This window comes from Saimiri boliviensis, chromosome 1 (genome assembly GCF_048565385.1).
Source record: "Saimiri boliviensis isolate mSaiBol1 chromosome 1, mSaiBol1.pri, whole genome shotgun sequence".
NCBI classification, from domain to species: Eukaryota; Metazoa; Chordata; class Mammalia; order Primates; family Cebidae; genus Saimiri; species Saimiri boliviensis.
In genome coordinates this window covers 54,306,774-54,378,862 of record NC_133449.1, presented here as the reverse complement: position 1 = coordinate 54,378,862, position 72,089 = coordinate 54,306,774, and positions in this window count along the sequence as shown.

The following is a 72,089-nucleotide window of genomic DNA, read 5'->3' as shown; positions in this document are numbered from 1 at the left end:
TATTTAGCAAATAATTTTTGAGTACCTACTGGGTGTCAATACTCTTGTAAGAATGAGGAGACAGATGATGACCAAGGCAGGAGGACCCTTTTTTATTTTCATTCTATAATTGAGGTGGGGGAGGCAGAAGAGAACAATATAAATAAAGGAAAAAAGTATAGAGATGACTTATAAAAGTATGTATAAAAAGACAGAATAAGAGTGTGACCAGGGGAGCAGAGGTTCTTGGCCTCTCGAACCTGGAAGAATGGGGAAAGGGGCCCCAGAGGCACAGTGATTTTGCCATTCAAATAAATATCGTGGACCCAAAGAGTTTTGCAGAAGAGCGATTTATTAGACAGAGGTAGAGAAAGAGAGAGAGAGAGAGAGAGAGAGAGAGAGAGAGAGAGAGAGAGAGAAAGAGAGAGAGAGAAAGAGAGAGAGAGAGAGCTCCCACGCTGTTGTGGGAGGGGAGCCCCAGCGGGAAATCCGTTCAGGAAAGGAGCAGCTGAAGTTTTAAACCTTGAGTTATTCCCACCCCATTCATGTTCTCATCCAATGAGAGGAGTTCTTTCAAACTTCCTCTGGAGTGACTGATCTTTGCTTGGTCCACAGCCCTGAGTTACAGAGCCCCATCCTCCCAGAACTTGCAGCAGGATTTGGGGACAAAGGAGCCCCACTTTCCAGGGATTTTGGAACAAAGGAGCCCCACCTGGCTTTCCCTACCTGGCCAGCACGCGGGGGAAACCCAAAGAACTTTACATTTGAAACCCCTCTGGTCTTCGCATGGAGGCTTGGAGCCAGGATATCCCTGCCTTTGAATCCACGCCCCTTGTGGACTCAGGAAGAGAAGTTTCTTTAACACAGTCCCTGGGATGCGGTTGTAGTCAGAGGAACAGCATAATCAGTTATGCATTATTAAAAGTCCAATCTCACTGCCACGTAGTAGTGTATTTTAAAGGAGCCAGTGGAGACAAGTTAGAGTTTACTGCAGCGATTGGGTGAGAAACAGTGCTGCTGCTCTGAGCTGCAGAGTGTAGGCACAGTGTGCAGAGGTAGTGTGTAGTGTGTAAGTATAGTGTATGGTGTGTAAGTGTAGCTGTGGAAATGGAGAACAAGGGTCATTTGGGAGATGTTTGGAGATAGAAACCATGGGGTTTTTTGTTTAACTGAACGGAAAGTTAAAAAAAAAAAAAAAGGCATCAATGAAAGTGCCCAGGTTTTCAAATTCGTAAGTGGGGAAGATTGTGGTGGCATTAATTGAGATGGAAATGACTGATTCAATTTATTTCTAGGTCGGTGGTATCTGCTTAAAATGGATTCTGTCCCTCAACGGGGAATGTTACAGCTGTAGGGGCAATTAACTAATCATGTTCATGCCTTTTTATTTTATCCTCTAGAAATTAAGAAGTGACATTGGTACACTACCTCAGTGGTGAACATGTATGTTTCTTAGCCTGGGTCTCCAAGAAACAAAGCCTGAGTCAGAGTATTTACCGGAAGGCAAAGACAGCCAGTGCAATTTTATTTGGGCCAGAGAGCACACAAGGATAAAAATCTATCTGTGGAGTGCACAGGGGTAAACCCAACTGTGAAGCTTCACACTGCTATCAACCTTGCCATGTTAAGATGGTCATTATAACGTTGTTACATTATACTCTCCATTTTCCTTCCCCGACTAATATAATTGCAAATGAAGCTACATTTTCATAGAATTGCTTTGGATTCCTTTTTGATCAAATAAGGCAAGTCTCAGCAGCTTAAGTTAGTTGAACTTCCCTTTGCAAGTTAGATGAGCACTTAATGAAAAAAGCATGGAGATTTCTTTCCAATTACTAGAACACCCTTAATGATCTAGAGATTAGCTATAGATCTGAATTATAATTAAGGGTGGAGAAAATAAGATTGCATTGGAATTTTTTTCAAAATTAACCTGAGATTACTTTTTAAAAACTGCAAGCTCAGGGTAAATCACATAGGGTAGAAAAATAAGCTTCAGTTATCAGATAAGAAAGGACTGGGCAATTTGGCTAAATGACCTGAGGAGCAAATAGAGTGAATTCTACACTAAATATGAGTCAGCAATTCAGGACTGTCAAGTCAAAGCATAATGCTTGGAAAATGAACTCAAACAGCGTAAGCTATAGGAAACTGAAAAGTTAACAAGACTAGAATATTCAACTTAATGCTTGGGAATTTAAAATACGGCATCTCCCAAGAGAAAGGAAGAGATTTGGTTCTGAGCCAGCTTTGTTACTAATAAGTTATGAAACTTTGGCAATTCACTTATTTTTTTATGTCTTAGGTTGTTCATCTATAAGATTTTAATATTGAACCTGTGTTCCTTGCTCTAAGGAAAAGTTATTTGAAATAAGTTAAAAAGTACTATAAAATATAATACGCTCTTAATAGCTCTGTTAGAGGAGGTATTACTAAGAAAAAAATATATAAAAATACTTAGGTCATTAGCAAATGCAATACAACCAGAAAGACAACTGGCTACCTAATTTCATGGAACCCAGTGAAAAATGAACATGGGGGCCCCTTGTTCAAAAAATATTAAGAATTTTAAGATGCCAACAGTAGAGTGAAAAACCAAGCATGGTGACTATCTAGGCATGAGTGTAGTGAGACCATACAGTACATATGCATGAAGCTGGTTCTGCAGAGAGGAAGGAATGTATGCTGTTCTGCATGTCCCACTGGGGTAGAACTTAGACATTATTGGTCCAACAGTTGTGTTACAGCATAAACTGTAACTCTCAATTACCTAAAGTGACTCTCAATTACCTAGCATCCTTCTGAGTCAAGGAAAGGCATGGCAAGAGCCAATGAATTGCTGGGAGTTCTAACTCCAATGACTAGAGAAAAAAAAAAAAAATCTTAGAGTATATGTGGCAACTGTCTTAGACATTTGAAACCTTGCCATAAAGAAAAAAGACCAGATATTTTTTATTATTCTAGAGCCCATAACTGTGGGCAAATGTACCATATAACATTTTATAATACTCAACATGTGAAAGCAATTTCTAGAAAAGACAAATGTCCAATAATTTGACATAATCAGGTCTTAGTTACCAGAAGTTTTTAAGCAGAGGTAAAAGACCACTTTCCAGGGATGTTGTGAAGGAATTGTTGCAAGTAAGAGGGCTTAGAATGCTTGACTTTTTTTTTTTAATTTATTATACTTTAAGTTCTGCGGTACATGTCCAGGTTTGTTATATAGGTATACGTGTGCCATGGTGGTGGTTTGCTGCATCCATCGCCCCGTCATCTACATTAGGTATTTCTCCTAAAGTTATCCCTCCCCAATTCCCCTGGTGTTTGGTTTTCTTGTCTGGTGTCAGTTTGCTGAAAGTGATGGTTTCCAGTTTCATCCAGGTCCCTCTAAATGACATGAACTCATCCTTTTTTATGGTTGCGTAGTATTCCATGGTTTCTTTATGTCTATTCTAGCTCAGGAAGGAGCCACAATAGAGCTGAAGTTAAAAAAAAAAACATGAAGATTTTCAGAGGTGAAGAGCCAAAGAAGGGGTTAAAGTGGAGGGTGGATGTGGGTGGCAAAAAATATCTAAATTTTGGATGACAATGTGAACTTATTCACAATAATTTTATTTCTCCATCTGAATTAGAAACTTAGAATCAAAGAAAACTAGAGCTAAAAGGAACACCAAAATTCATCTAATCTGTATAGCTAAAAAGGAATCATGGTAGAAGTACAAATAGTGGTTGGAAACTATTATGCCTGTGGAAAAGACATAGGCTGGGAAGGCATGGAGAATTTCTGAGGTGTTGGAAATGTTTTACACAGATGCTTCTCGACTTAAGATGGCCCTAAGTCCTGATAAACCCATAGTAAGTTGAAATTGCATGTAACACACCTAACCTCCCAAACACCATAGGTCAGTCTAGTCTGCTTCCAATATGCTCAGAACATTTAAATTAGCCTACAATTGGACAAAAATTAGCTAATGCAAAGCCTATTTTATAATAAAGTGTTGAACAGCTCATGTAATTTATTGAATAATTCATCATATATTGCAATAAGTTTTCCACATTCAAACCATCATTAAGTAAAACATTGCTAAGTCGAACCATCCTAAGTTGGGGACTGTCTGATATATCTTGACCTGATGGTGTTCACACAACTGTATACATAGGTAAAAACTCAAGATATACATCTAACATTAGCGTACTTTATATACTTATCATGTGTTATACCTCATTTTTCAAAAAAGTAAAATATCATCAGAATCTCTGGGATGAGGTCTAAAGTCTACGTGTTTCACAACTTCTCTAGGTGATACTTATACAAAATCAAATTTGTGGAACACTTACAAATTTACAAACAAATAGAAGAAACCCCAGAGAAGTTAATTTATTTTCCAGAGTCTATTCTGCTAGTTAATGAAGCTTTCAAAGCCAGGACTTCTAAGATTTAAATTAAATAATGCTTATAATAAACCATGACAGTAGGCATTGTCACTGCCACATGTATGGACTGATCCAAGACAGCACTGCAGGTTAAGGGCAGATTGAGACCAAAGAGATCCTTTGGCCTTTAAAAAGGGGCATTCACCTAAAACTCAAAGGCCTGAAAAAGCCGGTTTAAGACCATTCAACTTTATTTTCTGAGTAATTCAAAGTCATCGAAAGTTTCTGAAGGGAGCAAAGTACCAGTACAGACAGGCCTTAAAAATAAAAGTGATAAATAAATAGATGAGATTAGATGTAAAAGAATTCAGAGTGATAAGGAGACCAGTCCTAACTTAGGACAGAAGCAGTATAAATGAAGATAAATACACAGCTATGAAAGTTTAGACGTAGATGGTGGGAGGAAAGGGAAGACAGAGGATTAAGAAAAATACCTAATGCATGTGAGCTTAAAACATAAATGATGGGTCAATAGGTGCAGCAAACCACCATGGCACATGTATACCTATGTAACAAACCTGCACACTCAGCACATGTATCCCAGAACTTAAAGTAAAATTAAAAAAAAAAAAAAAAGAAGAAAGTAAAATTAAAAAAAAAAAAAAAGAAGAAATTTATTAAGCATTTATTGCCAGAGACATTCATTTTATCATTTGGCTCTGGGTATTATTATTCCACATTTTATACATGAGGAAACTAAAGCAAAGGGAGAGGACAAATAACATGTCAAGACATAAGTAGCAAGTAGCAAACCTAGATGTGAACCCAGTTGTTTGACTGCAACTGCTATGTTTATAATAAAGAGAAGGTTAAGAAGAAAGTCAAAGATGCCTCAGTTTGGGTCATTGGGTGACAATGAACTGGTACTATCATTAAAAGACATAGGATGTACTGAAGAAAGAACAGATTTGATGGCAAATAGGATGAGTTCAATCTATTTGCTTTAACTGTGAGGGTCATTAATTTCTAATATGCTTCTACATTAGCATGTGTTACGACATCACTGAACAAAGGAGAAAGGGACAAAGCAGTGCTTTAATAACCGATATTTTAAAGCCAGCTTCACAATGCTTTTGCAAATAACTGGTTTCATTAAAACGTATTTAGCTATAAAATTTGCTGGAAAGCTAATATGCCTTCTGAAAAGAAGTTGTAAGTATTACCATATGCTTCCATTTGTTTTTCACATTCCACAACCAGTTCACCTTTCATTTGGAGCATAGCCGGCAGAATGTGATGCTACCACACACATATATTTGTTGCATCTATCACTTCAATGCCCCTGACCAAAATTAGAAAGATATCACTGTGGTATCAACTGTATTGTGTCCTCCCAAAATTCATATGTTAAAGTTTAAACCCCCAGTATCTCAGAATGTGATTGTATTTAGTGACGGGGTCTTTAAAGAGTTAACATTAAAATGAAGTTATTAGGGTGGGCCGTAATCCAATATGATTGGTGCCCTGATAAGAAGAGGAGATTAGAATAGGGATGGAAGACCACGTGAAGACACAGGGAGGAGACAGCCATCTGCAAGCCAAGAAGAGAAAATTTAGGAGAAAGAAACCCTGCCAACACCTTGGTCTTGGACTTTCAACCTTCAGAACTGTGAGATAATAAATTTCTGCTGTTTATGACACCCAGTCTGTGGTACTTTGTTATGACAGCCCTAACAGACTAATACATACTGCATATTAACATTACCATCCAGGAATCATGATTACCATTGACTAATATTGTAGTGATCTGTGCAACATTAATAGGATTAGTGAGGGTCACTATAAAATGATTATGAAATTTGTGAATAGCATCGAAGATCCTGGCAAAATTATCCTCAGGCTCTTATTAAATTAACCACTAATCTCTCTTTCACTACATTCCCATCCTCTTCATTGAAGAATATGCTTCTATTACACATAATGAGCACAGTTGTGAGTGTGGGAAACACTATTTGTACTAGAATCTCATGATACCACATGAGGTAGAATTCTGCTGGTACATGGCCTCAACTTGTGTCTGTCCTACAGATCACAGTGGCAGGGATCTTCTATGCTTCTTCACATTGACTCCCTTTGAGCTCCTTTTTGTAAATTATCAAAGTAGAAGACAGCCCTGGAAGTTGATGAATGCTATGCTGAAAAGGTAGGGTTAAGCAATGCAGTATGTGGAATTGGGAAATCACTGGGAACCTTGAAAAGTACTTGATTCCATGACTTGGCCAAGAAAATATCAGAATGGGCCTAGATTTATTGTATTGTTGCCAGAAAAGAGAAATACTTTCCAAAATATCAAGGGCAATGTCAAAAGCACAATGTTTAATAAAATTAGCATTAAGCAAAGTAAAAACAGATTTCTTCACACATTCATACTCCCAGACATTAATGGGAAAATCAGCACGAATGAATGGACAATGATTTATAAGCCAATCTCACGGGAAATAGGCATTTCCCCGCTATAATGTTCACAAAGCTATAGAAGGATGAAACAATGAAAAACCAATGAGGCTAATAATGAAAATCAGCCGATCAAAGTTTTGCTCTAGTTTATATCAGCACCTCCAGAGAAGTTTTCATTGTTAAAATCAGAAATGCCTTATCATAGTGTTCTTCTTTGGAAAGTAGTTGCTATAAAAACAAAAACATTAACTGTTCATATACTTGAAGTTTAATATATGCTTTTATGTGATTTTTATTGTTTTCCATTAAAAATACATTTATTACTTTAATTAAAAAGTAAGGAGGCTGCCTAAAGTTATGTATCAGAACCAAAGTGCAATCACTAAAAATAAACGTTTTAATTTTTGATTCAATGGTATATATTTTCTTAATTAAAATAAAATACAGATGCAAAAATGCACAAATCAAAGGGCACAGATTGATGAATTACTCACAGTAAACACACCTGTGTAATCACCACTCAGGTCAAGAAATGTAATATATATACAATACCTAAGAAGTCCTTCTCAACATCTAAGCTTCTGTACACCTCAAAAATAATTTTCCATGCTGATTTCTAATGCAATTTTGAAGCTTACATAAATGAAATTATGAAAGATGTATTCTTGTGTATCTGTCTTCTTTCAGTCAACACTTTGTGAGATTTATTTATACTGTTGCATACAACTGTTCATTTTCATTATTATATAATATTTCATTGTATAAATATAAAAAAGGTATTCTACATTTTTACTGCACTATAGAAATATTTGTGTATGTTAAACTTTTCTGATTGAGGCTAATTGGAAAAAGCTGGGGTCTTAATCTAAGCGCTAAAGAAGGCTGCTTCTACTGTGGAGAACCCAGAGCTCTGAAATAGCTCTAGCCGTCTGCTGAACTTCACAGGGAACTCCCCAGGGTCAAATTAGACTCTTCGTGGTTTGCAAAGAAAAATTTTTTCTAAAATTTTATAATTAAATTTCCAAAAGTTGACCCTGTTTTACACTGTTTCTAGAAAATATTTCTTATAAAAAACAAAGAACAAAAATGGAATGCTTAATGAATTCACATGTTGTAACCAACCTGTTTTTATCTGCAGTGGGAATCTTTGATGCCAGAAATTTATAAAGAGGTTCTGTATCTTCGAACTTTGATTAAGCGTAATACCATAAAAAAGACACTTGACATGTCAGTGCATTTGTCATTTCATTTTAAACTCGATTTGTTTTTTCCCAGATAAAAATGAAATTAAACCATTTCTTTTTAAGAAAGAAAAAGAAAATTTCATACAGTTGATGAATATTTTAGGTTTTTATCATTTTGTTGCTGTTATTATCAATGTTGCACATGTACTTACATGGCACAAATGTGCATACAATTTCTATTGGACTTAGGAATGAAACTATTGGAATATATATTATAAATCTATTTATGTAGTAGTTAACACCAACAGTTTGACAAAGTGGTTAAAAATATATATTCTCACCAGCATTGCACGGGATTTGCATTTATTCCATATCCACATTTGCCTTTGTATTTCTAGGATAAACCCTACTGGGCCAAAACATTGCTGTTTTTGTATTTGGTTAAATATTTTTGCATCTATATAAATGAGGGATTTTTGTTAGTTATTATTTTCTTATATTTATCTGGTTTGCATTTCAGAATTATTCTCACCTTATACAATGAGTTGGATAGTGGGCTCTCTTCCTGTTTCTAATTTAAGATTCTGTTTCTGTTTAACATTGATATTGGTTTTTGTTTGAATAATTTTTAAAATGCACTAATGAAGCTTACGAGGCCTGGAATTTTCTTTGTAGATTTTAATTACAAATTCAATTTTATTAATAGGACTCTTAAGAGTTTTTATGGCCGGGCACGGTGGCTCAAGCCTTTAATCCCAGCACTTTGGGAGGCCGAGGCGGGTGGATCACGAGGTCGAGAGATCGAGACCATCCTGGTCAACATGGTGAAACCCCGTCTCTACTAAAAATACAAAAAATTAGCTGGGCATGGTGGCACATGCCTGTAATCCCAGCTACTCAGGAGGCTGAGGCAGGAGAATTGCCTGAACCCGGGAGGCGGAGGTTACGGTGAGCCGAGATCGTGCCATTGCACTCCAGCCTGGGTAACAAGAGCGAAACTCCGTCTCAAAAAAAAAAAAAAAAAAAAAAAAAGAGTTTTTATGCCTTCTTGTTTTTACATTGTTGATTTTTATCTTTTAAGAAATCCTTTCATCTAAATGCTTGAATTTACTGTTATAAAGTTGTTCATAATATCCCCTTTATTAAAAAAAATTAATAGTTTCTATGGTGGTTTATTTTTTTTTCATTGTTAATATCGATATTTTGGATGTTAACTCTTGTTTACTTAATCAATCTAGTTGATTTCAGAAAACAAAATTTTAGTTGTATATTTTCTAGCTCTTTGGTGCCTATTCTTTTTTTTCTTTTTGAGACGGAGTTTCACTCTTGTTGCCCAGGCTGCTGGAGTACAATGGCACAATCTCGGCTCACTCCAGCCGCTGCCTCCCAGTTTAAAGTGATTCTCCTGCCTCAGCCTCTCCAACTACTCCCAATCTCAGGTGATCTGCCTGCCTCAGCCTCCCAAAGTGCTGGGATTACAGGCGTGAGCCACTGTGCCTGGCCTGGTGTCTATTCTTATTGTCATTTTCTTTCTTCTACATTCTTTGCTCTTGTTTCTTAGCTCAAGATATAAAATTTAGAAGATTTTAAAATATTTCTTTTTTGTAATATCAACATTAAAGCTATATGTTTCTCTCTATCCAGTGCTCTAGCTGTACCCCAAAGATTTGAAATAATATGCTTTTGACATCCAATAAAAAATATTTTCCAATTTCCCTTGTGACTTCTTCTTTTTTCTCATGGAATATTTAAATGTATGTTGCTTAATTTTCAGATAATTGTTTTTTTTTCAGTTATGTTTTTACTATCAGTCTTCAATTTAATTTCTTAGTAGTTAAATATTTGGTTTAGTTTCTGTCATTCTTCAATTTATTGAGATATGTTTTATGAGCCATTATATAGCAAATCTTGGTTAATATGTTTTGTGAATTTGAAAAGGGTTCTGCTGTTCTTAGTGGCGTGTTTTAGAGGTGTTAATTCGATCAAGTGATCAAGTTGTTTGATGGTATGATTTAGTTCTCCTATATCCATACCAACTGTTTTTATTTTTTCACTTATATTCTGTATTGAGAGATGAATGCTGGACTTTCCAACTAGAATAATGGATTTGTTTATTTGTTGCTTTAGCTCTAACAGTTTTTGCTTTGTCTATTTTGAAGCTCTATTTTTTACCTATACTTCTAGTATTTTTAACCTATACTTCTAGTATTTTTATGTCTTTTAGAGGAATCAATCTTTTCTAATTATGAAATCTTTTTATCTCTGTTAATACTCATTGTCTTGAAGTCTACACTATCAGATAAAATAGCCACCCCTAATTTTTAATAGTGTATCATGTCTCTTTTCTTCCTTTTAAACTATCTCTATCTTTATATCTAAGTGACATTTCTTATATATAAGATTGACTCTTGTTTTTTTTATCTAACCTGATACTTTCTCCATTTTAACTAAAGTGTTTAGTCACTTATGCATCTCTATTTCTTTTAAAAATTAATTTTTATAACTACTGGTGAGTTGAAATGTACAATCATACTATCTTTTATTTGTCATTTTTGTTAATTTGTTCCTTTCTAAATTCTCTTCCAGCCGTTTTGCAGAATAATTGAATTTCTTTTAGCTATTCATTTTATCTTTTCTATTGGTTTTTGGTTATTACTCTAATCTTTTTGCTTTTTCTTGAATGATTGTGCTAAGGATTATAATATGGATTATAATACTTAATAATAAATACTTTAAACTAAAGATTATAATAATTTCTCACATTCAGCCCTGAATCACCATTGTAATGGTAATTCACTTCATGCATACTGTAAGAAAGTTTCAACAATATGTTTCCATTTACCCACTCCACCCTTTGTGCTATTGTTGTTACATATTTAACTTGTACATACATTATATCTTATTTGGCATTTTTCCTTATGAACAAACAAAAACTCCCTTTACCTTTTTTTAGAGCATAGGTTTACTATTAACAAATTGTCTTAGATTTTGTTTGAAAATGTTTTTATTTTGCCTTCATTTATAAAGAAATTTTTATTGGATATAAAAATCTAGTTTGACAGTTTTGTTTTTCTTTCAGCACTTTAAAGATGTCTTTCTGTTGTTTTCTGGCTTGTATTTTTTCTAATTTGAAGTTAGTTTCTATTCTTACCCTTGTGACCCTGTGTATAATGTGTCTTTTTTTCACTGACTGCTTTTCAGATTTCTTCTTTGCCTTTCAGCCATTTGAAGAGTATATGCTAGATTGATTTTCTTTGTGTTTATTCTGCTTGGGTTATGAGTACCTTTGATCTGTACATTGATATTTATCGTTGAATTTTTGGACAGTTGGTTGTGTTTCTGAAAATACTTTTCTGTCCCAATTTCTCTTTCTTCCTCTTTTGAGACTCCAATTACACATATGTTACAATGGTCTTATTCTTCAAACAACTGATGTTTTGTTCATTTATTTCAATCTATTTTCTCTCTGTGCTTCAGAATTTATCAGTCTGGATAATTTCTATTGCCCTGTCTTTAAACTGACTGATCATTTTGTCTGAAGTCTCCGTTGTACTGTCGACCTCTCAAGTCAATTGTCTATTTCATATATTCTCTTTTTCAGCTCTAGAATTTCCAGTTAGTAGTATTTTATAGTTAACATTCCTCTGCTGAGATTTCCTCATCTCTTTAGTTATTATGCCTTTCACTTTAAATGCTAAAACAGAGTCTTTGAGGTCCTGTGGATACTTAAAGAACTCAGGGACCTCAATGGTAAACTAAAAGACTCTAATTTTCATATGGCCGTCTGCTCAGCATGATATTCAGGTCATGGGCTCCTTTTATCAAACATCTAATTTTTTTAAAAAAACTGTATGAAGGTAAAAGTTATATATCATGAAATTAACCATTTTAAAGTCAATAATTCAATGGAATTTAGTATACAATCAAAATGGTGTACAACCACTACCTCTGTGTAGTTTCAATATATTTTTATTACTCCAGAGTAAAACTATCCATTAAACAGATTCTCCCTATTCCTCCCACGTCCTCTAGAAACCACAAAACTGTGTTCTGTCTCTAAAGAGTTATCTTTTATGGATATTTCATATAAATGAAATCATACACATGTGATCTATTCTGTCTGGCTTCTTTTCACTTAGCATAATGTTTGAAGATATATCACATTGTGAAATATATCAGTACTTCATTAAATTTATGATTGAATAATATTTCAACCATAATGAATGAATGAACAATGTGTTTATCCATTCATCTGTTAATGGGGACATTTGGATTACTTTCACCTTTTCACTTGTGAATAATGCTGCTATGAACATGTGGGTACAAGCACTTGTTTGAAAGTTTGTTTTCAGTTCTTTTGGCTATATTCCTAGGGGTAGAATTGTAGGATCACATGGTAATTTTATGCTTAACTTATTGAGGAACTTCCAAACATTTTTTCACTGTGGCTGAAATATTTTCATTCCCACAGCAATATGTGAGGATTCTGTATTTTCTATAGCCTTGCTAACATTTGGTATTTTCCTTTTAAAAAAGATTTAGCCATGCTAGTAGAAAGATAGTGGTACCTCATTGTGGCTTTTATTTATATTTAAATAATGATTAATGATGTCGAGCATCTTTTCCTGGGCTTGTTGGCTATTTGTATTTCTTCTTTGCAGAAATATCTACTGGAGTTTTTTACCCATTTTTAAATAGAATTATTCATCATTTTGTTATTGAGTTGTGAGTGTTCTTTATGTGTTCTGAATAATAAAACCTTACCAAATATATAATTTGCAAATATTTTACACATGTTGTAGGTTTTTTCTCTCTCGATGTTTTTTGATACATAAAGATTTTAAATTTTGATGAAGTCCAATTTACCTAATTTTTTCTCTGTAGCCCATATTTTTGACATCATATCTAAAAAACCACTGCCAAATACTAGATCATAAAATTTTTCCTTCATGGTTTTTGCTTTTATATTTAGGTCATTGATCAATTTTGAGTTAATTTCTTTAATTTGGTGTGAGGTAGAGTTTCAAGTTTATTTTTTTTCCATATGGATATACAGATGTCCCAACACAATTTGTTGAAGAGCGTATTCTTTATCTTTTGAATGTTTTGGCATCCCTGTTGAAATCAGGTAGCCATAAGCATAAGGATTTATTTATATACTCTCAATTGTATTCCACTGGTTCATATGTCTGTCCTTATGCCAGTGCCATACTGTTTTGATTAATATTGGTTTATACTAAGTTATAGTAGGAAACATAAGTCCTCCAAATTTGTTATTTTTTAATTTGATTTTTGACTCTTCAGTACCCTTGGCAATTCCACAGCTATTTGAGAATCAGCACTTCTATTTCTGAAAAGAAGGCTGCTAGAATTTATATAAGGATTAGATTGAAACTGAAGGTCACTTTGGACAGCCCAAACTAACATCTAAAGAAAAAAAAAGGTGGGGGGGGGGCTCGGTCATTCATGCCTGTAATACCAGGACTTTTGGAGGTCAAGGTGGGTGGATCACTTAAGGTCAGGAGTTCAAGACCAGCCTGGCCAGCATGGTAAAACCCTGTCTCCACTAAAAATACAAAAATTAACTGGACGTGGTGGTACGTGCTTATAATCCCAGCTACTTGGTAGGTTGAGGCATGAAAATTTCTTGAACCTGGGAGGTAGAAGTTGCAGGAAGCTGAGACTGTGCCACTGCACTCCAGCCTGGGTGACAGAGTGAGACTCTGTCTCTTAATAAATAAATAAATTGACATCTTAAGAAACTGTCTTCCAATTCATAACACAATATGTCTTTCCAATTATTCAGGTATTAATTTCATTCAGCAATGTCTTATACTTGTCATTGTATAAATCTCCCATTCCTTAAATTTATTCCTAGAATTTAATTTTTTGACTATTATTATGAGTTGATTTGTTTTCTTAATTTTATTATCAGATATCTCATTGTTGGTACATAGAAATAACTTATTTTTGCATGATTAACTTGTACCCTGTAATTTTGTTAAATTCATTAATTAGATCTGGTAGCTTTTCTTGTGGATTGTTTGGAATATTTTGTACATATAGGATTATATAATTTCTGAATAGAGATCGTTTTATATCCTTTGCATGTTGGATACCTTTTATTTCTTTTTCCTGCCTCATTACTCTGGCTAGAATTTCTAGTACAATGTTGAATACCAGCAGTTAACATGAGCATCTTCTGATCTGAGGTGGAAAATTTCAGTTTTTTTTTTCAACCATTGATGTTAGCTATGGATTTTCACAAATGCCCAATTGTTCATTTGATTAGCAATGTTTTAAATCTATTTTTTTGTAAAGCCTCCATTCCTTCTCATATGTCATCACTAAAAGGTCTTTTTCTTTAGTTTTCATTCAGGAAATGTTTTGGCAGAGATTTCCTTGAATACCAGTACTTAGTCCATTTACAACTCTGCTTTAGCCATAACTTTTGGGTTCTATTGAGCCTAGAGATCAACCAAAGATGAAAGCTGAGGGTTTTTTCAGGTCCTTTTTGAGCAAGTATCCACTCCTAGGCATGTATGTGGCTTTATACATTCTACAATACATAGGTATACATTTAAATGCCCTAATTTTCCAAAGAAACTCTTATCAGATTTTACTCCCAGGCTCCTTCAGGCTATAAATTTTTTTGTCTCAACAATAATGTATTGTCCCAGGTTGTGGCAGGTTTTTCATTTGCCATATAATGTTTTTGGTCCATGAACCTGACTTTTCCACCATTAAGTGAGTTCCAAGTTAAGGAAAATAAAACAAGTCCTTTGTGTCACTTCTTCATGCAGTCCCCAGTTTAGAACAAATAAATGCAATCATTTACATTACTCTCTTCTAAGTTAAAGAAGCCATAGACACATCTTATTCAAGAATATCAGACAGTTAATACCAATACCTGAGACCTCTCTCCTAATAGGATAGCTGAGGCCATTTGTTACACAGCTAAAATATGACTTTCTTTGGATTTATTGTCTTATATTTTAAATGCCCATTTAACTTCATGTATCCATATGTCCTCAATGATGCTACCTAAACTATATACTGTAACTGGACTCATTCTGTGCTCATGTTCTTGTTCCTATCCTCACAACACAAGAATTCAGTTCATTATACCATTAAGAAAACAGTTTTCACTTTCTTTTTATTTGATCATCCATCTTATGACTACAGGTCTTTACAGAAAAAGTGAGTCCTGTTTTCAAAATTAGTGAGCAGAAATGTCTCCTAAAATAAAATAAAATTTTATCTGTGCAGCTATGCCTGTAAGCATTATTTTAAAACTGTAATTTGGTTAAAAAAAAAAATCTACACAATTTGGTGGATCTGACTTCTCATGCTGGTTCCCAAGCTCCCTTCGCGATGCTCTACTTTGGCCCCTCTCCAAGGACCACACTGAGACATTGTACCTGGTTTATAATGTGTTCATAGTTTTATTTTTTAATGAGCTTAGCCATGGGGACCTCCTAGAAAATGAAGATCTCATTTAGGGGATAAATTGCTTCCTGCTTTGAGGACTCAAGAAAACTTCCCTTCTGCCAGTTTTCTCCTCAGTTCACTTTACCTAATTTGTTCAGCAAAAGTTTATGTGCAAATATTATGTTCAAATCACCCTGAGGGACAGGCAGTACACAGTCTGGAAATAATAGAGAATTAATCTAATTGTTGTAGTATTAAAGTGGCCATAACCACCTAGGGTGAGAGAATTAGTTTCAGTAACTACTGTGACTAGAGATCAAATGATAATTCAACCCCATGAAAGAAGGAAAAAAAAAAAAACAGCACCAGTTTATTTATGCTGCATTAGTACGGCGAAAATAAATATCACAGAGCAGGATAGGTATACCTAAAACAGAGGTAATTTGGCACACCCATTTAACATGAAGATAAACGCCAGCCTAAGAACCCTAACAGAATACATTTTGAGGGGCTGGAGATTCCCAGCTTGTAGTGAGTCCTAGAGTCAAAGCTTAATGCCATTAAAATTGTACTTGCTTCGTATATTTCTTTGTACCTTTCCATGCAGGTGTGACCTAGTGGAAAGGTTAGACAGAAGTGAAAACAATCTTATGACAACTTCCCATCTATTTGGTTTCAGTTCTACTTTTAAAGATTCCACCTAGAAGAATGTTATCTGTAGATAAAACTTCAGCCCTAAAATGTGTGAAGTCAGCTGGCAGGTCCCAGCCCCCTCTTTTTTCTCTTTCTCCAAAATAAAAGAAGTCCTGTGTGTTGTGGGATACGTGATCTGAAGGTGTGGAGGGAACAAGCAGTCTCAATTCCTGGCTATTGGGTACCTCAAATACATCAAAGGGAGGCACTGCTAGCATGCCTATAGAGTGACTCTATAGCAAAATGGGCTTCTGAGTATGCCGCTGGAAAGGGCAAATTGTCCCAAATGCATGCTCACCCCTGACCTTTGGGGGAAGTGTAAAAAGCAGAGAAGAGAACCTGATTTTCACTGATGCCAGAAGACTGAACTTCTTCCTCAGGCCGTCCCGCTTTCTTGCCTTGATGACCCTGTAATGGATGTGGTTTACTATACGCATAATGCCTTGGGTGACAGTCATTTTGATTAAGCTATAAACCTACCCTCTTGTGAGAAGGAAATAGTCAGGCTTTCAAACCCTGTGGAGAGAACAGACTGCAGGGCAAGCCAATTTAGTTTAAATAATTTAGAGATACCCACTGAGAAGATTATCCCCTAAATATTTAAGACCTTGAAGGAACAAGTCATTCCTAGTTGTTCAATGTTTTCTCTCTGGGAGAACTGCCATGAGGGCAAATGCTGACTCATCGGAGACTCTGTTTAAGAACTTGAGTCTCAGAACTTAGACTCTGGGCACAATCACAGGATTGGAAAACAAGGTGGTCAAGACTCTTTTTGTCTTATGTCTCCACAGAAATGAATCTCTTGTCTACAGATAATTGTGTATCCTGTGATCACATACTAGAATAGTATGTGATATATGCAGGTATCTAGCATATTCTCTGAATGAGAGCCTGACAATTATCATATGCAATTAGTTGATTAATGAAAATACGTTTAAGGAAGGCTGTGTTATCCCAAGTGTAGTAAGATACAAAAAAAAAAAAAAAATACAAGAAACTGTCACTATTTCAAAAGCATGCTCTCAGATCAGTGAATCTGACTGAAATATAAGCTAAAAACATTATGGGTAGATAAGATAAATGAATTGGGATTAAACTGAGGCTTGAGTGTGGGTAAGAGTTGGAATGAATAAATGAAGAGAGAAAATTTCCCACGATGGGGCATATCAGGCCTAAGAATTGTCATGTACCCTTGCTTCTCTCCAGAGTCCTGACACATGGAGTACTCCCATAGAGCAACAATCTAATAAGCAGAGGTTAATGTATTTAAGCAAGTACCCTGTTCTTCCAAATATAGCTTTTGGTCAAATATGCTTAATACTGATGCTAAAGCTGGCCCCCTACCCCTCAAATTAGAGACAACCTGTCTTCCATGCAGACCTGGCCTCACTTCCTCATCAGTGAGAATGGAGAGTAAGGGATTTTCTGGCAGCCACCGTGAATGGTGTTACCCTGCAAAAAGAGGGACACACACCATCCTTGGTTATAATACATAAAATAAAAAGCACAAAGCGAGGTTGCTGGCTATAGGCAGAATATGTATGCCCACTAATAAGATACCAGTTTTATTCCCAAGGAGACAGGACAGTAAGAGTATATTGGAGCCGGAATTTAATAAACACTGTAAACAGGTGGAGTATTCAAAATTATTAAAGTGATAGAGATTGTTTACTTTCCCCTGTTTTCCTGTTCACTTCCCCTACCATTGAGGTTAAAACATGAAGCTCCTTGTGTCATAGGAAAAGAAAGTATTTACAAGATCTCAGCGTACACATATGAATCTCAAAGCTGGCATCTTTGGAACAAAAATCTTAAAAAGCCTGAAATCTTAAAAATCAACATCTTAAACATTTAAAAATCTGATATCTCAACTTCATGAAACAGAAAAGAGTAGGATCAGTGCAGTAGAAAGAAGCACTACAGAGTGGCAAAGGTGCCCCTTAAATGGGGCATCAGGGTTCTCCTGACATGCAAGTGCATGCCAACTTGAGAACCCGAATGGAAGAAACTGTGAGGATTGAAGTCTCCATGATTTTTTCTAGTGAGTTCTGGAGTCAAAGATTAATGTCATATGTTTTATTTACTGCTCATATCCCTTTGATTGTACCTGTGGAGAAAATAAATAATGTATTTGTCTGTTCATACATTCTCCCTATATTTATCTGTTGGGATAACTTAGAGTATAAGAAAAATGAGCTTCCCCCACAATAAAATAAAAACAGAAGGTCTTGGGCAAGGAAAATAAATGCTATGAGAAGCAGAAACAGAAACAAGAACAGAGAAGGGAACAATTGTATCCTACTAATCCCTTCAAGCTGAAACTCCAGAAACTGGAATGCCAATGATAATATTAGAAAAAAAGTATGCAGTTTAGGGCACATGAGAGTACATGCATTCACACCTCTCTTTATCAGGGGAAGACGGAGGAGCTTTCTGGTTCTTTGGATAACCTCCATGACTAACCAAAGCCTATGCATATGGTGGAAAAGAAATGTATAAGGGAAGAGACTAGGCAGAATGAAGGTTATTATGCACTGCCTCAAGAGGCTTTCTCAAATCCCCGGATTAGGGAATCAGAAAATTCCTGCTTGCACCCAGTCAGTACTCATAAACCAGCTGAGTTGGGAGCTGCATGCCTGCTGTGGCCGCTACTGTGGAGGCTCTGCAGGGTCCAAGAGCAGAGTAGACCACGTGGCTAAGACATGCAGATCACAGCACCCGCAAGAGCTGACATGGGGAAGAATCACAGGGCCTTGAAATTCTCGAGTGCAGACTGCAAAGTTCACCCGTTAAATTTCTGCAGCTGCTAACAAAACACAGTATTACACAGGCCAAAGGCCATCTGGCCAGAAACCAGCCAGACCCTGTGGCAGAAAAAGTTTTGCATGTAAACTAATTAACCCTCGACTTTTTATTTAAAAAAAAAAAAAGACATGTAGAATTTCTCTAGCAGCCAGACACCATTGTGGTATGAGAGAAGAGAAGAGAGTGATCCCTGGTTCCAGTGGGACACTTGAGTTGGCCTGTTTGAGCTTATGAGAGCCAACTGGCACACACTTCTAAACTTTACTTTCGTTGCCATCATGTTGGTAGTTTGAAATCAGTCATAGTGGGATGATTTACACCAGGGACAATAGCATATGCTAAAAATTAGGACTTTTTTCCCAGAACTGAGCTGATTTTTAAACTTTTACCAGCATACCACTGCCTAGTCCTCATTCTTAAGGCAGAAATATGAGAAGAGGAAGAGTTTTCTTCCCCATAACTTTTGCATCAGCAAGTACATGGAGAAATAGTTTCTGGGAGTATACTTGCTTAAACCAAAAATAAAATTCCAAGGCCCTCGCAAATTCCATCCACCTCCTATTCCCCAACCCCCAGTGGACTGAACAGACTCCCCTCTGCACCAAGGGGACCTCAGAAAAACCTGAAGAACAGGTTTTTTTCTACGAAACGAAGGGAGATCAGTCATCGGACAGGCCTTATTATACTCCCTCCCTTTTAGACAGTAGTCTTTATAAGGCCAGTTGCCTTGCTGGGAGCCGGATGGACGACACCCACCCTCTCCATGTCTGCTAACAGCGTTATCATTCTGGACGCCTTACTCAGCATCTGGCTTCTCCATGTAGGCTCTCCTCAGCCACTTCTGCATTCTGCTTCCAGATCTATACCCAGCACTGGACTATGCACTCTCAGCACTAAACTATGCATTCGAACCTGCCAAAATTTTGAAAGAATCCCGCCATGCCTTACCCAATGGCAGCTTGCTCCATAGGTCCTTAGCCAGCCCACCCCCAATAAGTCCCACCTCCCTACCTATAGTGGTTCGCCCCGTCCGGGCCCTGTCTCCCTACAACTAATGAAATTGCCTATGCTTTGTTTCTCCAGTATCCAATCAATCGCCTCTAACCCTTATAAAACCCCCTGCCCTGAGAAGTTAAGTGCGACTTCTCTGGCCCCATCCCAGATCATAGAACCTCACCCGGGAGCTGAATAAATTGGATTTTCATTTTCATATACTGGTCTCAGTTTCCTCATTTCGACTCGGCAATATACCTTACAGTCACAACTGACCTACATTAACATCAAAATAGAGATCATAAGATACAAAACAAATTCTTTGTGGCAATAAGATATCCAGCTCCAATTTGACTCTGTGGTAGCATCACAGAACAGATAGCTGACCCTGAAGGAAACCAAAACATTTTACCCCAAAATATATTTATTTGACACATTTTGAAAGGGCTCTGCAATGCTATCTTTTATGGGGAAACCTGACATCTGTAGAGTCTCCATAAATGTAGCTGAGTATTTCAGAAAGATTTAGGAAAGATTAAGAGCCTGACATATTCTAGGTTTGAAAAGGAACATTTAGCCGGGCGCGGTGGCTCAAGCCTGTAATCCCAGCACTTTGGGAGGCTGAGGCGGGTGGATCACGAGGTCGAGAGATCGAGACCATCCTGGTCAACATGGTGAAACCCCGTCTCTACTAAAAATACAAAAAACTAGCTGGGCATGGTGGCGCGTGCCTGTAATCCCAGCTACTCAGGAGACTGAGGCAGGAGAATTGCCTGAATCCAGGAGGCGGAGGTTGCGGTGAGCTGAGTTCGCGCCATTGCACTCCAGCCTGGGTAACAAGCGAAACTCCGTCTCAAAAAAAAAAAAAAAAAAAAAAGAAAAGGAACATTTACCATAGCACTCTCTCTGTTGGCTGTTTCCTAAGAGGCTTCATCTACGTAACAAGAACCTTGGCTTTCCGAAAACCTCCTTATGCTTACTTAGCTCAAGCATTTCTTTCTACTGATTTCAAGTCTTTAGACAAAACTTAACTCTTTCAACCAATTGTTAATCAGAAAATCTTTGAATCCACCTATGACCTGTAACCCCCTGTCTTCAAGATATTCTGCCTCTTTAGGCTGAACCAATGTATTCCATGGATTGATTTATGATTTCACCTACAATAGCTGTCTCCCTAGAATGTGTAAAATCAACCTGTAATCTGCCACCTTGCCTCAGGCACACTTTTTCAGGACATCTTGAGATGTTTGGGGGGCCATGGTTACGCATATTGGCTCAATATAAACCTCTTTAAATATTTCACAGGGTTTGGATTTTTTCATCAACACTTGAAAAAGAAAAGGAGACAGCTTATTCTAATTGGATATAAGATAATAATCCTAAAAGATACAAAAGGGTAGAAAGTGTCAGATTTCAGAAAACTTCCAATGTCAAGTCAAAGGGATTGGCCTTTATCTCTTAATCTTAAGAAAACTTAAAAGATTTTGAGGGGAAGGTAGAATGGCATTTATGAGAAGGTTACCCTTTTCAGATAATCAGGTTGGATGAAGTCATGTATAGAAAATAATATGTTTAGAAACCACAATCATAGATGCTGTTAGCTTGTACAAAGCACACTCTTGACATAAGTAATTCCATCTTAGAACAAGGGACTCTATCTTACATTTCACAGGGCAGTTTGCCAACAGGGAGAAGACATTTTGCCGAAGGAGGGAAGGAAGGAAGGAAGGAAGGAAGGAAGGAAGGAAGGAAGGAAGGAAGGAAGGCAGGCAGGCAGGCAGGCAAGCAGTCATCCGACCAGATAAGGACATAAGCACACTCTTCCTCTGTTACTTTACTAAAGGACACTGTGGCCATAAAAAGAGCTGGACTTCAGTAGCTTCAAACAGCTATCTTAACTGACACTGTCTTGCTGTAACTCATAATAAGAACCTAGGATCTGTCACTGAAGGCTCACTGAGCCCTTACAAGACGAACAAACCATTTGACCAAGACCAGGAGATTCTTTTTGTCTTCATTGTCCTCCCTGGACTGGTCCATTAACCTTTTTTGGTATCGCTTTTCTCTTGATGTTAAATGTTACTTTGCTTGTTGTGGGATGTTTAATCTACAACATTTATATATCAATTAAGTATACTGTTGTTACAATAGTGACTGACTTGTAGTGTGGCTTCAATCTGTGTGCCTGCAGTGCTGACTACTTAGTGAAAAGGAAGTACTAAGCAGAATTGCCTTATTGGGAACTCCATGTAGCTCATGACTTTTGTGACTGAAATAGTATCAGTAAAAGTCTGATATTATGGAAAGACACAAACATTCGTGGGCCTGGTTATCTCTGACCTTACACTTCCCACAAGAGACAGTATGAGAGTGAATAGATTAAAAAAAAAAAGTGAACAATGATATGGAGACTAAACAGAAAGAGAAAAATAGAAAAACAATAATCAATGCTTAAAAAATAGCTTAATCTACATATATTCCATATAGTCTTATTTTCCTACTGAGATTACTTTTCCTAGGTCATATTTCAGATTATAGCTGCTTCAGAGCCAATGAATCAAGCAGATAAATTTCCACCAGTCATGTGGGGTGATTATAATACAGATTTCTGGGTTCTACTTTGGACCTATTGAAGAATCTCTAGAGATGGGCTTTAGGGATCTGTGTTTTAACTGTCACTCCTGGGAAACTTTCATGCACAGCAAATTTGAGATCAGATTTCTCAATTTAGTCATTGTGTGGTCTGGTACTTTAAATATATGCGATGCCCAAATGAGATTTGGCCAGAGTGAGAAGGCGCTGTGGGGTACAACAGCATAATGCACAATACATATGATTGATGTAAGTTTAAAATATGGGGTTTTACCTTATTAACTTCATTGGCCACAGACTGCAAGTTTAAACTTGTCTGTTTTGGGAAGTTCCTCTACTTTTTATTTTGTTCTCTTTCCAGTTCATAGACCTCTTTCTTAATGCCTCAGGTGCACAATTCCTTGTTTTTCTGAATTATCTGAATAATTCTACACTTATACTACTGACTGCCTTCAGCTGATCCCTCACCCATGATGAGGTAGGAAAATGACCCTTGTGGGCTTTGGGAGGAGGATTTGTGAAATGACTGGCTCCCTATTCAGAGCACATTGAGTTTGACTGATGATCTGATACTCATTAGCTTTATGACTCTAAGCTAGTAAATTTTGAATCTCAGTTTCCTCATGTATGCGTAAGTGGGTGGTGGGAAGGGGCTCAGCTCCCTGGCTCCCATTTGATATGCCTGAAGTTCTTGGCCTCTCTCTGTCCCAAGAATGGGAAAGGAGCCCTGGCGGCTCAGTGAGCTTACAGTTCAAGTAAATATTGGACCCAAAGAGTTTAGCAGAAAGCGATTTATTAGGCAGAGAGAGAGAAAGAGAGAAAGCTCCCACGCTGCTGGAGGGGAATCCGAAGGGGTATATCTGCACAATAGAGAGGGAAAAACAGCCCCCACATGTTGTGGGAGGGGATCCCAGAAAGGGAAGTCCGCGCAGGTAAGGTGCAGTGGAGTTTTAACTTTGACGTTATTCCCGCCCCATTTATGTTCTTGTCCCATGAGAGGAGTTGGGAGAACTCTATTCTCATAGCCCTTCTTCTCCTGTTTGCTCACCGTGCCTTCTTCAAAGTTCTTCTCACTCTTCTGTCAGTTCCCCTGACTCTTTTCAAACCCTAACACCATTCACATATCTGACCTGGTCCAGGTGTCTCTTCTCTCCAGAGGGGCTTCTATGTTCTGACAGCCGCCATCTGGACTCAGAGATGCTCTAATGTTGGCATCTGTCATAAACACAAATACATCTTAGATCTTACATTCCCACATTCGTACTCCTGCTTAAAGCCATAGGTCCTTTCCAATGAAGTTTTGTTTTCCTTTATTTTGTATCTTCTCCATAGCACTTTTTTGGACAAAATCCCTCTTCTCTCAGGACCCACCGTCTTCACTCTTATCCCATAGGACACTCTATTGCTCTGGTTCACAAGGGTTTACTTCTGAGACAGTGGTTCACATCATGTTTCTCTGATGAGAAGAAATTGTGGCCTCGGGGCTTTGCTTTCTTCTGTATTCATGTCTCTCCAGTGTGAATGTTCATATTACTTTCACAGAATATTTTTCCATCTGAAGTACTCAAAATGCTCTTTGAAATACCTGAAGGAAGGCAGTGAAGAACCATGGCACTTTTTCCGGAACAATTATTTTATTTGAAGATTAGAAAATAGGGGAAGGCATGAGAAACAAGCAATCCCACGAGTAAATTATTTAAATAGCATTTAACTTAGGTATAATTGATTATATTTTTGTTTGGATTCAGACAGAGCACAAATGGCATAATTAAATGGTGAAGCTGAGGAGAGTTTAATAAAGAACTACTCACAGATGAGTGAGCAGAACTAAGAGAAACTAACAAGAGGCAGTGAATCACCCTGAGTGTGGGGTCCATTGCCTCCTCTGGACTTGAAGGAGTCTGGGATGATCTGCTGCAGCTGTAACAACCAGCCATCCACCTGGCGCTACGACACTTGGCAGAGGGGCTGTTGAATCTGTAGCCCAACAGGGAGGGAGCAAGGTGAGTCAGTAACCTGACCTCTCTATCCATCTGGACTCTGATCTCCCATTGCCTGTTGGTCAAATCTAACCATAAGTGAGAAGGCAAGAGAGGCCTGTTAATGCAATTGATAGAGGCTGATGATGGGCCCTAGACCAGCAGGGAGAAGGAAATCAAGGAAGAGCAAATAAAGAATAGCCAGCCCAGGGTAGGAAGGAAACTCATACCAGTTTTTAAGCTGAGATAAAACTGAGCTTGAGAAATGCTCATTTTGGCTCATCATTATGTTCTGAAAGAGAATCAAGGGTACTCTGCTTATGACATACCTGACAAAGAGTTGTAAAACAAGGCTTAAGAAAAATAAAATCTTTTTAGGTACTTAAAAAATGAATTATTTATTTATTTTTGAGACAGGGTCTTGCTCTGTTACCCAGACTGGAATGCAGTTGGTGTGATCATGGTTCACTGCAACTTTCACCTCCCAGGCTTAAGTGATTCTTCTGCCTCCGCTTCCTGAGTTGCTGGATCTACAGGCATGTGCCACCACACCCAATTAATTTTTGTATATTTAGTAGAGATAGGGTTTTGCCATGTTGTCCAAGCTAGTCTCAAATTCCTGGTCTCAAGCGATCTGCCTGTCTCGGCCTTCCAAAGTGCTCGAGCGACAGGCGTGAGCCACTGCAACTGGCCATAAATTATTATAGTAGTGAGAGCCATACTCTGCACAGGTCAAGGAATTTCAGGCCTTTTGGTGCCTCAAAGTTACACATAAAGTGCCCCTGTTTCACCATGTTACCTGTGCCTAGCACCATCTATGAGACTGTGACAAACAGAAATGGCTCCTGGATGTTTTGTGGAATATTCAGACAGCTGTTCTGAAGGAGACCCAGGCATCTGAGATCAACTTGCCCTTTCACTGTCACACTGCATTTCACTAGAATAAAAGGCTGACCGACTGGCCCCTCCTGTTTCACCTTACTGTAGGTGGCAGGCTTGGTCTTGGGGAAACTCTCCCGAAGACACTATTTTTACTTAAAACAAGATGAAACCAGAAACCTTTCCACATGTGAGTCCTAAAACTGTAAAACCAAAACCCTTTCATATGTGATTCCTGAAGCTGTAAACGGAAACCCTTTCGTATGTGATTTCTGAAGCTGTAAACTAAGACCCTTTTCATATGTGATTTCTAAGGTTGTAAACCTACGATTTTTCCACGTGTAATATCGAAAGTGTAAGCCTATATAAAGGCAGAACCTTCCTTTGTTAGCTGAGCTGAATTTGGACAGATTATTCCTCAGCTCTTGGCTGTAATAATAAACCCTTTCCTTTCCCATTCATTGTTCGGTAGCTCTGTTTGTCACGGCTGCTCCTGCTACATACAGTTCCACTCCTTCAAAACGGGTTCTATGTCAGATTCATTTGGAAAACCTTAGCTCTTGTGTGCCATAGCTAACCCAGAGTTAGAACCTAAGCAACGCCATCTTAAACCCTGTACCTTGCAAGCACCAAGAAAACCGATTTTTTTCCAAAAATAAGTTGTAACTGTTGCCCCGTTTCCTTGTGATAACTCTTTGCTGCTTCATTTTCCTTGCAATAACTGCTAACCTTGGCTACTGTAAATAAAAACAGCTAGCTTGCTGTAAAGTTGCTTATCCTGCATCCCCTCACTCTCTTGGTCCTAAAACCAGGATGTGGTTTTTCAGTTTAAAAACCCTGCTCCGCCTGAGCTCAGGGCCACGGTTGGAGAGACGTGAGTCCTCTGTGGCCACCAGCAATAAAGACCCTGCAATTTGGCATACTTTTGTCTTGGTGTTGATTTTTTTATACTTGATCTGGTATAACACTTGCATCTCTGGTTTGAAGATTTATAAAGTGGTTAGATTTCTAAAAATTCTTAGAACCTTTGGTGGGGCCAGACAACTGTTTTAGTTTCAGGAGGCATACCTGCCTGGGTTTCAGACTAAGCTCTGCTTGACCAGCTGTGTGGCTATCAGCCATGCATTTAATTCCTTGGAGCTTCATTTCTTCACACATAAAATAAGGACACTTACTTTACTTTCCTCATTGAATTATGGTAAAAAATAAATGAGAAAAATTTTCAGGTGGGCTTTGATATAAGCATTCAAAATAGCAACCAGTAGTAGTAGTAATAGTAATGTTAGTACGTTCATCAGTATTGTCTTCATTATCATTGCTCACTTAATTTAGCATAATATAACCCAGTTTCCCAAACCAACTTGAGCAAATCACCCTCTGACTGTAGCACATGTTAAGATCACATGGAAATGGTATACCGTGTTCAGACGTCATACTTGGGAAAGTCCGACCTGATTTTTCTCTCTCATAGAAAGCAATGGGTCTCAAGAACAGAGTTTCTTCAACCTCAGTCACCTGTGAATTTTGTCGAAATGCACATTCTGACTTAAGCAGTCAGAGGTAGAGCCCAGAGTTTTGTATTTTTAACAAATTCCTAGGTAGTGCTGATGCTGTCATAGCTGGTTATTATTTCCTGGTTCCTGCTTTAATTTACTAGGCATGAGATAGGCTTGATTCACTTGAGATTAGACAAAGAGATGGGTTTTGTTTTGTTTTTATAACTGTTCCTACAAAATTGAACCTCTGGCTCTGGGAATTAGAGTTGGAGGGTAGTGTATGATACATGGATTAAAGTCAAGGGAATAAGCCACTCTGAGCAGCTGCATAACTTTAAAGATTGGGGGAAGTACAAGAGGGTCACAAAAAGGAGCGGAAAGAGGTGCCCTGAAGACAACTTGTAACCAGTGTGTCATATTTCCCTGTTCAGCTTTCATTTTAAGAAAAAAAAAAAAAAACCTATATGCCTTCCAACACTCACCACATACCCTTCCCTATGAGCAGTTCCATCACAACAGTGTTTAAAGTATCTGTCTCACAGTCCCTTAAAAAGCAGTAGATATTATGCATTCTCTGCATTATTCTAAAACTCACAGTAATAATTAATGTATAACTTCCCAGAAACTGAGATAATTCCCTTCAACATTCAGAAGATAAAATCTAGCAATTTCCTTACATTGCATCATGATGACCTTTCCCACTTGTACATGGAAAGCAATGGTCATGATGTGCACCTGTGTATAAACACCAACCCAAACTGCTGTGATTTTAGTAGAAAAAAATTGCTTAAAAAAAAAACTGATGGCACAGTCATTTATTTTTCTGCCTAACTTGCAAAGAAAAAATGAAAAAAAATATAGACAAAATGGCTATTTCAGAATTAGAAATTGTGCATTGCTGTTTTCTCTTTTAAATCTGAGATCAGTGACATTCCTACAGTGCTCTGGTAGCTACCAGTGGTAAACTCATCCCTCTGATCCAAATATATCAATTACTCTAACATCTGTTTCTTTAGAACATGTTGAAGTATTTTCCCTGCAATTTCTCAAAGCTAGAAGAATACCCTTCACACATGCTGTCTGCCACACAACCTCCTCCCCTCATATCTTCCAAGACCTAGTGAGGCTGTAACACATGGTAACAAGGAGTGGTCTCTAGGGTTGGACAGAACAGAGTCCCAGTGACCCCTCCCTAGTTATATGACTTTGGACATGTTACTTTATGGCAGTAAGCCTGAATTCTCTCAACTATAAAACAACAATAATAATATAGCCCCCATCTTAGTGTTTCTCCAACTATGACAAGTTCACTAGTGAAACAGTATTCACTGCCTGTGGACAGAAGTCATTTATCAAGTCAAAAATATATTGACTGAAGAAATATCACTGTAATGAGATAATACAGAAGAAAGGAAACTCTCTCAGTGAGGCTTCCTAGTGATATTTGTAAAGATTTTTATTAGCTTTTATGTGCAGTTCCTGACCATTGCTCCACAATCCAATATATGTTAAATATGTTTTTGTCTTATCTGAGTTGTAGATATCCTTAAGGATATCTATTCCCTGATGGCTTTATAACCTTCACTCATTATAGCTATAGAGACTTTATTTAACAAATGCTTTCAAACTCAAAATCTAGTCAAAAAAAGAAGGAAAGAAGGAAAAGGGAGGAAAATGTTTTCTAAGTGGCTAACCTGTGGCTCACATAATCTCATTTTTATTTATTCTCACAACATTTTGATTAAAACAGCACTATTATCCTTTCTTTCTTCTTTCCTTACATCTTTTTTCTTTCTTTCCCCTCTTCCTTTTCCCATTCTTTCTTGCCTTCCTTCTTCTTTCCATTTATTTCTTTACCTTCTTTTTTCATCAGAGAGTTTTGAGACCAAGTGAGACAAGTAACTAGAGGTCCTAAAACTAATAAAACTTAGTGTCAGAAGGTACACGCAAGTGTGTAGAAAATTCAGAGCCCATGCTCTGTTTACCAGCTCACATTGCATACTAAGTAAAGACACATGCCTGTATGTCATGTGAATGGACCAATGGGACTCCAAGGGAAGTCATTTCTGCTCCATCTCTACATGTACTTAACTGCCAGGCTCCTGAGGATCAGCTCCTTCTAGTAGGAAGTATTTGGGACCCCAAAGGAATTTCTGTAATGATCTTTCATTTTTTTATAGAAAGATATTGTCACTAAACACAATGAAACCCAACAATTCTGCATAAGGACCAAGGGGTCTAGAATAGTAATCAAAATGGCAGAGTGAGACAGGGAAGTCTTTTAAAAAGAAATGAATATTGTACAAGGAATGTGCAAATTGCCCCTGGAGTGTAACTGACCAATAACAGCAATTGACTTGGAAGGACCTTAGGGCCTTACCCTTCAATCCCACAAGAGCTTTGACATGCATCTTCTTGACAGACTGGCACAGCCAATTAACTTTCCACTCTGCTCCATGAGACGTGATTGCACTACCTATAACAGAAGAAAGGAAGCCAGCCTTTAATTATCTACTCGATGTCAGGTAATACACACTATGCGACTTACATTGTTTTAATTAATCCTCACAAATCCCTCATTAAAATAAATCCTGCCATTTCTGTTTTACAAAAAAAAGACGCAAACTCAGAGATACTGTGATGTGCCCAAAGTTTTACAAGTCACAGGCCAATAATATTTAAATCCAAATTTCTTGAGCTCAAGAACATTTATTATTTTCATTACATCATTGCATCAAAAACTAGTTGTGATCTTTTGCATAAGAGTGAGACACCTTTGATTTGCATCTGAAGCCATTTGCTACAGAGTTTGAGACCAGTTGAGTTTGAGCCATCCTCCTATGCATACATGGTTCCCCGCTCTGGTACCAAGAACTGACTATCAGCTTATAATCTGAGCCTTGGGAGGAAAGTTTTCTTTGAACCAGAGTGTCCCAAAAGTCAATTGTTTATAAACTTTCTTTATTTTTTTTAACCATATACTCATACCAACTGTACCATTATTTCTATATTATTGTTTCTTTTTTTTAGCTCAAATCATTATGTTTCAAGAGCACACTTGATATCATCAGCACAAATAGAATACCAGCATTAATTAATTAATTTCATGTTAATTAAAATCTGAGTATCCCTTATATTATTATCTGTATCTTCAGGAAAATGTTTACCAAGTTTTAGAAAATACTGCTCTAGCCAAAGCCAACTCACATTACCAATAAATCCCAACGATTATTTGAATCTCATATTAATGGAGCTGCTCACCTGGTATAATTCAGTGTTCTAGAATGTAATCCTATTTGGGATCTCTTCCCTTTTCTGTCTTATGTTGTTTTTAATTAACACACAATAAGTGTACATATTTATGGGGTACAGGGTGATGTTTTGATGCATGTAATGATCAAATCACTGTACTATGTACCACTTATAAATTGCATTTTAGATTCTGAGCTCATGATAAAGATCTTTTCTTTTTCTTTTTCTTTTGGTAACAGCTTTAGTAAGATGAAATTCCAATGCTTAAAAATTGACTCATTTAACACGTATAATTCACGCAGTTATGCAATTGTCACCATAATTAATTTTAGCATATCTTCATCTTCATTACTCCAAAATAACCCTGCGCCGTGCCCTTTCATAGCCATCCTCATTCTCCCGTCTCCTGCAGCCCTAGGCAACTGCTACTGTACTTTCTGACTCTGCAGGTTAGCCTATTCTAGATACGTAATATAAGTTGAATCATACCATCTGTGACCTTTTGTGTCTGGCTTCTTACACTTAATGTTTTTAAGGATTGTCCATGTTGTAGAATGTATCAGTACTTCATTCCTTTTTACTGCTGAAAAATATTTTATTGAATGGAAATTGTACATTTTGTTTATCTACTTGTCAGTTGGTGGGTGTTTGAGTTGTTTCTACTCATTGGCTGTTATGAATAATGCTGCTATAAACATTCCTGTAAAAATGTTTATGCATATGTATGTTTTTATGTCTTTTGACTTTATGTCTAGGAGTGGAATTGCTGGTACGATGAACAGCTTTAACAATGTGTGGGGTTCTGTTTTAAATTATCTTTTTGACCTCAGTTTAATGACTCAAAGAAATGATACTATGCCTTCACCCATTTATTATAAAACTAGACAAATGAATCCTGCAAATTTATTTCAGAGGGGTATTTCAAGACAGAAATGATATCATAATCATAGATAGAGACTAAAGAATTTGGGTTCTGCCACCAACTAGCAAAATGTTCGTGAGCAAATGACTTTACCTGCTAGCCTCCATTATTCTTATTTAGAAAATGAAAGGATTAGATTTGTCATTGCCTGACATCTTCCTTCACTTTAATACTCTGTAATTTTATAAGCATATGTGAAAGCATTTTGACAAGTTAAAGGTAGTTTTAAAATATAAACCATCATTATCACATATTGCCTCCTTGCTGAGAAATGGCTGTGTCCTATGGTGAAATACCATCAGCATTCAATCTTAAGGAAAAGGATGCCCAAAATAGACCATCTTCTCAAAAAACAAGACCATATTCTCATGTAATTCTCAGGTGCTTATGGGACCTCTCAAAGGATGGGAAGATATATGTATTTTTCTCTATGTAATTCTACTTTCTTAGACAAAGAAAACACTGTAAGGAGAATCCATGTGTTACACCTAAGCAATATATTTGCAGCACTCCCTGGCAACATAACTGGCTCTGGAAAGGAACATTGAATTATGTCCTCTGGGGTAGCTGGAATCACAGTGAAATTGTCACACAGAGAACTGAGTTGGAGGCTTGGAGAAAATGAGCACTCTAGCACAAGAAATTTTAAAAGGTGCAATTAACTGTGTGATAAGCTAGCAAAATATAGCAGTATGATTAAGCTTGGAAATCCCAGGTAGTTCAATTTCCTGAGTATTCCCAGTTCACATAGGAAATACATTGTGGTACACTATCTATCTATATAGTACCACCAGCAATTTAAAACTAGATACGATTATCCCTCATGGTTCTGAGGGCTTACTAGACTCAGTTGTTCTGAGGTTCCAAGCTAAGTTTCCTTACGGGGTTACTCTCAGATAGTAGGGATTATCAGCATCAGAATGTTAGATATCCTAGATGGCTTGAGAGCTAGCCACTTAGTCTGTGTTAATACTTCAGTTCAAGAGAATTTATTAAATGCCTTTGGCACTTAAAAAATTTACAAATTGATGTGTATCATTTTTTTTTACATCTTTTGATCATCAGGATAGTCCTGTCAAATAAACAAATCAAGAATGACAAAACAGATTCAAATATGCTAATGGTTACCCAAAATAGCATGGCTATGCCTGGTATAAAAAGCACCCCAGATTATCCTATTCTTGGTCCAGTATTCTTTTCATTATACCATGTCACTTCTCTGATTCTATGCAACCATAATCTATTACCGAAAATTTAATAAAATTGCTTTGACTTTTTGTACTAAAACTTGCTTCCCAGTAATGGGCAATAATTGATCTTTATGCAGTCCTCTACAATCCAGAGTAAGTCAAATCTATCTTATACCTGGGAGCTCTTCGAATGTTTTAAAACTCTGTTGTCTTCTCAGACATCACTTTCTTCCAAAAAATTTCTCAATTATCTTTATGAATTCTTTTTCTCTCCTTGGCCTATGAATATTGGTCAATATGTTTTTAACATCGATATGATTTTGATTAATCCAACATGAGATTTGGGATTGGGTTCATATCATTACTTTACAGCAACAACTGTATTGCTTTCCTATACCCCATTGCCTTCCTTCAGGGTGATGAGATGAGATGCAGATATTACTTGCATGTGCAAATGATTTTTGTTCTTTGGCACTAAGAGAGAGTAATCTTCAAGTTATGAATCTAGGAGATTACGTAGGAACTGCTATATAGCTGTTATTCTTCCCTCCAAAGAGATAGATAAATCTTTGCTAATATTTTAAAATATTTTAAATGGCAAACAAATTACCCCAAAGATTTTATCTCCTACTGAAATAGAGACATAGCTACTGGAAAGAGACCTATGTTTTATATATATAACATATATATATATATTATATATATATGATATATAAACATATATATACATATGTACATGTATGTATATATATGTATACATATGTATACATATATATATATATATATATATATATATATATATATATGGAGAAAGAGAGAGAGAAAGAGAAAGCTTTTAATATTTCTGGAAATCTCCATCCAATCACCATTTAATTGCCAGTATTTGTTGTTTTACTTAGTTTTTTTTTTTTTTTTTTGCTGGGATTATAATTCTGTAAAAATGTAAAAATATTTCTCTAGTCCAACATTAGTGTGCTCAGTGGTTAAGCCTTCAGCTCACTGGTCATCTCATCTCATACACCAAAATCCGCCAAGTAATTTTCATGCACCAAATAGTGCATCTTATAGATGCTATTGAATTCTCAGTCTCCCAGCACAAACAATTCCTTCAGCTTCAGATTTCCAATGTAAATTTCAAGTTGACATCTCCATGACAATATATTTTGGGCATCTAAAACCCAGTGTGCTCAAAAATAAACCATCCTCCTTCTCTTCTTAAATCATTCATCCTCAGGTTTAGATACTTATATATTAGGACCCTCCAGTCAAGAACATAAAGAGCCTGATAATCACATTAGTTTTCTCCAATTCACCACCATGGCTTTCCTTCCTTTAAAAAAAAAAATCTCCTTAGTTCCTACTCTGTGTCAGGCACTAACAAGCCAGCACTGAAGAAAGCAATCAAATTCTCTGCTCACAAGGAGGATAGAGAAACAGACAATTGGCAGGTGAGTAAATGATTACATAATATAACAGGTGAATTAAATGTTAAAAAGAAAATAATAAAGAGATTCAGGTATTTCTATTAACTGTATTACCAGTCATATTAGAAAATATCGGTTTTGATATCTGACACAAGGTTTGACTTCTGAAAGAGAACAGCTGAGTCACAGAAAAAAAAAAACAAAGATTTTCAGTTCATCAGCACTGATTAAACCTTCCTTAAAAATATGATTCTCACCCAGATTTAAAGCAAGATAGAGATGCTTGTGCTTTGAAAGAGCCAGGGTCTGACTCCACCCTCTTTCCCCCAATAGTTCTACTGAGCATCTCAAAACGAAAGTGGTCTCTTGCATCCTTGAATCCTTGAGTGTCAGTGTAGCATAGGAAGCTAAAGAAATAGGAAAAGAGGTGAGAACAGAGTAGTTTGGGGCTTATAGTTTTTCATGCAATTTCTTTGAAGAAATAAGAATTACTGCTTGTTTTATGTGGTGCAGAAAATAACCATATGAGTGTGTGCTTTTGTAGCCTTCAAAAATCCTTCATGCCTGGGTCTATTTTCTAGAATGTTATTTCCTTGTCCTAGAATCTGAACATCAATAGTTTTGACATTTTCTTTAAAACACTGAAGCATCTTAAAGTCTAATCTATTTTGCTTTCTCCTGAATTGGATTTGCCCACTGTGAGAACTGTACATGAGATAAGAGGGGAATTTGGTGAGAGACTTTCTCCACTCATGGGCCAAACAACTTTTATAAACAGTATTAATGTATGCACTTAATTGAAATTAATCAGAAGATAAATAAATAAGTTGAAAACTTAAAAAATAGTTGGCCATGTTGGTAATATGTGGTCAATATCTGAACGTCCTCATAAAAATGAATTTTTTCTTTACAAACAGTATACCATGAGATTTATGCAACAGGGATTTCTGGCCTGAGGAAATTGGTACAGGAGAATTTTCTACAGAGATATACCCATATCTAAAAGAATAGGAATGCAGAAAGAAAACAACATGCAGACACAACACTGCAAAATAATTTTATCTCAGTGAGATCAAAATGTTTCTGTGAAACTGCTACAGCTTCCCTTCTCAGAATATATTGCTTAGTCTTAAATGCTGAACCACCAAGAAAAAAAAATTATGGAGAAAATAGAGGAATCCAAAATAAGCATGTTAAGTAAGGATTCATAGGAAATGCAAAGAGCAAAATCACAAGGTATATTTTTCTTTTGTTTTCCATTAAATTTTATTCCTGAGTTTAGATGTCTCCTCTCATATAGATAATTCAACTTTTTAAATTCAAAGCCAGTTTTATTGTAGTAAATATTTTTGGAATTCAAACTCAACAATCACTGGTATTGCAGAGATCAGGAAGGAAATCTATACTTCCATCCCCAACTGGCAATAATGAGATAACCCTTTCCCACTCAGGTGGAGTCAAAAGACCTAGTGAAGCAATTAGAATTTTATAATTAGTCAATGGTAATAAAGTCACCTCCACTGCATTGTCAGTAGAGACCACATGAAATGTTAGAATTTCTATCCCTACTCAGTGGTACTAAAAGACTATTTACTAAGGAACCTGGACCCTTACTGTCAACCACCTGACAGTAATCATGAAGGATCTGCCTTTCTACTGCTGAGTGTTGTCAGAGAAATAGAACTAAAACAGTCAATATAACTAAAATCTAGAGTAATAGCACAAAAACCATGTTTCAGTAAAAATGAATTTTTAAATTATGCTTAAGTTTCTGGTATACATGTGCAGAATGTGCAGATTTATTACATAGGTATACACATGCCATGGTGGTTTGCTGTACCCATCAACCCGTCATCTACATTAGGTATTTCTCCTAATGCTATTCCTTCCCTTACCCCTCCCCCCAATAGGCCCCAATGTGTGATGTTCCTCTCCCTGTGCCCACATCTTCTCATTGTTCAACTCCCACTTATGAGTGAGAACATGTGGTGTTTGGTTTTCTGTTCCTGTGCTAGTTTGCAGAGAATGATGGCTTCCAACTTCATTCATGTCCCTGCAAAGGACATGAACTCATTCTTTTTTATGGCTGCATAGTATTCCATAGGGTATATGTGCCACATTTTCTTTATCCAGTCTATCATTTATGGGCATTTGGGTTGGTTCTAAGTCTTTGCTATTGTGAATAGTGCTGCAGTAAGCACACATGTGCATGTATCTTTATAATAGAATGATTTCTAATATTTTGGATATATACACAGTAATGAGATTGCTGGGTCAAATGATATTTCTAGTTCTAGATCCTTGAGGAATCACCACACTGTCTTCCACAGTGGTTGAACTAATTTACACTCCCAACTGTGTAAAAGTGTTCCTATTTCTCCACATCCTCTCCAGCATCTGTTGTTTTCTGACTAATAAAAATCATTTTTTATACCAGGAACCAAAAAAACTCAAACAAAATGAAAAGACACAAATAATAGATTACAATACCAAGATGACAAGGATGTTTAAATTATCTAGCAAAGATTTAAAAGCAGTAATCAAAAGAATGCTTTAATGAGTAATTGCAAACACAAATTAAATTAAAAAGTAGGAAAAAGAAAATCCCATAAAAATTAGAAAGTATCAATAAAGAAATAAAATAAAAGGTATAAAGATGAACCAAATAGAAGATTTAAAACTGAAACATTTAATAAACAAAATAAAAAACTTAGTGAGCCTAACAACAAAATAAAGGGGAAAGTGTGAAGAATAAGTGCATTTAAAGGTGAAATTATACAAATTATCAACATAAAATGGAAAAAAAAATCAAAGACCTAAAGACATGTGGGACTCTAACAAAAGATCTAATATTTTTGTCATTGGAGCCCCTAAAAGAGAGGAGAAAAAGAGTGTGGCCAGAAAAGTACTCAAATTAAAAATAGAAGAAAACTTTCTAACTATGGAAAGAGACATAAATCTACATATTAATAAATCGAATGAATCCAAAACAGAATAAACCTAAAGAAATCCATGCCGAAACATAGTAAATGAAACTTCTAAAAACTAAAGGCAGATAAAATATCTTCAAAGCAGACAGAAAAACAGCATTTTGCCTATATGGGGAAAGCAACTTGAACTACAATAGATTTCTCACCAGAAATCATAGAGGCTAATAGTTAATGTCTCAACATTTTTCAGAAGCTGGGAAAAGAAAACAAACAAAGAAACCCTGAAAAATCTACCCAGAAACATATAGTCAGTAGAAATATCCTTCAGAAATAGAAGGGAAATTAAAACACTCTCAGATGAAATTGAGAAGAGAATTTGTCACCTACAGACCAACCCTAAGAGAGCAGCTAAAGGAAATTCTGTAAACAGAAAAAAAGAGATAAAAAATGGAACACTGGAACATCATGAAGAAATAATATAGTAAGACAAAAATGGTAAATGCAAATATAAATTATCCTATTGAGTTTTCAAAAGTATGTTTGATGGATGAAGCAAAACATAAAACAATTTTATATGATTCTAAACATATGTACAGAAAATATTTAAGACAGTTGCATTATAAGCAGGGGAAGACAATGAAAGTAGTTGAGGTTTCTATACTTCTCTCAAACTGGTAATATAATGACACTAATGGACTGTGATATGCCATATATATGTTTATATATATGTTATATATGTAATATATAATATATATGTATGTATATATGTAATAAAATGCATAGAACAATCACTAAAAAGACTATGCAAAGATATACTAAAAGACACCATAGGCAATTCCACTAAAGTGGTGGAGTAAAGACATTCAAAAGTCATCCACCCCATAAAGGCAATAAGAACACTAGCAAAACTGTCAAAATCAACTTTTATGGAATGCTAAAAATCAACTAATGCTTCTCAATATTTACCCAAAGAATTTGAAAACATGTTCATGTAAAAATTTACACACAGGCCAGGCGTGGTGACTCATGCCTGTAATCCCAGCACTTTGATTTATGTCTCTTTCCATAGTTAGAAAGTTTTCTTCTATTTTTAATTGCCAGCTGAGGCAGGCAAATCAAGAGATCAGGAGATCAAGACCATCCTGGCCAACATGATGAAGCCTCATCTCTACTAAAAGTACAAAAATTAGCTGGCGTATGGTGCGTGCCTGTAATCCCAGCTACTCAGGAGGCTGAGGCAGAAGAATCGCTTGAACCAGGGAGTTGGAAGTTGCAGTGAGGCAAGATCATACCACTGCACTCCAGCCCGTTGACAGAGGACAGAACAAGACTCCATCTCAAAAACAAACAGACAAACAATAAATGTGCACACAATGTTTATTGTATATTCATTCATAATTGCCAGAACTTCGAAGCAACCAAGATGTCCTTAGGAGGTGAATAGAAAAGTAAAATTTGGTACATCTAGACAATGACGTATTATTTAATACTAAAAATAAATGAGCCATCAAGCCATGAAAAATAATGGAGGAAATATAATGCACATTACTAAATCAAAGAAACCAATCTAAAAAATCCACATACTGAATGATTCTAACTTTATGACATCCTGGAAAAGACAAAACTTATAGAGACAGTGAAAAGATTGGTGGTTTTCAGAGGTTGGAGGGAGCAAGGATGGAATGAGAAGGCAAAACACAGAGAGTTTTCAGCTAGTAAAATTATTTTACAAAATACCACAATGGTGGATACATGTCACTGTATACTCATCAAAATACATAGAATGTACAGAACTAAGAGTGAACGCAATGCAATCTATGGCCTTTGGGTGATAATGATATGTCACCAGGTTCATTAATTATAACAAGCATAATAACTTGGTGCCCAAGAATAACAACAACAAAAATTATTTACATGACAATATTTTTCTATCTAAATGATCAACACATATGTAGAGATATTCACATACCCAGGACTGTACATTTGCTTACAAAAGACCTAAGAAAGCCCTGAACTCTCACTTCTGTTTAACCTTGAAGCTGTGTGCAGGAGGAAGTGAAGGCTAAAGTAGAGTTGTAAATTGCTTGTCTGTGTGTTGAAATTATGTACCAACACATTGACAGAGCCCCTTGGCAAAGATTTGAAGACTTATCAGTTCAATGTATTTAAGAAAATCTCTAATCACTATCTGAGCACCAGACTAACTGAGCAGAGGCTTCAGTGGTCATATATGACATAAGTACACACTTTATATAAAAAGTACTAAACAAACAACAAAAAACAACAGCAACACCAATATACAGCAATAATAACAAATCTTGGGAAAATGGGAGTATCTGATCTCGAGAGCTGCTACCTTGAATTATTTAAAATGTCAGGTTTTTAACAACAACAACACAACAAAATGTTTAACATGCCACAAAGTAGCAACAAAATGTGGCCCATACTCAGAAAAAAATAGACCTATCCCTGAGGTAGACCAGACACTGGAATTACTAGCCAAAGACTTTATATCAGCTATTTTAAATATATTCAATGAACTACTATAAACCATGTTTAAAGAAGTAAGAGAATGCTGTCAAAACAAATGACAAATATCAGTAAGGAGATATAAATTGTTAAAATGAATTAAATAGAAATTCTGAGATTGAAAAGTACAATAACTGGAATAAAAAACAGTTAATGACAAGTGTGGGAGAGAATGTAGAGAAATTTGGATCCTCACACATTGCCAGTGGTAGTGATGATGTAAAATAGTGCAGTTCATGATAGCCCCAAACTGGGAATAACCAAATTGCATCAACTGATGAAGTGATAAATAAAATGTGGCATATCCACATAATGTAATGTTATTTATCCCCCAAAAGTGAATGAAGTGCTGATTCATACTACAATTTAGATGAACTTTGAAAACATTATGCTAAATAAAGTAACTTACATTCAGATGGACAGACACTGTATAATTTTATTTGTATAAAATCCAAAATAGACCAATCCATAAAGAGAGAAAACAGATTAGAGGTTGCCAGGTGCTAGATGGAGGGAAAATAGAAGTGATTGATAATGGGTGTGCAATTTCTTTGGAGCATGATAAAAACATTTTAGAATTAGATAGTGGTGCACAACTTTAGAAATAGACTAAAACCACTGAATTGTAAACTTTTAAATAATACATTTTATGATATGTGAATTATATCTCAAAGATATTGTAAACTCTATAGCTAAAACAAAATAAAATAATTATTAATATTATATTATTAATTAATATATTATTTATTGTATTACATATGATAATATAATTATGATAATTATGTTAATGTATTATATATTGATATAATATATATTAATATATGTTAATTCCATATATTGAATATTGATCAATATATTATAATATTGATTACTATATCATATCAATTAATATATATCAAATATAATTAATGCATATTATATCAATTATATAATATATTGATATAGTATATATCAATATATAATATATTAATATAATAATTATATATTGTATATAATATGTTATAGATGTTATATATTACATAAATATATAATATGCAAATAATATAATATCAAATATTATTATTTTAAGATGGAGTTTCACTCTTGTTGCCCAGGCTGGAGTGCAATGGTGCAATCCTGGCTCAGTGTAAACTCCATCTCCCAGGTTCAAACAATTCTCTTGCCTCAGCCTTCCGAGTAGCTGAGATTACAGGTGCCCACCACTACACCCAGCTAATTTTTATATTTTTAGTGGAGAAAGAATTTCACCATGTTGGCCACACAGTGCTCAAGCTCCTGACCTCAGGTGATTCATCCGTCTAGGCCGCCCAAAGTGCTGCAATTATAGGTGTGAGACACCATGCCCAGCCAAAATGAATTTTTAAAAAATGGTCAAATAACTCAAGGAATGCAGAAATAAAAGAAAACGAAACAAGAAACAAAAAATAAAATGGCAGAAAAGCTCTAGTATGCTGACAATTACGTTACATGAATGTGGTCTAAATAGACCAGTTAAAAGATTTTTACATTGAGTTTGACAGAGTGGATTTAAAAACATAACTCAACTTTGGACTGTCTACAAAAAGCTCACTTCAAATATAACAATATAGATAGGTTAAAAAGAAAAAATGAAATGTAAAAAGATTTACCATGTGAAAGTTAATCAAAGTAAAGAAGGAGTAGCTATATTAACATCACATAAACAAAAATTAGCAGAAACAAAGGAGGATGGTTTATAATGATATAATATACCAAGACAATATAGCAATCCTAAATATGTATGCACCAAACAACAGAGCTATAAAAGGTGCAAAGCAATAACAAAAAGAACTAAAAGGAGAAATAGACAAATTCACAGTCATAATGAGATACTCCAACATCCCTTTGTCAGCAATTGATACAATGACTATATAGAAAATCTTAAAGCATATAGAGTAACTCCACAACACCACAAAGTATCTAATTAACATTTATAGGACACTTCACCCAACAACAGTAGAATATGCATTACTTTTACATGCTCTTAACACATATGCCAAGATAAACCATACCCTGGGCCACAAAATAACTTAAAAAATTAAAAGAATTGAAATCATATGGAGTGCATTCTCTGACAATGAGTCAAACTAGAAATCAATAACAGAAAGATAGGAAAATCTTCAAATAATTGGAAGCTAAACAACACACTTGTAAGTGATTCATGGGTCAAAGAAGAAAACAAGATAAATAAAAACCTACACTGAGTTGAATTAACATATATATCACAATATACCCATATACACACATAACATATACATACATATTACTACAATATATTACAATTTGTGGGAAACAGATAAAGCAGTGCTAAAAGGGAAATATGCAGCACAAATACACTGGAAAAGAAAAGTCTTACATAAATAATCTAAGCTTCTACCTCAAAAACCTAGAAAAAAAAAAGAGAGCAAAATAAACCCAAAGTAAGCAGAAGGAAGATAAAGAGAAGAGCAGAAATCAATGGAATTAAAAATCCTTTATAAGATCTTAAATGTTGTGTAAAATTTAGCCAACGGAAGGGAAGAGGTCGAAGTTACCTCAGCATTCTGTCTGGTAATCTCTTGCTTGCAAGAAACAAAAATTCACTTAAATAAATCCCAACAAAAAGGAAGTTACTGGAAAGGTAGAGGTGAATCCTACCTGCAGCAGGTAGAGAGAACCTCATGGAAAACTGAATGCTGTCATCTACTCTCCCACTGCTACATCTAATTCTGTTTGCGTACCTTCTCAACTCTCCTGATTTCCATAGCACCTTTACTTTCTCTGCTTCCTGGTGAGTTTGATCCACAAAACTCATTGGCATGCTTTGGCACCAATTGCAGCCCTGAATATATTCATTTTATATCTGGACTCATCATAGCTAACTAATTCAATCCCTGCATTCAAATTTCAAATTTCACAGAAGAATTTGCTAGTTTAAGTCAGATGTCTACTTGGTCCAGTTAACTGTGACTGGGTAAGGCAGAGTCATAAAAAAAAAAAAAAAAAAAAAAAAAAAAAAAAAAAAAAAAAAACAGAAAATAACAGATTCTGAGAAATGAAACTGAAACAATAGCTAAACCATTCTGACAGAAAATATACAGCTTAAATGAAGTAACTGAATGGTAACAGATTTTGAGGTACTTAGACAATTAAAATGCTTCACCATGGTGTCATGGTATATACTCTGACTTCCAAACTCTTTGGCAAGTTCAAATCACCTGAGAAACCTTTAATATTTTCAATAACCAGAGCATACCTCAAGACAAATGAAATCACAATATCTGGAGTTAGGGCATAGGAATCAGGTAATTCCACAGGTAATTCCAATATGCATACAATTTTTTAAAACCCACTTATACAGAGAGGAGTGATTCTCAAATTTTGCTACACATTAGAATCACCTAGGGAGCTTTAAAAATTCCATTGCTTAGCCAGTATCCCATACCAATTATATCAGAATTTCTAAGGAAGGACTCAGGTGTCAATAATTTTTTTTTTTTTTTTTTTTTTTTTTTGAGACAGAGTCTCATTCTGTCTCCAGGCACCAGGTTGGAGTACAGTGTCACAATCTTGGCTCACTGCAACCTCTGCCTCCTGGGTTCAAGCAATTCTCCTGCCTCAGCCTCCTGAGTAGCTGGGACTACAGGTGCACCCCACCATGCCCAGCTCATTTTTGTATTTTTAGTAAAGATGGGGTTTCACCATGTTGGCCAGGATGGTCTTGATTTCTTGACCTCATGATCCACCCACCTTGGCCTCCCAAAGTGCTGGGATTACAGGCTTGAGCCACTGCATCTGGCCAGTGTCAGTAATTTTTAAAGTTCCTTAGGTGATTCCAGTTGCACAGCAAAATTTGAGAATAGTGGCTTAGAGTATAAGAGAACAGAACAGAGAGCAAGTGGGAAAAATAATAAGGCTCATATATTTGGCAAGGAGAAGACAAAAAGTATTTATTTACCATAAAAGATGAGAAGAGAAAAGGAAAAAGAAAAATAAAGAAAAAGTGAAGCCACTTAAGAAATGTATAGAAGGTAGCATATAAGTTATCAATGGAATATTTGCCTTTGAGAAACATTATCCTATTAATGATGAGACAGAATCTCCCAAATGTAGACTTTCATATCCTATGGGATAATTACTTCCAGTGATTGCTTAAAAAAAATTGACTTCAGCTTTCAGAGTCTCTGACTTAGTTTGAGATGATGACTAGAGATTTGAATTTTTCTTATTGCTTCAGGTGAATTTTATTCATGAACGGCTTGAAATTCACTGAACTGGAAAAAGTTCATACTGGAGGTAAATATACTATTTCAGGTTATTTCAATCAACCAGGTGAGGAAGAATGGAAGCCTGTAATAAGCCAGTTGAAGTAGATTGAAGGTACAAGTTCAGGAGGTAGAAACTTCGGGACATAGTGACATGATTAGATCAGGGAAAATATGAAAGAGGAAGATGTCAAAGGTAGCTCATGTTCTGTGACTTCGATGTTGGATGGATGTTAGTGCTTAGATTGAAGATGATATAAGAAGACCTAGACTGTGGTCTGAGGACGGAAGATCCAGTAGAATGAATCCAGTATTTATGGTGACTAATATACGGCACAATTTTAACAAATACTAATTAAATGAATATTCTTAGCTATGTTGAGTTCAAAGCCCTAGAGTGGTATCTAAATATAATCTAATATATGGGTTAAAGTTCAAAAGGAGAGGTATAGGCCAGAACACTATGATAATCATTAGCAATTAGTGGTAGAAACAAAAACTGTACAATTCAAATCTTGATCTATAATGTAATATGAGTAAGCCAAATGTAAAAGACAATACACGTGAACTAAGAAGCATGAAGATGAAGATTCCACCACCAAAAGGAGAGCCTACTGGAGTTAACTTTGCATACACAACCCGGTTCTCAATGTCTCTTCATAGTACAACTAAAAGCTCAATGTCCATCATCCAACTGAGGCAATATGTTAACCCTAGAAGATGCCTCACTGGTCCATCACTGTGATCTTTCGTGGTCTTTCTTGACACCAAGCTTAAACAGCAGTACTCCTCACTTGAATTCTGAAGGTCATGCCGCTTAGGGCAATCTGATCTTAACCATCCATACTCCAAGAACTGTGCAATTTCCCTTTTCAATTGTGGAAACAAAAAGGGTCTTGTTTTGCCAACTTTGAGGGACAGCATAGAGTTATCTACCTATTATCCTAAGAGCTACTACTATCTTACTTGTCTTCAGGAAGCCCTTTCTATTTCCTACCCTGATCTGAGGGAGCAAAATACTGACAGCACCCTAAAGGTGATCTGCCTTCCCAAGGGTGACCAAGGTAATAAATATTTCTCTCAACTCTCTGGCTGCAGCAGGGATTCTAAAAGTATTATCTGCTAAATTATCAGCCCAATATCCTGTTTGAAACAGACCTCATAACCTAGGGCTTGCCCTAAAAAAAAAAAAAAAAAAAAAAAAAAAAAAAAAAAAAAAAAAAGACTTTAACTTTCACAGATTCCTCTGCCTATCAGCTCTTTTGCAATTAAAGTAACAATAATTTATTTTCTCAACTCTCTCTACAGAAAACCATGAACACTATGACTGAAATTAACTATTGGGATCCAACAAGCCATTCAACAAATTAAACACTTTGAGGTTTTGAAAACAGACCCAAAGATTGTAGAAAGGCCATAGATTAGGCTTTCTTACGCTAATTCAAAATAAAATTAAAGATGTGTAAAGAAACAAGTTGATCCCTCACCTGAGAATGACAAAGTAAGGGAATGTTGCAGAAATAATCTATAAAGTGCACAAGGTTATTTGTGCCATCTGTTGGAAATTAACATGATCCCTTGAAGATGCATAGCAATCCAAGGCCAGTTTCCTTTTGCAGAAGTGAACTTTTAATCCTATCAACAGCATTCAGAACAGAATATCATTATTCATAGTCTAATCTGACCTGGACTAGAGATTTGCTTCCAATATGACATAATTTCAGCCATGAGACAAGTCTGTTTGCCAAGAACACCAGTTAAATAAAAAGTGAAGAGAGACTGTAGGTTTGTGTAGCTTCCAAGTCTCTGTTATAAACTGTCCCAAACTAATCTGGTCTTTCTACAGGATTCTTTCTGGTGAATGTTCAAGCCCCCAGTGATTAATGAGCTTGCTACCATGTGGCATGTTATAATGTTATAATGCAAGAAGGCTCAGACACAAACTTATAAACACATACAAACATTTACTATCAGGCAAGTACAAAAGCATTCATGTGACATCCTCATTCTTTTGTCATCATCAACAATCACAAGCACCGTTCATGAAAGTTTTTAATCCAAAGCAAATGTGGATGGTACAGCAGATTGACAGGAGGTCCAGCTAAACTTGTAGTCAGATCAGATGTCGGTATCTTTGTTAAGTTTGGGGCAACACACCACATGAGTCCTAGATTTATTTTTGTGGTGCCACGTCAAAAGCTGCAGTATTTTTAATCAGTCACGTTTGGTCATTACTCATTTCACCAATGCAAGTATGATTTCTAATATCTCTTACGCCAATTAAAAACTTTCTAGTGCAGTGCTACCCAAATTAAATAGTTACAGAATCCTCTGGAGGTCTTGTTAAAATACAGACTCATAAATTCTGGATTGTGAACCCAAAATTTTATATTTTTAATGTTGATGATAATGTACACGCTACTGGTCTCTGGACCACACTCTGAGTAGCAAGAGGCTAGCGCATATTTAGACAATGATACTGAAGTGCCTACTGGAGCCTCCTCTGAGTATATTCCTGAGTAGCGCCTTTAAAATGCTCACTTATCTCTTCTGGAATGTAGATTTGAATAGGATATGTCAAATGTTAAACAGTTATTTTGCTATAAACTTAATTTTCTCACACACATGTATCAAACAGCTTTTGCTGATATATTTTAACTTTATTAACAGGCTTGCAACTAAAAGTAATGTTCCTACCCATTGCTATTGGAACCATATATTAATTGACAATACAATATTTAGCATGCAGCAACATTAAACACAATAGGCTCCTTTGATAACTATGTGTGTTGTGTGTGCTACTTGCATCCAATCTACTTAGATGACTTTTTATCCCAGCCAACTAAAGATTAATATATATACTTACACAATATAATCTCTTAAAATATGAGTGCTTTGGTTTGTTAGTAAGAAGCTACAGTAGGATCTATTTCTGCCATTGGGCATGTAATGACACACAAAAAAATACATATATACTACAGATTTACTAGACAGTATGAATCAGTTTGGTGGCAATGGACAAAGATTCTGGAGATACCAGAATATAGGCCTCACAGATGTGTGTGTGCTTGGATATCGGCTTGGGGAACAGCCACTCCTTGCATTTTGTGCTAATGGTTTACTTGTAATATTTTCAATATCATTTTTTTCTTAAATTCTCTTTTCTGAACCTTTTGGGTTCTCTAGGAGGTATTGGTTTGGCAAAAAACTTGACAGACAAATCACACAACTAGAGTCACTCTTACAACCCACTTTTGTAGCTGCCATGTAGATACGAGAATTGTCCTAGAACTCAACTTGAATATATTTTTGTCTGGACCCTGAGAAAAAAGATTGAAGAGAAAGTATGGCTGTTATTAATCCCCTAGTTGAACCATTTAAGATTGTGTTAGGCTGCATGTAATTGTAACCTTACTACTATGAATAAACCAAGGAGGGATTAATAAAAAAATAGAGTGCTGCAGGGTTATATAATTCCTGAGGGCCTTCTTCGTATCATAGCCCATAAGATTCTGCTACAGCTCTTGGAATTGGTCCTTCTGTAGCTACAGTGTGGACAGAGCCCCTTGCATGTGGTGGTGTTGACATAAGCAGGCAGTTAAGAGTTCCCTGTTCCTGCTCTGCATCCTTAAACATGCTTTTCTTCTGATTGCAAAGGTGACCCCTGCAACCCTAGGAACTCCATCCACATTTTCAATAGTGATATAGCAGAAGGGCAATCAATAGAGAGCCTTTTCCTCTAAAGTCTTTGGCTTTGGGACTAAGAGAGGTACAACCAGTCCAGGAATGTTTGCCTGTATTGCACAGCTAGAACTGAACTGTATTTTCTCCTGTAGCTACAAGAGTCTGGGAAAATAAGGATGGGATTACCCAGAAAAAAATCAGGATTCTATTAGCAACAAACAGGGCAGTAGGAATATCAGATAGCAATTGGCAGTGTTCACTCTACCCAATAAACTTAATTCAGACATTGTCCCAAGAGATTGAGGACGAGGAGGGCCTGAAGAATATGCACCTCATACATAGTCTAAAACGCTCTGATTTACCATCTGTCATCTGATATAAATTATATTTGTTTTATATATCTCTTTCCCATTTTAAAACAAGTTTGATGTAAGCAGGGTTTTGTTGTTGTTGCTGCTGCTGCTGTTGTTGTTGTTGTTAAATTTTGTATTTCCCAATTCTTAGAACAGTGACTGGTACAAAAGAGGCAAATAATATTTGTTATGTGAGGAAACAAATAGTCATCCCAGCCAGGGAATAAGTAGATCCAAGTTCTACCTAGAAACAGGTGGAAATGAAATAAAAGAGGAGATAAATATGTGCTGCCAAAATTGGAATTTTAAAAAGAAATTTTCAAAAATGGATCCACCGAGTAGTTGCATAGCATCACAGCTAACATTAAAGGATTCTGCAAGGACTTCATAGTTTAAGAAAAAATCAGGAAGTAAAACTAAAAACGACAAAACTTTTCCTACAACCCATGATACTTAAAGAGCAATTCCTTACAAGAGGGCTCCAGCAAAACATACAGATTTAGAACTTGCCACCAGGAGGAGCTACTGAGAGATTCTGCTTTTCTAAAAGTGTCAGAAGAAGCAGATGTCTGCCAGCCAAAAAGACAATTTGATTTTGGAGATTTCTGCAGTTCTTTGCTATTCCCAAGTGATCGCTTTCACAGGAGAAGAACATTGGCTCTGATTTTCTATTTTGCATGAGTAGGGAGACTTCAGGGGGTATTATCCATTATGTATTATATGTTGCTGAAAAGAGAATATCACTGTTTCATTGGCAAAAATGATCTGAGGGTCAATGAGGGCAGGTGAGAGAAGGCGTTGGAGGGAAGAAAAAAGTTAGAAACACTAGGTGAAGATTTCTTTTGTAGATGACACACATTAGCAATTTGGCCCTGTTTCACAGCATAGGAAGTGACCAGACAAGTGACTGAAGACGTAAAGAAACAGTATGCTAAGCTGCTTATGGGTAGAGTATAAGATGTGGCAACCTAAGGATCTACCAGGTGAAAATGATTGAAATCAAAATCTTCAGTAATATGAATTATCTATTAATTATTCATAACTGATACTAATAATTATCGCAGTTTTGCTCTGGGAATTACCTGAAAGTAATTAATTGCAAAGATATGAGATACAAGTGTAAACAATAACAATTAAAATACCTACCTACTTCTTATCGATGACTGAATGGAAAATGCTATACAGATACTCTGGGATCTTATCTGAGTTGATATTTAGGGATTAACATATATTAATTATATATATATATATATATATATATACACACACACACACATACACACACATCAGTATCTTTACATTTATTAGTATAAATTTTGTGCTTGTTAAATTCTATTTAAATGTCTTAACTGCAATTTTATTGACCTAAGAAGATATTATCAGACAATATTTTATAAAATCAGGATATCCATCTAAAGTGCACTTAACATTTTCTCAACAGATAGACAAGATGCATATTTTCTGCTTCTAGATACTCAGAAATTGAAGGAGAAATAAATTATATACATAAAAAGGTTGAAAGGTCAACAATGTAGATATAAAATTAGAGGTATGGATATAAAATTGGAGAGATGGCATTTTGCAGTTTGAAGCATCTTAGAATCAGAGAAAACCACCTTTAAATCCCTGAGATAACATTTACTCACTGTGTGACTGCAGGTAGTGTACTGTATACATCTAAAATTCAGTTTCTGATCTATAAAATGAAGATCTGAATGTCTTTTATTCTGGTGATAAGTGATTTAGTGGGATAAATCAAACAAAGGTGCTAAGCACATGACTACTTCTTGATAAATGTCAATTATGAAACCAAATACCTATGGATGTGGAAGCAAGAGAGTAAAACAAAGCCATTACCATCAGTTTTCCTACTTCAGAATTGGAAACATTTTAAGTAGGAGAAAGGATGGGCAATGAAAACTCTCCTGCCTGGAATTATTTCTCCTTTTGGCCCTGGTAAGGCTTAGGAATCCTGATATTATGATTTTATTTGAATTAAGGCAATCAAACTTTATTTTAAAATTCATGTTTGGTATCTGTGGTAAGCAGAATATTGGTCTCCAAAGGCATCCACATCCAAATTGCCAGGATCGATGAATATGTTCTAACAGGGCAAAAGGGATCGTGCAGATACAATTAAATTAAGGATCCTGAGATGGAAAGATTATCCTGGATTATTCAGTTGGGAAAAATCCACACCTAAAAATTGGAGAGTTTCCAGTCTGGGTCAGAAAGATGAGACAGAATAAGAACGAGAGATTTAAAGCATTGATGGACTCAAAACATGCCATTGCTGAATTTGAAGATGGAGGAGGGAAGGAAACGCTGGTAGCCACTATCAGCCAGCCGGAAAACAAGGATCTCAGTCCTATACCCACAGGAATCAAACTGCTAAGGACTGGACTGAACAGGAAACAGACCATTCCCTAGAGCCTCTAAAAACTATCACAATCTTGTCAATACCATAATTTTAGCCCAGTGAGAACCATGTCACACTTCTGACCTAGGAAACTATAAAATAATAAAATGTGTGTGGTTTAAGCTGTACATAGCAAGGAATTTGTCCTTACGCAAGATAAGTCTGATCTTTGTCTTTAACTATCAAGTGGTGATCTCTAGGCTCCTGTAATGTCTGTCCTGCCTGGTAAGAGTGTCTTTGCTTGCCTGGGAGCTTTTTCCACCAGACAGTCTAATAAAGTGATTTATCATGGGGACTTTGGACAACATTGTATCACTTCCAACATCTGGAGGAAGTGGAGACTAAAGATGTTAGCTCAACTCAGAGAGAAGCTAAAGACCAAAGGTCACCCACATGGGAAGTGTGTATTTGAATCCCAATAATTCTGGAGAGCCAAGCATGGTGGTTCACACCTGCAAGCCAAGCACTTTGGAAGGCCAAGGTAGGTGGCTCTAACCTGGGCCACATGGCAAAACCCTGTCTCTACAAAAAAATATCAATACAAAAATTACCTGGGTGCTCACACCTGTGGTTCAGCTACTCAGGGGGTGGAGGTGGGAGGATCACTTGAGGCTGCAGTGAACTGTGATCATACCACTACACTCCAGACTGGACTGCAGAGCAAGACTCTGTCTCAAAAAATAGATAAAAATAAATAAAATAAAATAGAATATAGATACCAAAGGTTTGGGTGAGCTTCCCTGATTGACAATTCTTCCTGCATATCATCACACATAGTGGCCAGGAAGAGATGACATTGTCCATGACTCCACTGGAAGAGAATCACCAGAAGCCCTGTATGCAGATCCCCTCATCCCAGAACCTCTCCCTTTGGATAATGTTAACTTGGATTCTTTTACTGTCCTGTAATAAATCACTAATATAATAGCTTTCATTGAGTAGTGTGAGTCATTATAAAGAATTATCAAAACTGAGTGGTTATTGGGGACCCCAAAATTTGCAGCCTGCTAATCTGAAGTGAGAGCAATCTTGAGAACCTGTGAACTTTTGGCTGGTGTCTGAAGTGAAAGCAGTTCTTCTGGGCCTATTCCCTCGGACTTTGCAGTTTGGCTAACTCTGTGCATGCCACTGAATTTTGTAGCAAATTTATCACAGCAGCAATAGAAAAGTAATACAAAATAATAACTCAAAAACAATCCTAGGTACAAATAGTTGAATGGGAGTGCCTCACCTTAAGAGGAAAGACTTGGAATAGTATTGGGGAAAGTGGCAGAGGAAGAGCAGAGTGATGCTGAGAAAGAGCAAAGTGGCCACCTGAGTTTAGAAGTGAACTGGAGATGTGCACCCTGCGGTAGGGAACACTGCAGCATGAGGAACTGTCCTAAGACTAGTTAGTCTGGGAACAGAAAGACTTAAGGGACAGTGCCCCCACTACATTAGCCATGTGAGAGTTTCCCCATCAAATTCATCATAGAGGATTTCCTTCTCAGACTTTTTTATTTTTTTCGAGTAGAGGGTAAAAGATCTCTCCTGGGTACACTCATTGGTGAATATCCCTTAATCCTAATACAACAAAAGTAACCAGAGCAACCTCTTTCTAGAGATGCATTAAAAATATACATATTTGATAGTATGATTAGGAGTTTGTGATGTATGGTCTCTTGTATTACTCCAACCTAAATTTATTTTGTAATCATGGCCCCCAGCATGCTTAGCTCAAGAGCTTATGACAGCCTTGGATAAAACCCAGTATAAATCATGCAAAATGGCTTCTCTGAGTTGCTATGCATTTAGATCCTCTAAAGAGCTTTGTTTTTATCTTATTATTGACCCATATGAAAATATTTCAAGCAATCACAGTTGAAAATACTTATTCCAAATTTCTCATTGGCTGAGTTGAATATTCACACAGTGTGTGCAAAGAGCAAAAAGCAGACCTATTTTGTATTGGGAACAAATTGCTCTCCATTAGACTCCAACTAAGAGGAAGGATTTTGCGGTTCAGTGCGGAGTAACCCAGTGCTGATCACTTCTACCACTTCAGACAGGGCAGCCTTGCTTCACTGGCTTCTACCACCATCTCTCTTACCCAAGCCAGGTCCTATGACTCCAGAGCTTAGAGAACCTCGATGAAGGGAGCCTCCGCTGTCACAGCCAAGGTTTTGTTTATGCTTCTTCTTCTAAAGTGATTGGCATCTGCTCACAAGATTAGGCATTCATTGTGAAAATCAGGATGAACATCATGCTGGCCATTTCCTGAATCACGCTAGCCAAATTTAGAGGTAACTGCTTACTCTAACAAATAACAAAGCTTAACTCCAATAGCCTCTGAAGAAGGAAAAGGAGATCGTGTAGGATTGGTGAGAAAACACTGAATAAGACTTTGGGTTTGCGGCAGTCATGCCAGTTTCTTCTATGAAGCTTAATTGGTTTCTATGAAGATGATACCTTGTGTATTATTTGACACGTTAGCCTTCATCTGAATAAAAGGAATGACATTGGAGTAAATATCATATTCTCAGCATCCCAAACAAGTAGCATGTAATAAAGTGACATAAAAGAAGCAGCATTTGTGTATTTTAATATGCTGTTCTGAATAAGGCAATGGGCTGGACATGAGGGAATTTGGCTTTAGACTCAGTCCATGCTTGCTTCAGAAGCAACCCTACGGCTCTGGAATTGTCCATGCATGATCATATAGCGGTGCCAGAAGGACATGTGCTTGACATTGTTTCCAAGAAAGGTGAGACAGGTTTACATCATCTAGTCCTTCCCATTCTATCACTTTTCTAAGAACCAGGGTAGTGAAATATTATAGATAGGAATTTTGGAGGCAATTGAATCTTTTGAACCAAATGAGTAGCATTATCTAAAAACAATCAAATCTCAGTCAACCATGGATCCCCACACATTAAGCCAGGTTCAACTCTTTCCTGTGAAGAGACAGGGTAAAACAATTTGCCAAAACCAGATCCCATATGTTGTCCATTCGTTTTCTAAGACCACTAGTTAGCAAGAGAATCTCCGTATGTTTCATAAGAAGTACTGACATCTCCATTAAAATGCTGTCATGGAAGAAAAGGACAGACTCAAATTCCCCTATAGATTTTCAAGGGGTCTTGTTTACACAGCTATCTATTTTAACTCAAGCACCTCACAGAATTGGATGTAAGTGGTGGCTTGCATGCAGTGCATTTCTAGCCTTCCTCTTCCTCTACCCACAGCAAACTTTGCTACTATGCACCCGTTCTCAAAGTCCCAATATAGGACTTTGAATCTTTTCCCCCATCCCGAGATCCCAGGTCAAAATTAAAGGTCTGAATAAGCAACCAACCCAACATGCTGTTTTCAGTTTGTGGCCAACTAGGCTACTTTGAGAGTTCCCCTGACGCTTTTGAGAATAATAACTTTAAGAGTAATGCAATTTCTAAATACAGCCTCACAATTTTCTCCAAATGGTGGAGGCACTTGGCAGCATCAATTTTATACCAAACAAGATTTAAGCAGATGCCATCTCAGAGTCAAACACAACTTCGCTCTTCCTCTATTGGGGATCACAGTCATCAGAGTAGTGATGGAGGCCCTGCATTGCACAAGAGTTAGGGGAAGTGTGCTGAGAAATTAAGTAATTTACCCATGGATGAGAGGGCCTGGGCACTTGGACTCTCATTGTCTTCAACAAATCACTCTTCCCAAACACCCACTCTAGGACTTTTGTTCCTGCTTCTCTCATCTTCAAGCATCTGCTGGGACTTTTGTCCCTACTTCTACGACAGCTGTCAAATTCATCCTTCCCTTGACCACTGCCTAATAATCTTTAAAGCTAAGAGCCTGTATCAACTTCTTGTTTGGTTTCTCCAAACTCCATTGTATTTCATACTCTGCTTCCCAGGAAATCCTTCTGAAACACACTGAAAACCTCTGACATATGTCACCTTCCAATCTGTATGCAAACTCCTTAACCCAGAATATAAGGTCTTCCAAATTCTGGCCTTTACCTCTCAGCTCTATTTTCTTCACCTGCTCTAGGTCTTATTCAAATTTCCTTATTGCCCCCTGAATACACTGTGCTTTGGTGGTTTTCCTTGTATTATTCCCTTTTTCTAGAGCTGTTTCCCTGTTTCCTCCTCTTCAAATACCTGAATACTCTGCTTAGATCCAGATCAAATTCCAGTTATACTATGAAATATTACCTGATTCTCTGTCCTGGGACCACTCTCTTTTCCCCCTGTGATCTCTTAGCAAATCAGGGTGCATTTTTCATCTGGTGCTGTTACACTCTGCTTTATTTTATAGTTCACTAAATTGTGAACTCAGATTACAAAATTGTTATCTGACATGACTTAAGATCTGTCATTGCATGCATAAGAGCCTGGCACATAACCCAAATACAATAAATACTGAATGATTCAATCTGCTGCTCTGGCTTTTTTTTTTAAAAACCACCTGGTTGTTTATTTTAAAAGGCCTTATGGTATGAGAGTTCATCCTTTAGGATCCAAACTGTCTGGATTGGAATCTCATCTTTGCCACCTAATATCAGTGTGATCTTGGGCAAATTACTTAATGAAATGATAATATCAACCTCATATGGTCACCACAAGAATTAAATAAGTTTATATGAGTAAAGCATTTTAGAATAGTGTCTGGCATACAGTAAACATTCAATAAAGGTTAGCAAGTTCATTGAGCTAAACTTTTTTACAGGCCTGTGATCCTGGAAGAGCAAATGACATGGTGGTTATTTGCATTGAGTTTTGTTTAGAATAAACCAGAAAATAAGAGGGTCTGGAGCAGAAGGGCCTGACAGATTCTGCAGTCCAGAAAGACAGTGAGCCAGGATGAGGGAGTCCACTAAGAAAGAAACAATCAAGTAGGTCCAGAGTCCCAGATGGGAGAAATCAGAGATCAGGAGGTTAGAAAGTCTGCAAGGGTAGTGACATGAACAGCATGGAGAATGTCTAGGCCTGAGAGAATTGGCTTTTTGTCTGCTCCACGTTTGCTTTCTCTTCTAGGAATAGGCAGTCCCAGGAACATATAAAATAACACAGCCCTGACCAGTGGAGGCAGTGACATAGATCTACCTCATCTCATGTAGACAGAGTGGGAATGCATGCAGGTCACAGAATCCCTAAGTCAACCCAGTTAACAGAGCAGTGACCATCTCAATCTGCTACATTATATCATGAACTTTTTTTTGAGATGGAGTTTTACTTTTGTTGCCCAGGCTGGAGTGCAATCTCGGCTGACTGCAACCTCCACCTCCTGGGTTCAAGTGATTCTCCTGCCTCAGCCTCTGAGTAGCTGGGATTATAGGCATGCACCACCACACCTGGCTAATTTTGTATTTTTAGTGGAAACAGGGTTTCTCCATGTTGATCAGGCTAGTCTCGAACTCCCAACCTCACATGATCTGCCCACCTCAGCCTCCCAAAGTGCTGGGATTAGAGGCGTGAGCCACTGCCCGGCCTCATGTACTTTTCTTTTAACGTCTGCAGCCATAGGTCATCACTCTAGGCAATGTATGAGCTGCAAGAAATGCAATAGAGAATGGCAATGCTTGGACTCTTCCTTGAGTGCCGGACTCATTTTCCCCCTGTAAAGCATTCAAAGTACTTAAAATTATTATGTTATACATGAGTCATAATGTTGTTAAAGCTTGTAAAAATCATTTCAGTGTTAATTCCCTTGATTCAAGTTTTTAAAATATTCCTCCTCAGAAGTTGCATATAATTGAACCAGAAAAGGTCTTTTTTTCCCCCCTGAAACCAACTGGAGTAGTCACACAATAAATGAAGTAAGAAAAATAAAAGAATTGCTAGGTGAATATGGGATTTGGAATTGGAAGCAGTGAGCTTAGTTCACTGACCTCTTTGTTATAAAATGATCACTTGACCTGAGCCTCTGGCCCCAAGCATACCCTTCCTTTCCCATGTGCTGAGAGATGTCATATACAACCAAATAGAATTATCATTTTAAAAATGTTTTATCATTGCCACCACTGACCAATCAATCCAGAAAGAGTAAAAGTCATGCTGATGGCAACTCAGGCAGAATACACTAGAGCAAAAGCATTTTGGCTCTCTTCAGTCTATTTCTCCCTCACAAAGAGCTGCTTAAGATGCTAGATTGCTTCCTAAGTTCTGGAGTAGTCAGGAATTGTGCTTAAAGCAACAGGCCACACAACCTGACAAGGGGAAACGGAGCTGGAGCCTGAGCTGCTGCCGCAGGAGGTCCAAGAGAGTGAAGAGTCAGTGAGAACTATGGGCCGAAGCTAGACCAGAGAGGCTCCAGGGCCTGCAGGAGGCACAGGGGAATGGTATAGATTTTAATTTTTCTGGGAATAGGGTTTATACCCTCTTTCAAGATTCCTGTAAAGGATAATGACTAAAACAAGATCAGAGTGAGCATCATAGATAATGGTGTCCTAAAACAGCATTTTAATAATTTAAAGGAAAATCTTGGGAAGCACTGGGATGAGCAATTGAAGTCTCTTGCAAGAGCTGGGCACCATTAAACAGGAGACTATTAAGCCACTAGTTGACTGCCAGGAGTCATACAGCATGAAATTAACACTACAGAGGACTTAGTCCAAGACAGTGAGATCACCATTGTTGGCACGGGAGAACAGATTGATTAACTGTGAACCTTTACCAAAAAGGCCTCTTGCATTTAGTTACACAGGTTACCAGAAGTGTCTATACTGGTTGATGTACCTTATTTATTTGCTCAGTTGAATGACTCAATTCTTATTTTAGTGAAAGGCTGCATTTTTCACCATGGAATGGTGACATCTCACCTACCAGTAGAAATATAAGAACTAATAGAGAAAACAGAAAGCATCATTGTGTGATGATGATGTAAGACAGATGATGACTCTACAGCTCAAGATTACAGATTCTGGCTTCATAAATGTACTTCAAATCATTTTAAGTATGTAAGTGTAGGCTCTGAAACTGAATTTATAGCACTGTGTGCAGATCCCAGTGTTGATGATCAGTTTGGAGTCTGTGCCAGAGGACACAGGACCAGCTGCCAGGAGTGGCGTCCTTGGATCATCCTCCAGAGAGGTTATTCCATATTGATGCCCTGAGTGGACAGTTGGCCTTAAGGGGTGTACTATGAGCAACTGAAGAACTATACCACTACAGCTTGATTCTGAATCCTTCTTCGGCACTATAATTTATTTCTGTGGGCAGACATTAACCTTTAGAGTTGAAACAGTGAGACAGCTGGATAAAAGAGCCAGTATGGGAGTAGATCAGAAATCATCAAGTAACTCCTTGATGCTATCAAAGAGTATTGCATCAAGAAACTATTAACTCTAATAACAAAGAAGTGGGTGTTGATTGGTTACATGATCAATGGTATGGTTCTCTTTACATTGGACTGCTCATTTTTTTCTATCTTGGAGGAAACTGTCAAGTGTTTTAGATTTTTTGGATAACTGTCTTTGGTTTGGAAAGTTTTAACACAGCTGTTCTTCACCCAATTTAGTTGTAATTGATAAAAATAGTTGGATTTGTCTCTCAGGCAATTGGAAATAGAAAATGTTTATTGGATTCATTTTAGAATATTTTTGCAATAAGATAGTTGGATGATGTGGATAAAACCATAATGCAATCAATTTTATTTTTAGCATAGTGTTAATTAAAATATTGTATCATAACAAAAATCAGATTGGCCATAAATGTATGAGCTCATAAAGGCTTATACCCTTCTACTGTATTTCTTTTTAATGGTTATTAGAACATAAAAATTTAACATAACTATATTTTATTAAAACTCTATCTTTTTAAAGATCCAAAACCATGTAAAATGTTTAAATATAATAATAGGAATAGACTTGTGAAAGCCAGAGTTCTGTAAATATGTTCATTATGTGCAATCTATATGGGTGTGTTGAACATACTTTCTGTATCCAGGTGTTTTTAAAATAGAGTTGAATTTTATTTCATGTTCAATAATCTTTAAGTTCACAAACCATTATAATTTATGCATTTTTGAATGCTTGGGCAGAGATTTACATTAATTAATGTGCTTTCCTTTGTTTTTTCTTTACAATTCAATTCAAGAGAGGCTAAAGGATATTTACGGAGTACAATAACTTGTGAAAGTAGTATGTACCCCACAACGTCACATGTGTGTAATATACACATGTGCCTATCTAGCCAGAATGATATGCTTGTACAATTTGTAGGACACAATTTGCAGTGTCATTTAATGTCAGTTTAATAAATGGTATTTTAGTGTACCAAAGAAACATAGGGTTTCTTGACCTATTTTTTGAAAACTTAAATTGTATAAAATATTTGAAGCATTCGTTTTGTGCATAAAAATAGTGGTCTTAACTTGCTATACAAGCTTTCAAATGTTTCTTTTCTATGTGAATTTCACCATTTTTACCAGTAGAAAAGTGTTTAGCAAAGTAAATTTGAATTTTTTTATAAGATAATTTATTTGAGAGTTCAAATTTTAGATAATCATAAACTTTTTCCTTCGTCTTTTTATATATAAATAGCCTTTCATTTGGCTAATGATTATTAAGAAGAGGTGGTAGAATGTAGATGTCTTGTTCAGCTGTCTGACAAACAAAACTAAAAATAAAAAGCAAAAATTAAGCTGCTTGACACATAGACCCCAAGTTCCCAGCCCTGTCCTATCTTTCATGCCTCTAACATTTGCTTACCCTCTATTCTCTCTCCTCCTCCCTCTGTCTTTCATCCACACCAGACACAGTCTACTTTCAACTTATGACCTCATCTATCCAAGCTAAAGAGTATTACCAATTACATTTATGGTGGAGTATTAAAGTGATTCACAGTCTCAGGCAAGCTCAGTCTTGGTGAGACAAGGAAATTTGCAACATAATGTGGAAAAATATACTGCTGAGCACTTGGAGAAATATAAAAGTGGCATGAGTCAAGATATAGCCCAGCCCTCATTCTGGTTTGAGAGAGAATACCAATGTACTTGGAATGGTGCTATTAATACATGATAAAGTATTTAAAGGCAACTTAAATGTTCTGAGCTATAAATGCTTCAAAGATTCAAAATAAAAGTGGTCAAGGATGACTATAGTGATCAAAGAAACTTTCTTTGAATGAGCTGAATGGCTCCTAAGGATTGATATGATTGGACAATGCAGAGAAGGCACTGAATATGATTGCATGGCAGCAAAGATATGCAGACATGATAAATAAGCATAGCACCCTTATGTAAGGGCAAGAGTGCCTAGAGTGGGTACTGCCAAGTTCTAAAGACCAGGCAGCTGCGTACTGAGAAAAGCTCTGAATAGCTGAAGTTAGAATTGAAGCATATAGAGGTGGAAAATACAGAATCACTGCATGAAATTTTGTTTGCTTGTTCTCATTTTGTTTTTGTTTTTAAAGCAAGATTATAATATAACGAGATGAGTGCTTTCATAATATTATTCTGGGCCAATCTACGACCATCTGCCCATTTGACCAATGAATACGGCATTGTATCCTCATATTGTAGGATCACACCAACCCAGAGCTGAGAAAGACTTGAAGATCACCCAGATCACCTTTTTCCTTTAGGAACTGCAGATGAGCAGAATGTGGCCCACAGGCATTTTGCATGGTGCAAATAGTGTTTTAAAATTTTGAACCAATATTTTTATATTGGGAGGCTCCCCACGAAAATCTGGATTTGTGGCTTCACCTAAAAATGTCAGAGAAGGTGCAGAAAATCCCATCTCTGCACGAAAATAACATGCTATGGCAGAACAGTGGCTGCCTTCCCTGAATAGTGTGTGATGACTCCAGGTTGACATCATCCCCAGCTGGGAAGTCTTATCAGTCAGAGTAGACACTATACACATTGATAACAAATAAATATGAAAATTTAAGTAGCTTAAATCTACAAAGAATTATTTCACTCTCAGGTAAAATCACTCAGGTCGTGTGGGACAGACACTCCTTCACTTCATAGCTTTGTTATCTGAAACATTTGGCTTCTAAGGCACTATGGAGAAAATGGGGAAAAGATGCTGGCTTTTAATTGCTTGCTTCAGATACTCTACCTGCCACTTCCCCTCCCGGCTTATCGGCCAGACTAGCTACATGATTCCAGTCCATCTGCAAGGGAGACTAGGAAACATAAGTAGGGTAAAACATATTATTAGTAAGGAATAAGTCAGCCATAGAAGAAAAGTTGTGTTGAATAAAACATACGTTCATTTGAAATGTAAAATTAGAGTTTATGGCAGGACAGCCACCTGAACATTTGGTAGTTGGAAATACGAAACTGGAACTTGGGAATGAAGTTAAAGTAGAGAGACACTTAAGAATAACAAGCTTAAAGGGGGTAAAATGAAGTGTGCATAAGTGAGAGATATGGAAATGACAAAGCTTTACATAAAAGTTGAACTTGACAGCTGAGAAAGGTTATTTTGAAGACCGAGGGAACAAATTTCTTGTGCTTGTAAATTTTAACTAAGACACTAAACTTATCCCAATTTCCCTAAGGAGACTTTAGACATTCAAAATGTATAATATGTGGACATCTAGGGGCATGACTGAGAAGGAGTTTAAGGGCCTGGGTGACAAAAGAACTGTAGGAGTAACCAAGGCTAATTGTTGAAGTAAGATGCCAGTGACTGACACACCCGTGTTATCGTAGATATAGACGTGGTAGAACTGACTGGAGCTTTGTTTATTACTCTCATCTCAGACATGGAGGCTTACAACAATGAATTGGGCTACTGTAAAAGTCTTTTCCCTCTAGCTGAGTGAACAGTTGTAATTGCTCCGTCTTCATCCCATTGATGAAGAATGGATTCCTGTCTTGGGTTATAAGAATGGATGACACATGACACCTGCCTCTGAACAGATAAGACTGAGAGCAGTTTACTAGTCATATACATTCACATCCTGGGGAGAGGGACACTGCCATGCAGGATCACACATGGTTGCATCCAGGAGCACAGCAAACCACCAGGGCAGTGGGAGGCAGATTTTGCAGTATCAGGAGGGTGGGGTGATTCCTGGATCCCAAGAAGAGGTGATTGGCTTGTTTGAGTCATTTGGGCAGGCAAGGAACCAAGCCTGCTTCTCAGCAATAAGCAGGAATGAATGCCTGGTCCCCATGAAAAGGGGGGTGATTTGGCTAGGATATCTGAGTTCTGCTTTTGGGAATAAGATCTCCTGTAAGGAATCTTATAGGAAAATAAGGAGGGGAACTTGCAGTTAGGCCATTTGGGGCACTTTGGGTTTGCTCTAGATGCCAGGGAACACATAATAGTGGGCCTTAATTGTCAGCCTAATTTCAAATGAAAGAACCAGGATTTTGATGGGGAAATAAAAAAGAACAGGGTCTGGAAAGGAAGAAACCATGGCAGGCACAAAATAGTTGTTTGAGAAGCTCAGCGGTGAAAGGAAAGAATAAAGAAAGGTGATAGTAGGCAGATAAAACTTGGCGGAGTAATTTCCCTCCAGTTTCTCACAGGAGCCATAACACCACATCTTTATTTACTTACTCTGTGTCAGGAAATATGTGACATGCTATAAATTATCATATCTCTAAAACTGTGAAATTGTCATTGCTGTTATGACAAAATAGATACACAAAGAGGGGGTTAATTATCTATTAAAATCGATCGAGGCAAACATCTGTCCCCAGCACATAGACACTTGGGACAGATGTTTGCCTCGATTGATTTTACTGAAAAAAGAATATGTGAGGAAGTGGGCAGAGAACTGGGCAGAGGAAGAAGTTGAACTGGTGTGCAGTTTCAACAAAGACCTCAGATACTCTCATAGGAAGGTATGAAACTGGAACGGCCCTTCAGATTTTCCCAAATTATGGCAAAGGAGAAGAGCTTCCAACCCTGAATCAACAAATCCTTGCAAGCAGGCTATCCCCAGAGAGGAAATGTAACCTTAGATAAGGTAATTCCCTTTAACTGAGGGCAATTCCAGAGAGAGTCGAAGTCTCCACCCACCAACATTCTCATCAACTGGAAGAATGGATGCTGCAGGCCTGAAGGATCTGAGTTCCACAGAATTCACTACAAGGGATTAAATAACCTGTCCATGCTCACGCAGTTATGATGCAAGTCCAGACCTCTCCAGTTCCAAATCCATGTTCCCCTTCATATTCTGCAAGTAACTCTGCTGTGTTGCAGAAGAAGGGGCAGGAATGGCTTCCTGGAAATGCAATTGCTAAGTGAATCTGCAATACTTAGGTAAAAACACAGTCCTCATGAAAATATATGCTGGGCAGCATATATTTGGAATTATGGCATATCTCTATATACTGTAGTACTAGTTTCCATTTACTTTATTGTTCATTCTTTAGGATTGGATGCCCTCTATTCAAAGGGCTTTCTCCAACCCTTATTTGAAGGATGATTTTGACCATCTGCTGCCTAAAACAGTTCCTTGATTGTGCTTAATTGCTTTGAGCCACCATAAAACATATATATACATATATGTATGTGTGTACATATATAGTGTGTATATGCATGTGTGTATATATATGTGTGTGTATATGTGTATGTGTATGTATATATTTGTGTGTGTATGTGTGTGTGTGTGTGTGTATTATATATAGCAAAACTTATACTTTTAATGTAATTTGCCTTGGCATGTTTGTGACATTTCCAATGTTACCACATGCATGTACTAATGAGTCAAAGTATTCATCAAAATTGAAGGCTGCTTCTGACTATCTGCTGCCTAAAACAGTTCCTTAATTGTCCTCACTTGCTTTGAGCCACTATAAAACATATATATACATATAAATGTGTGTGTATATGTGTATGTGTGTGTGTATATATGCATGTGTGTACAGATGTGTGTATATATCATATATATGTATATATATTATATATGTGTGTGGTGTGTATGTATATAATATACATAGCAAAACTTCTATGTAATTTGCCTTGGCACTTTTGTGACACTTCCAATGTTACCACATGCATATCCTTATGAGTCAAAAGTATTCATTAAAACACAAAATAATGACAGAAAATAAGACTCTGGGGAAGTAAACATAGAGACTAGTGTCAATCAAAATGATGAAAGAAAACACAGTATGTATCCTAGAGATCTTTGGCAACAAACAGAGTCAGTAGGTCATTCACATTTGACGGGTTTCAGTTTACACAGAGCTAATGGGATAATGTTCATTGCCATTTTCAGTGATAAGAAAAAAGTAGATATTAAGTGGGCTGGTTAGTAAAGTAATAAATATGGAGGGGTGTGTGTGTGTGTGTGTGTGTGTGTGTGTGTGTGTGTATGTGTATGTGTTCACACAATAGTGTTATAAATAGCATCCTATATTCCACCTCCCTCTAAAACAGTATGAAAAAAATCACTTCATTTGAACAACACGCAAAGGTATAGTAGTGGGGTTGCCCAGTCTGCTGTAAAGAAGCAATTCAACTCCGCTGCTCATTGTCCTGACTTTGTGTCAAGCTGGCAGGAGACAGGAAGAAGAGAAAATCCTATCCAATTCCCAGTCTTCCTCACCTAAAAATGAGAGACAATGTTTTTTTCTTCCTCAGAAGTTCAGAAGCCAACTTGAAAAGCCAAAGAACAATCTTACCAACTGGAGTTTCAAAAAATTTGAAATTCTTTGAGCAAAGCATTCTCCTGTGGCTAATTATCTTAGCACTTTGTACTTACAGATCGCTTCACCTCTGCTGCCTTACCTGCAGCCCACTTTTGCAGCTTATGTAGAAAAAAAAAAAAAAAAAAAAAAAAAAAAAAAAAAAAAGACAGGAAAGTCAGTGGCTTTTCAAGATCAAGAACAGATCAAGAAGTTAGATCCACAACTTTCTTATTTCCAGGAATTGAGCTTCCACTGCTAGGCTCGATCTGTCCGGAATGTTCTGTTTACATTCAAAGGCTGTTAGACGTCCTTTATATAGAACATCTTTTATAACACTGTCAGAATCATGGTGTTGTTTATTCTGCTTCTTTGTAAATTTATTACAGTAGCAGCTTAATTCCTGTAAGTCTCTTCATTCTGGTTACTGAGTTAATCCCTTTTGTTAAGTGTGTGCTGATAAAATCTGTCTTCTGCAGTGGCAGAATGGAAGGACCAGTCCTGATCCTTGGCAAGCTGACCAAGAAAAATTCTGCTTTGGAGGGTCTCTTGTCAGCCCACCCTCTGGAGACTACTTACAGTGCTGGGTGCAGCACATGAAACTGACCAAAACTACTAATCACCAAAGCATCAAATCAAAAGTCTTGTTTAAATGGGCTTTATGGTGATAGTATGTTAAAAGACTTCCTTAAACCAGCCTGGGAAAGCAACCAAGCAGTGGGAGCCCCCTGCTTCTTTGTGGGCTCCCACTTTATCAGTTAGGCTGTCTTCCCTCCCCCTGGGGTAGAATCAAGTTGATTATGTTCTCAGAGACTCAATATCTTATGGAAAGATTATTAAGACTTATCCTTGAGTTCTGAATAAATGTTTGAGTGTTTTCTGTGAAATTGTACATCATTAGTGAGGGGATTGGGGTTAGACGGTGCATTTGCCCATACTGCTGCTTGGTGTGAGTTAAATACTCAGCTTTGAATGCATTTCCCCATACTCCTGCTTGGTGTTAGTTAAATACTCAGCTTTGAATGTCTCTGTTGACCTTCCTGAAGTAACGCAATGCCAATTGCTAGCCTCAAGATGCTCAACTCTGTGGTATGTCTGCCCCTTTCTAGCTTAGGGTACATCTTATCTTTGTGGGAATGTTATCTTTAGTTTTCTAACAAATCCAGCAAAGCAATCCAGTTTCCTCAATCGAGATGGGAATGTCTATCTAATGCCCGAATGGAGTACCTCTGGAAGAGTCAAGCAGCAGCTGGGTGTTCCACATTCAACAGGCTTCATGGAGAGCTGTGAACCCATCTTTTACGTCCCCTGTTGGGAAGAATGTGACAGTAGTGGGAAGTTGGAGCTCCTGTTTTAGGTTGAAAGGACAAAAAGAAAGAAAAAAGAAAGAATAAAAGACTTTGGCCACTAAGAGTATGAAAGCTTTGCAAGGACGAAGAGCTTGGAAACTGAAATCTGTGAAGGTGCAGCTGAATGATGTCAGCTTTGTGCAAGTGCCTGAATTTATAGATTGTAGTTTAGATAAATGATCAGTGGCTTCCATGTTCATTCAAAATAGTGGCTGGAGACGTTCCAGTAATTTTTGTGATATATCAAGGGGCACTGCTAACCTGATTACAGGTATGCAAAGCTGTCAGCAGGATGAGGGCTCCAGTGCCAGTCATGTACCTGTCTCTAGGATCCCTATTAAGCTACCTGAACTTCAAAAACCTCTCTCAGGTAGTGAATAAAGTCAGCATGTAGTAACTCAAATTTACCATCAGGCATAGCTGGACCAAAATAGGTCTGAAGCTTGTCCCATTGTGGAGGCCCTTGGGGGCAGGCACACTCAGAGTGTGGCATCTCAGCATCTGGTGTCAGAAGGGGTAAAGATAGAGTTCAGGTCCTGTCCTTGGAGCATGGTGGTGAAGCCCAGGTGCTGTAGGAGATGAGGGAGTTCATCATCTTCTCAGTAAAACCACAGAAGGAGGTCTTGGCGCCACATGGGTTCTCAAAGTTTTTGCTCTCAGTACCAGGGACTCTGAATACACAGTCATGGGCTTCAATGCAGCAGCCCTGGCGGAGCCATGTAGGACACCTCCACTTCCATTAGCCACCTTGGTGCATCGAATGCAGTGGGAATATGGTTCCTGGGAGGTGATGTACAGCTCAGCCCTCTCAGAACCATCCAAACTGCTCAAGATGATGGCCATGGCTTGGCAGCATGGGTGGGGAGGCAACATGCAGAGGTCTGAGCTGGTTCAGTTGGTGGCAGAGCTCCTAGGTGAGAAGGATGCTCTGGCAATACCTGGATGAGAGATTGACTGGTGAAAGAGTGCATACCAGTCTCTGGAGGGCCAGGCCTACAGAGATGGTGGGGTCAGCCTCTTCTGGGCTGGCTACCCCAATGCAAGGAACCAGCAGAAGAGGGTTCTGGAGCAGTGCCCCAGAAGGAACAGGCGTCAGCGTCTCCACAGAGCTCCCCGTACCTGCCGCTCTGTTCTGCACATCCCTCCGTCCCTGCCCTGCTGCCAATCATAATCATTTTGCTCACTTTAGTGCAGTCTGCAAGGTTCAGTACAGCAAGAAGATTTTCCCTATTCCACAAGGAGAAACCAGGAGCTCACAGAGGTCATGTGCTTGCCCAGTGTGTCAGGAGTTGGTTCCCTTCCCCTTCCATCACTCCATGTCTCTCTGGGTTCTATACTAATTTTCCTTTTCCTTTCCTTTTCTGTCCTAAACTTATAAACTCAGAGTCCGGAAGAGCCCATTTGCGGGGGAAATGATGCACATGATTATTTTATTTCAATAATCACAACAAAAATTAATTAACCCTTAACTAATGCTAAAATTCATACAAGAACATTTGCAAACTTTGAATTCTTTCCCTATTGTGGATTGACTGTTCCGTCTTTCTTTGCTATTTACAAAATGCAGTTGTAAAAAATTGAATTGTAAAAAATGCAGTTGTAAAAAATCCTTTTTTATTTCTGATTAAATCTATTTTATATTTTAAAAGGCAATTGGTTTCTATCTTCATAAGAAAATGTAGGTAGATAGAAAGAGGTAACATACTGCAGTGTCCCACTTTAATAAATTATCTGGATTAGCAATTCAAAAAATATTTTTCATATCTTATCTGCCTTAAATAACATTCTAAATCATTTCTATGAGTTTTTGAAAGACTTAAAAATGAGTAATTCTAACTTGCTTTCTTTCAATTGTTGAGTATATTGTTCATCTCAACTGCTGAGAAAACAAAAGAACAATAGATGAATATCTCCATCTAGAGCATGTTTAGGAAAAATGTAATTGCTCAGAAGAAATCATTCTGCATTCTTATGATGGGCTGCAATGCAACAGCTCATTAATGTGTCAGGAGAAAACATCGCCAACATGACTAACCTCAGTTTCGGAGGGACATTGTGTGATGGGGTTTATGTGCCCCAGGATGCTGGTTTGGTTTCTATAAAGGTGTTCCAAGATTGCTAAGCACAAAGTAATTTGATGCTTTACAGCTCGAATGAACCAAATGGAGCTCTAATTTCTCTCGGTGTCTAATACTATCCCCACAAAAGCAGCAGATAAATGTTTTGGTAAGATAAGCAGATAAATAATGTGGTAAATTTATTTCTGATTGAATCTATTGTATATTTTTTTAAATGAGCAAAGGGTGCATTGGAAAGAAAAATGACACTTGAGACAATTTTGTCAGTTCAAGGAGAGCCTCCTGGATAAATTGATATATGAATTAAATCACAAAAGGGTACTTTTTTAGTTTTAATTATAATCCTATTTAATTTATCTTTGTGTAAGTTTTCCATTTTAGTTATAAAATTGATATCCCCCCAACTCATTTCATCTTTTCCTGCATCTTAGTCTATCATCTATCCATTCATTCTCTACTTGTTTATCTCTACTTACCCATTTCTATTAATGCCTTCCCTTTGGCTTGTGACTTAATGCTAAAGATACCCACAATTCTCAGTTCTTATTTTACTACTTGATTTGTCAATTTTGTTGGCATTGTTTACCATTTCCTTCTACCAGACACTCTTTCCTTGGTTCTCACAGAGTTAAATGGTAGGAATCTATCAATGCTTCATTCATACCCCTTAAACCTTTAATACTTCTGTGCATGACAGCCCAGACTTAACAACCATCAACACCACTCTTTTGCCCGAGGATTTTCTCTAAGCACTAGAACCCACTCATACTACACATTGATAAACCAGAAGTGCCAGAGAAATAACAACTCCTGAGAACAGGCCTTAACCAATGACTAACTACAGCTGGTGTACAGGTACGCAGGCACCCTCACGCGTTAGGCAAGACATCTTTGGGTCACAAGTCTATGTCATTTCTCAGAGTTCCACACCAAAGTTGAGCTTTAGTTGCTCACCACTGTAACTTGCTGGATAACACACTCATTACTGCTTTTTCCTCTTCTCTGTTTCACCTTTTCTCTCCCTTGTTATTACTTCCTAAGATCATTCACCAAAGAATTTTCTTGCACACAAGTCTTATCTTGGGTCTGCTTCTTAGAGAATCTGAACAAAGACAAACTTTTAATTCTGTAATTTCTTCTCTGAATTTTTCTATTCTGTTGTTTCCTTGCTGAATCATCTTCTATGAACTCTTTATATATAGATATTTAAGGTTCTATTATTTTGTAGAGGTCATCCATGTTTCTATCTACCATCTATAGGCCAAAAACTCTCAGATCAGTTTCTCTAGCTCTAGAGTATCTTGCAAAATCTAACATCACCAGAATATTTCTGTTCCATACAAAACTGTGAATTCTTGGAGAATTGGCCTTTACCTTTTCATTTATTTCTGAACTTTAAAATAGTACCTGACATATTATAGAGATTGAGTAAATGCTATTTGAATTGATTAGAAGACGAAAGCAAAAGACTAATGTCAATGTGTTGCGTAAAAACAAGTACTAGAACCATTCAGTGCCTACATAATAAAAGAAAGTCTATTTGGTCAATTAATACAAAATATACCCAAATCTGTGAAGAAGAAGAAGAAGAGAGAGAAGGAGAAGTCGTAGAAGAGGAAAAAGACCTGCTTCTTTGGAGCATGACAGCATAAACAGCCAGATAACTGATTGAGCTTTTTGTATTCTAATTGATTCTGTTGGCAAATTCAACAATTTGAATATTAAGAGCTAAAAGTAAGTATTTAACATCTGTATTTTTGTAACCATTTCAGTTAATCAGCTATTCAAAATCTATCTTGCTTAAGTGAAGCCAGTCTTTCCAGATTTCAGGAGCTTTGTCAGCCATCAGGAACCATATTTCTGATGTTTAAAATAAATGGAAGCACGACCAAGTCCTCTCTTTTCCATTTAGAAAATGAAAGGCTGCCAGATACTATGCCCATATCAATAGCTGACATTTAAATAGCTATTTCTTAATGCCAATATAATATTTTATGTTTAAAAATCAAGGTTGTGAGCGATAAATTAGGCACATTTTTCTATGAGTCCTTTAAAGAACCACCCTCTAAAATAGAAGACTGTTACCACTTATTGCAATTTAAGTCTGCTGCATTATTCCATAGGTGAAGAAACTGAGGTCCAGAAACATGAAACAACTTGCTCTAGACCACAGCACGAGTGGCAGGCTGAGACCGAGATGCTCACCTCCTGATCATATTCAACTTTCTCTACCCTATTTGTATTTTGCTTCAAAACTGTAATGTCAAAGAAATGTGATGATGACTTTGCATCTCTTGAATTTGCAAAGAAAAATTTGTTAAAATAAAACAAACAAACAAAAATTGGAACAAAACTCAGGGCTGGAAGAGAATTTAAAGATTACTAAGCGTAACACTTTTTCCTGATGAATAGACTTAGTTCATAATATCTGATTTATAATTACCTGATTTCTAGTCCAACATGTAAAAAGATTGTGGTCAACACTCTCATCTTCAAATAGGCAAGGACTTCATGACTAAAACACCAAAAGCAATGGCAATAAAAGCCAAGATAGACAAATGGGATCTAATTAACATTCAGAGCTTCTGCACAGCAAAAGAAACCATCACTAGAGCGAACTGGCAACCAATAGAATGGGAAAAAATTTTTTGCAATCTACCCATCTGACAAAGGGCTAATATACAGAATCTACAAAGAACTAAAACAGATATATAAGAAAAAAAAAATCCCGTTAAAAAGTAGGCAAAGGATATGAACAGACGCTTTTCAAAAGAAGACATATATGAGGCCAACAAACATATGAAAAAATGCTCATCATCAGTGGTCATTAGAAAAATGTAAATTAAAACCACATTGAGATAACCATCTCACACCAGTTAAAATGATGATCATTAAAAAATCTGGAGACAACAGATGCTGGAGAGGATGTGGAGAAATAGGAACACTCTTACACAGTTGATGGGAGTGTAAATTAGCTCAACCACTGTGGAAGACAATGTGGTGATTCCTCAAGAATCTAGAAATAGAAATTCCATTTGACCCAGCAATCCCATTACTGGGTATATACCCAAAGAACGATAAATCATTCTACTATAAAGACACATGGACACATATGTTCATTGCAACCCTGTATACAATAGCAAAGAAAGACCTAGAACCAATTCAAATGCCCATCAGTGATAGACTGGACAAAGAAAATATGGTACATATACACCATGGAATACTACACAGCCATGAAAAACGATGAGTCTGTGTCCTTTGTAGGGACTTGGATGAATCTGGAAACCAACATTCTCAGCAAACTGACACAAGAACAGAAAGCCAAACACTGCATGTTCTCACTCTCAGGTGGGTGTTGAACAATGAGAACACATGGACTTAGGGAGAGGAGCATCACACACTGGGGGCAATTGGGGGGGTAGGGGAGAGATAGCGGGGGGTGGGGAGGGATAACATGGGGAGAAATGCCAGATATAGTATGCACTTAAAGTAAAAAATAATAATAATTTTTTTAAAAACCATGAAAACACTGAACAAACTGAAAATCAACAACTATTCCTGGTTCCTTCAGAGAATTGAAGTCATAAGGCAAACTGCCACCCTGAAAACAGGAGAGATAGGTGAGCACAGATAATTACAGCTTACCAGAAGCAAAAGGCCACTGCTGGAGCCTGGTAGAAAAATGTAAAGAGTATTTGCTCCAAATGAATTGCAAACTAATTGCTTGAGTTTTACCTACAAGCACTCCAATGGCTTCTCACCGTGATCTGAGAAGTATCCCATTATGATTCTGGCAGGGGAAAGGGAAGAATAATCATTTTGAAGTAAGTCCAGAGTACTCTGTTCCCCTTAACAACTACTTGTCCTCAAGGAAAACTATTTTACCAGAGCCAAAGTAACTCTGGTTTTATCAGAGTCTATCTGACAAGGAGGAAGGTAATTACCCAACTCCAGTCTCCTTTTGCCATCCAGTCTCACCTAAGTATGGAAGGGTAAACTGAGAAGCTCTTGTGAAGACCACATCCCAGGGATACAGGCTCACTAAAAGACTGGAACCTAATCACAGGATTATAGAATAGTTCCTCTTGCCCTAAACCTTACAATAATACCACTAGGCCTCCAGTATAATAACAGGGGATTAGGCCTGGCACAGTGGCTCACACCTGTAATCCCAGCACTCTGGGAGGCCAAAGCAGGTGGATCACTTGAGGTCAGGAGTTCAAGACCAGCCTGACCAACATGGTGAGCCCAGTCTCTACTAAAAATACAAAAATTAGCTGGGCATGGTGATAAGTGCCTGTAATCCCAGCTACTCAGGAGGCTGAGGCAGGAGAATCACTTGAATCCAGGAGGCAGAGGTTGCAGTGAGCTGAGATTCCACCACTGCACACCAACCTGGGCTACAGAGCAAGACTCTGTCTCCTAAAAAAAAAAAAAAAAAAAAAAAAAAAGAGAGAGAGAGAGAATAATTAGATAAAATAAAAAACAGGATCACAGCTGAAACAACAGCAAGGCTTATACCCTATTTAAGTAATTTCTAGGAAAACTCAGGATAATTAGGGAGATAAAAAGGACATTAATGAAGTTTTAGCCTCTAAAACCACAACAGCAAATAGTAAACACAGTCTACTCCTAGCCAGGTAAAAATAAACCCTAACACTAAAAATCGGTGTGTCTTAGTTAGTTTTACCCAGGGCACCATGTCTCACTGTCAACAAAAATGTCTGCTAAGAAACAAACAATAACAACCAAACACCCACAGTCTGGAGAAACAAAGCAAGCATCAGAAGCAGCCTCAGATTTTGCAATGATCACACCAGGAATTTAAAATAACTCTAAATGAAAAGTGGACAACACACAAGAACACATGGATAACATAGCAGTGAGGTAGAAATTTTAAGAGATAATAAAAAAATAGAAAACAAAAATGAAAAATACCTTTGATGGACTCATACATAGACTGAAAATAGCCAAAAGGAGGACCAATTAGCTTGAAAATATGTCAGTAGAAACTTCCCAAATTGAAAAGTGAAAAGAAAAAAGAATGAGAAAAATTGAATCTCCAAGAATTGTGGAAAAATTACAAAAGATGTAACATAAACATAATGGGAATGCCAGGAAGAGAAGAAAGAAAGAACAGATCAGAATAAATATTTGAAGCAATAATGGCTATTTTCCAACATCAATGACAAATACCAACCAGAGATTGAGGAAGTTCAGAGGCCAACCAGGATAAATTTCAAAAAATCTGTAA